Source organism: Lithobates pipiens, unplaced genomic scaffold, assembly GCF_037356315.1.
Source record: "Lithobates pipiens isolate NorthernLeopardFrog02 unplaced genomic scaffold, aLitPip1_a1.2 Scaffold_8, whole genome shotgun sequence".
Lineage (NCBI taxonomy): Eukaryota > Metazoa > Chordata > Amphibia > Anura > Ranidae > Lithobates > Lithobates pipiens.
In genome coordinates, this window is record NW_027507903.1 from 574,211,943 (window position 1) to 574,284,031 (window position 72,089).

The window sequence follows — 72,089 nt, forward strand, 5'->3', positions numbered from 1 at the left end:
AAGATCAGTCAGTACATCAGGATTGATCAATTTTTAAATATACTGTATGTACCATAGTTTTTAGACTTTATAATTTTCACACAGACAAAATAATATACACCGATTTGAGTTATTTTGTTACCAAAGTAATGTAGCAGAATACATTTTAGCCTAAATTTATGAAGAATTTTATAAATGCAACATTTTTCTAATTTTTGAAAAAAAAATTTTTTTTGGAGAACTAACAATTTTTATTGATCTTTTTTTGGGATAAAACACAAAGTACAATACATTCAAATTAGCAAAGGACAAAAAGGGCCAGCATAGAAATAATAAAACAATGATACAAAGATATATATATATATATATATATATGTATGTGTATATATATATATATATATATATATATATATATATATATATATATATTCTCGCCTAGCATAGGGATGACATAGTGAGACCTCCAGTAAAGGAAAAAAGATATAGTGGCTCAACCCATCTGCGCTGAGCTATTCAACCAAATATCAAAAGGCACTATATTTAAACAAAAATGAAAACTAGGGCAAGATGGAGAGAGGAATCAAAAGAAAAGGAAAAGGAGGTTAATGTAGAGTATCCACCTGTGTTAGAGCCCTACCCAAACCGGAACCCGCCAACTGCACACACTATGAAATGTCAGACTGGTGAAGCTTCTAGATTGTGCCACAATTCTCAAACCCGATTATGGGTTTTCAGTGAATCAGTTAAAGCGGAAGTAAACCATCCATTTACCAGTTTCAAAAAAGTTTAATTTCTGGCATGTGCCAGAAATGTAACACTCTCATTGGTTGTGCTCTCAACCAAACTGTCAAACCATCCAATGGCTGGTGTCATAACTGATCACATGTGCAGTATCATGGCAGCTGTAGATTAAAAAGAGGCAAAGATGGCAGCTTCCTTGGCTGAAAACGATATGGGGGGTTTATTTACACTTTAAGGAGGCAGTCCATCCGCTTCACATCTTGGATCCCAGAGTGCAAAGAAGAGTGTTCCCGTTTCTTCCATTTAAGAGCAACCAAGCACCGTGCTGCAGTCAGCACCTACGCTTTTTTTATAGAATTTAGAGAAAGACAGAGGTGGGAGACTCAGAAGAAAGGCTATGGGATTGAAAGGAATCCAGGTTCCAAAGATGGAATGGAGTATGGAGTGGACCATCTGCCAGTAAGGGACAATTAGTGGGCAGGACCAATAAATGTGGTACAGTGTGCATCACCAGTAACGGCAGTCAGCACAGGGATATATGGAGTGGAGCAGGTCTGGGGTTTGGTACCAGTGATAGAGAATTGTATACTGATTTTCCTTGTACAAGGTACAGATAGAGTTCTTGGGTGCCTATGATCCAATAAATTGCCACGTTTTTGGAAGCAGCTCCTTCCCCAAGGCCTGCTTCCACTTTCGCATATCGGCATGTTGAGGCTTGGGTGTCGTTTGCAAAATTTTATAACAGAAACTAAGAAAAACTAGTTTTTTTTCACATTTTTCTATATTTTTGTGTCTATATAGCAAATAAAAAACCCAGTGGTGATCAAAAACCACCAAAAGAAAACTCTATATAAATTTAATTTGGGTACAGTGGTGCACAATTGCCAGTTAAAATAGCGCAGTGCTAAATAGCAAAAAAATGCCCTGGTCATGAAGGGGGTAAAGCCTGCTGGAGGTCATGTGATCAATCTGGCGTATGTTGAACCCTTCAATCCAGTTTGCCATTTGTTTATTGGTCCTTGGTGAATCAAATTCATGTGTTGAGCAGATGCTTCCTGAGAAGAGAACAATATTTCATCCTAAACGGTTACAGACACACTTCTAAAACTTTCAAGTTATCAACTCCCCCCTCTGTAATTAGCCAACCAGATGTCTGATATTCTCAGGGCTTTGCCACAGAGGCCATGTTGTTTTCTACAAATGATTCTCAGTAATTATAAGGAAATTAAAGTTTAGATAAATCAGCGGGCCCCATCTTGGCTTGTACACAGTTGATTCTATAGCAGATGCATTATTGGAATGGAAAAAGAGAGTATTGAGGTATGATGCAATGGTTGGAATGTCGCTGAGAGCTGCTTATCAGACGTGGCATCTATTAAACTGGAGTCGGAATAGAGAGTAAACGTGACAACAGGGCCTTGTTCCAGGTCCTGCTCCCCCTCCTGCACACGACTGTCACATCTGTATATAATCATTCAGACTATAAGCTGCCTGACAATGGAGTTGGTTTTCTGGAGCTGCCTTCCCAGGTTCTCATATAACACCTTGATCTGAGGACAAGCAGCTGCTGAACTGCAGCCAAAAAATCACAAACTGCTGCTTTTTTTTGTAGCAGCTGCTTCAACACATGTCTCCAGGGTCATGCCTTCTACACAGAGTATTTTCTTTATATTTTCTGTATTTCCTAAGGGTGTCTCTAAATGGGTAGATTTGTTGCCAGGGAAGATAGATGAGCTGAACCTTCTCACTTAAACGATTGTATCAAAGGGACCCCTCATGTCACTGATGTGAAAGGTTTGTCCCACTTTTCCATGGAAAGGAAACAATCAACGGTCAGTAACAGGTTTTTCAATGAGTCAGAAAGTAATGACCTCTTTCTGATTCTTGGAAGTCTTTGCTACTTGCAGGGTCAAAAAGATACTGGAGATGCTTGAATACATTTTCTTGTTCTTGTTAGGCCAACACCCGTCCCCTCAAGTTATTAAGGCCCCTCTAACCACAAGTGTTAAGAATAGTTTCATCATCCTATGTAATAAAATCACCTCATGTAATATACACTATATTGTCAAAAGTATCCCAGTCTTAGTCTGTAGGGTTCAATATTGAGTTGGCCCACCCTTTGCAGCTATAACAGCTTCAACTCTTCTGGGAAGGCTGTCCACAAGGTTTAGGAGCGTGTCTATGTTTAATAATGAACCCTACGGACTAAGAAGTTCATGTGCGTGTATAGGCAGGCGTCCCAATAATTTTGGTAATATAGTGTATGTCAACAAATAGCTTTAGAAAACTCAGATTTCCTTTATTGTGATTCTTTCTATTTAGATGCCCTTTTCGGTCACTCTCTGGGCTCCCTCTATCTGGCTAGCCATCTTTCTTTTCTCCCTCTTTCATTTCTCTTCTTTGTTTTCTCCCCAGGCTGGATTCCCTTCTCTCTTCCCTTGTTTTTCTTATCTATTTATTTTTCCTAAGTTGGGGGCCATCATCCATATACAGAAATACAGTGTGTGTTTAGTATCACTTTAAATTAACTCCTGGAGGACACCAAAGGAAAAACTAATATACTCAGAAGCAAGTCACAGCAATGCTGAAGCACCTAAAACACACACTGCATTTTGCTTCCAGTTTAAAGCTCATATACCAACATACGTAGACCAACTCAACCAGTGTTCTGTAGAACCCTAGGGTTCCTCCAAAGTTTGATAGGGGTTCCTTTAAAAAGATGCAATTTCTGCTTCTCAGATATGTAAGCACTGCTACCAATAATTGTTTTTAGCTATCTGTAAGTGGACAGCCCTCCCGCTGAGGTGGGCTTTAGAGGGCCAGACTGTGCCCAGTGGAAGTACAAAATTCCCCGCCAATAATGCTAATGCCGCATACACACGACTGGATTTTCCGGCAGAAAAGGTCCAAAGGTCTTCCCAACGGAGTTCCAACGGACTTTCAATGGCGTTACAATGGACTTCCAACCAAATGGACTTGCCCACACACGAACGGACCAAAGTCCGTTCCTTTTGCTCATAATGATGAACAATGGGACTAGAAAAGGAAGTTCAGTAGCCAGTAGCTGCCCTTGCGTCGTATTTGGTCTATTGGACCAGCATACAGACAGAGGGTTTTCCTGATAGAAATTGATTCCGTCAGACAGATTTGAAACATGTTCTATTTCTAGGTCCATTGGAAATTTTTGAAGAAAAAAGTCAGATGAAGCCTACACACGATCGTAATATCCGACGGAATTATTCCGTCTGACATTTTCTGGTTTGGTCATGTGTACGCGGCATTAGTGTGAGTAAATAATTCCTAAAGGCTTTATGGTCAGTGGTAGGGATGAGCTTCGTGTTCGAGTCGAACATACGTTCGACTCGAACATCGGCTGTTCGCCCGTTCGGCGAATTCCGAACCTTATGGGCCGTTCGCGCCAAATTCGTGTGGCGCTCACGGCCCACAATGCACTGCGTCACTGTGACCCCGCATGCTTGGCCAATCACAGCGCCAGCAGCGAGGAGAGCCATGATTGGCCACAGGCAGGATGCCTGTGGCCAATCATAGCTCAGGCTGTGTAGTACACGCCCCACACTATATAAGGCCGCCAGCGCGGTGGCCTTATGTAGTGTGTTGGCGTCTAAAGCAGTTAGTGGGTGTTCTGTGTACCTTCAACACAGTATACACCGATCGTTATCGGCCGATTTTCGATCTTGCTCTTCTGTAGTGGTTGTTGTCTGCGTGCCCTGACCGCAGTATACACCGCTATATTCACCTCACCTATATAGCTAGTGATCTATCTTTTATAATAGAGCTTGCAGTCAGTAGTGTTAGGAGCTTGTGCGTGCTGTCTGCGTGCTCTGTACCCAGTACACACCGCTATATCCACCTACATAGCTCTTCTCTATTTGAGCCCACTTGCCATTTGCACAGTATACATCTGTATATACCCCTTTATCTCTGGTGTTCTATAATAAAGGCATCTGCAGGAGTTAGTGGGTGTTTTGTGCCTCCAGCACAATATACACCTGTATCTACCCTTTATTGCTGTTCTCTAATAGAGCCATCTGCAGGGCTTAGTGGGTGTTGTCTCCATTACAGTATACCCCTTTATCTCTGGTGTTCTATAATAAAGGCATCTGCAGGAGTTAGTGGGTGTTGTGTGCCTCCAGCACAATATACACTACCCAACTGCTGTTTTACCCAACTCCCTTCAGGCCATTACCATGTCTGGAAGGCCAGCAAGGAGAGGCAGACAAGCGCGAGCCAATAAAAGAGGGCAAGCAGGCTCTGTGTCTAGAGACAACAGTGCTGGTCGTGGACGCGGTGCATTGTCATCAGCACGTGGCCATGGGACACGCTTGTCCTTCTTTTCGGCAGCTGGACATGTTGAACTGCAACATGCCAACGACTTGGTAGAGTGGATGACCAAGCCATCTTCATCCTCCTCATCCTCTCTCACCCAGTCTCAGGGTACTAGCAAAGCAGCTGCCAACGCATCGTCTTCCCTCGTCTCAATGTCTTCATCAGTGACTCCTTCCCTAGACCTACCACGTCCTCCTGAGGAGTCTCCTGAACTCTTTGAGCACAGTGTTGGGTACATGCTCCAGGAGGATGCCCAGTGTTTTGTAGCCTCTGATGATGACACTCAGCTAGAGCAAGGCAGTAGCGTGAATGCAGAGAGAGGGGATGCTCAAGAAGGACAGCAATCTGGAAGTCATGTTCCACAAGCTGCAGCATATTGCCAGGTTTGCTACAGCGATGAAGAGGGAGGGGATGATGAGGGCACTGACTCCACGTGGGTGCCTGGTAGGAGAGAGGAGGAGGAGGAGGAGGAGGCACATGTCCAACGAGGCAGGATGCCCTCCGGGTGCCAGCTTAGGGGCAGCACACCGACTGAATCACACCGCAGAGCTCCGCCTGTGCAGGGCGCTACCTCTGCGCGTTATTCTAATAGTTCTTTGGTGTGGGCCTTTTTTGAGACGAGTGCATCAGATCGCACCGCTGCTATTTGCAACATATGTCTCAAGCGTATCTCGCGTGGCCAAAACATCAGCCGCTTGGGCACCACATGCTTGACCAGACATATGTTGACCTGCCATGCAGCTCGTTGGCAAGCGTACCGCAAAGACCCACACCAAAGAACAAAGCGGACCTCTCCTTGCTCCTCATCAGCTGGCATCTCCAACCCCACTAGACCTTCAGTCCTCTCTGAAACCTGCTCTGAGAGGAATGAAGGTGTAGAATTAGGTGTGTCACAGCCAAGTGCTTCCGGGCACTCTGCTAGCAGTACACCCAGGTCCGATTATAGCAGGCAAATGTCCCTGCCCCAGCTGCTGGACCGGCAAAAGAAGTTCACTCCCAGCCATCCACATGCCCAGCGGTTGAATGCTAGCTTGGCTAAATTGCTAGCACTTCAACTGCTGCCTTTTCAGTTGGTAGACTCGGCCCTCTTCCGTGAGTCTGTACAATGTGCGGTTCCTCAGTGGCAGGTCCCCAAACGCCACTTTTTCTCATGGAAGGCGATTCCGGCTCTCTACCGGCATCTGGAATGCAATGTCCTTGCCTCACTGGACAGGGCGGTCAGCGGTAAGGTGCATATTACCGCTGACTCATGGTCCAGCAGGCATGGACAGGGACGTTACCTGTCTTTCACGGCCCATTGGGTCACTCTTCTGGCAGCTGGGAAGGATGCAGGACAAGGTGCAGTAGTGTTGGAGGTTGTTCCGCCACCACGCCTCCAAAATGCTACTATTGGTTGTGACACACCTCTCTCCTCCACCCCCTCCTCTTCTTCTTCTTCTTCCTCCATGGCCTCTTCCAGTGCTCTGTCCTCAGAACCAGCGGTGCTCCGTAGGCGTTCCAGGGGCTACGCAAGTACGCAGGCAAAATGATGCCATGCCATGCTTGCGCTGGTTTGTTTGGGGGACAGGAGCCACACTGGGGCGGATGTTTTGTCAGCTCTGCAGGGGAATGGTGGTTTGCGACAATGGCACCAACCTCCTCTCCGCCCTCCGACAGGGACAACTGACCCATGTGCCCTGTGTAGCTCACGTCTTTAACCTGGTGGTGCAGCGGTTCTTGGGCAGGTACCCGGGCTTACAGGATGTCCTGAAGCAGGCCAGGAAAGTCTGTGTTCATTTCCGCCGATCATTTAATGCCTGTGCTCAGCTGGCTGAGCTCCAAAAGGAGTTGAACCTGCCCAAGAACCGCCTTATATGTGACATGCCCACCAGGTGGAACTCAACGTTGGCCATGCTGCAGCGGCTGCACACGCAGCAGAGGGCCATCAATGAGTACCTGTGCGACTACGGCACCAGGACAGGGTCAGGGGAGCTCGGTTTTTTCTCACCACGCCAGTGGGGCATGATCAGGGATGCATGCACTGTCCTGTCACCGTTTGAGGAGGCCACAAGGATGGTGAGCAGTGACAGTGCATGCATCAGTGACACTGTACCTCTTGTCCATCTTGGAGCATACGCTGCATGGAATAATGGACAGGGCACTTGAGGCAGAACAGAGGCAGGAAGAGGAGGACTTCCTTGCCTCTCAAGGCCCCCTTTATCCAGACAGTGTTCCTGCTGTGCCACCCATCACACAGGAAGAGGAGGAGGAGGAGGAAGAGGAGGAGGAGGATGATTGTGTCAGCATGGAGGTGGAGGCTGGCACTCAGCATCAGCAGCAGCAGTCTTGTAGGGATGATTTACAGTCCCATGAAACACGTGGACTTGTACGTGGCTGGGAGGAGGTAGCTGCGGATCATGTTGTCCTTAGTGACCCAGAGGACTCCGGACCGGATGCCTCAGCTAACCTACGCTGCATGGCCTCCCTGATCCCGCAAAGCCTGCGGAAGGATCCTCATATTCTTCGGATCAAGGAGAGGGACCATTACTGGCTGGCCACTCTCCTTGATCCACGGTACAAGGGTAAGGTTGCCGACCTTATCTTGCCATCGCAGAGGGAGCAGAGGATGAGACATCTCCGGGAGGCCTTGCAGAAAGGTCTGTGCAACGCATTCCCAGAGACTGGGAGGTTACAAACTCCTGGTCCTGGACAACGTGTTGCTGAGGCATCGGTCAGAAGGAGCGGTGGAGAAGGTGGCCGTCTGACTGATGCTTTCAGACAATTTTTTAGTCCGCAGCCCCAAGGTATGATCGGTTCCAGCAACCATCGCCAGCGTCTGATTTACATGGTGCAGGAATACCTAGGGGCAAGGTCAGACTTGGACACCTTTCCCACCGAAAATCCTCTGGCTTACTGGGTCTTGAGGATGGATCACTGGCCAGAGCTTGCATAGTATGCAATTGAGCTACTGGCCTTTCCTGCATCCAGTGTTCTTTCGGAACGCACCTTCAGTGCTGCTGGTGGCTTTGTTACCGATCACAGGGTGCGCCTGTCCACCGAATCAGTTGATCGACTGACCTTCATCAAGATGAATCAGTCTTGGATAACCCACAGCTACCAAGCACCTGAAGCTGATGTAACCGAATAATTTTTTTGGAAATATCACATCCCTTCAAGACTGCCTATGCTGATGCTGAGTGACTGTCCTGTTATGTTGATTGTCTATCCTCTTCCTCCTCTGCTGATATGTTGGAAGAACATTTCTGGTTCTGGGTGATGCCATCAGCCCAATTTTTCTGCCCCTGTTTAACAGGGGCGTTTAAGTAAAATTTTTGATGCAATGCTTTGCTGAGTATATAGGGCCTGGGGGCCACACGCATTTCCTTTTTTTAATATGGGTACTGGGTTACCCTTAATATGCGTACAAGACCCAAAGGGGCTGGTAATGGGCAGGGAGGGCTACCCATGCCATTTTTCTCAATGATTTTCAACCATATTGCAGGAACCAGATATAACATTAAAACCGCAAGCAGTTTTAAATGATGTTATTTCCGTTTAATGTCATTTTGTGCAGGGACTGTTCTAAACACGGGAAACACGTGGCACTTCACAGGCATACTACAGACACACCCCAGGCACCATATTTAAAAGAATATTTCACTTTTTTTTCACTTCGTCATTAAAATCAGTGCTCCCGCCAAAACTGCAATTTTTAAAAACATTTTAGGCATTGACCCATGTCCCCTGGGGCAGGAGCCAGGTCCCCAAACCCTTTTTTTGCATATTAGCCGTTAAAATTAGCACTTTTAATTTCGAACGTTCGAGTCCCATAGACTTCAATGGGGTTCTAAAGTTCGTACGAATTTGGGGTCCGTTCGAAAGTTCTGGTGCGAACCGAACCGGGGGGTGTTCGGCTCATCCCTAGTCAGTGGTATAAAAATGATCTAGCGCCTGTGCACAGTCAAAGGAGGAATAGTGCCCAATCAATGGTGTCAGCAAGAGGAAAAGTGGCCTATTGTCGGTATCAGTGGGAGGAATAGTGTCCCATCATTGGTGCAATTGAGAGGAATAATGCCCCTCTATTGGTGCAATTGAGAAGAATAGTGCCCCATTATCGGCGTTAGTGAGAGATATAGTTGCCCATCATGATTGAACATGTTTTTAAAACCTCTGCTCCCGATATCTTTCTCTTTCGGTAGCACTTAAATGTAATTTCTAATTGTGATGCCACAGGAGGTGAGGAGAAATCACTCCAATGGGTCCATTCCTAGCATGCCTTAAATGTAACTGTTTTTTTAAGCGTTTAACTGAAGGGTTTAGTTCCACTTTAACAATGAGCCTGACTACTCGGCAGGAAGTAGTAGCGTAAACATCCAGAAGCGCCAACTGCCCATCAGCAAATGGTTGGTATTTTGAGTTCTGGCTCCACTGTCAATATAGTCATGGGACAGCTTGCTTGTAGCTTTCTTGAGGGAACGGTAGCCTATAATGGTCCATATATAGTTTGTGGGAGAGAATCGTGCTTTTCTTCAATTAAATAAGACTGGACTTGGAGATTAGGAATATTTGAAAATGTTTGATGACTATGAATCATTTATTCAACTGCAAACTTCACACCGACAGGTTAATGAGTTCATCTCAAAATGTGATGTGGTTCCTTCTTCGTGTTATGCCATGCTCATGTTTATGGGATTTAAACATATATACCTTCACCAAACTGAAGCAAAGCTTTTATTATTACTGAAATCAAGTCTGTGCAGGGAATTAGGTCACATTTCTAGAAATCTGCGTGTACTGTCCTATATTTCACAAAGATAGGATCAGGGTAATGCTGACAGTCATGCTCTTCAGCAGATGCAACTTAGTTTTGCAGCTATTAGTAGTGGGCTGCCGTCACTGCGATTCAACAATTCTTCTCCTCCTCACCTCCCCTCCCACTTGCACCAATAGAATCATCATCATGTGTTTGTTGGTCCATCCACACTCATGGGATTTTTAGATCAATCTAGGTGTTTGTAGGGAATGGTAACACTCCATGCGATAAATAGTGTTGGGCAATCGGTTTGGGCCGAAGAAAAGTTCAGCCTGAACATCGCCTGTTCGATGAACACCCGAATTTGCGGGACACTCCGCAGGATGTTCACCAGCGAGCACCCCACAATGCACAGTGCATTCTAAGCCCTGATTAGGCAAAGCTTTGCCCAATTAGGGCATAGTGAATAACTGGTTGTTAAGGAGCAGGCCAGGAAGCCAGCCACTGCGTCCTCAGCAACAGATGAGTCATCAGCTGTCAATGGGCTTCCCCGCTGACAGCTAAATTTGAAGTCCCAATGTCCATAATGGAAATATCACATGACTTATGAACTTCCTTTTTATATCGGCTAGCCGTACGTCTTGTAGGACACTACGTTCATAATTGTTGGCCAACATTTGCGTGACCGTATGTATGCAAGACAAGTTGGAGCCAACATCCTTCAAACAAAATTCTACAGTTTTGTTGTCGGAAAGTCGTTTCGTGTGTACGGGGCATTCGTTTGAACACAATTTTCTGTGAATCAAGTTTTCATTAACATGAATCACCTCAAGTGCCCCACCACCTTCCAAACTATGTGCTCACCTCATATATAGACCTTCTGCAGGTCACTATGATTCTTCCCTTTTAAGGGGAGTATTAATCCAATGATTAGTTGTTAGGATCCTGATCCAGGTACGCTCAGTCCAGCATATAATAATCCATATAAGAGGTGCTCATAAAATTTTTTAAAAAACACACATAGTGCTGAATCTTTAAAAATTAGCTTTAATAAAATGTAATAATTTAAACTCATGATTTTCAGTGCACTTCCTCTAGTGCACCTAGGCAATGCACTTGGCACATTTGGGGTGTGCAGATTAAAAGTCACTTGGATGTTTTTAAACTCGGAACCTTGGGAGTAAGGGAAAAGGCTTCCTGCTCATGAATGGTGACGTCACTAGGCCCTTTTTTTCACAAGCAATTTGTATCATATCTTTTACACATAGTAGTGCAGGGGATCAGGCACTTTTATTACCTACTGGATAATTGTTACAAAACAGCTAAAGATCATGGAGACCCCAAAAGTATTAAAGGAAAGCTAAAACTGTGTGTTGTCTCTCAGGTCAGCAGATTTCCATTTACCTAAATGGAGCAGTGTGAATGACAGTTCTGAGGCTGCATTTGTCCTCCTTTAAACTGCATTTCTGTGGACACAGCATATAATATCGAGTAGCATTTGCATTGATGGCTAGACGAGGCAAATGCAGCCTTTCACTATGATATGTGTTTGATTGCATGTGTTTCAGTGCTGCCATGTTTGAGTACAAAAGACAAAAGTCTTTGACAGCTCGGTCATTGTGCTGGGAACACTTTAAGTGAGCATGCTCTCAGCATAGAAACCTCTGCCTCCTTTGGATGCAAATATGTAGCATATGGGCATTGAAAGTCCACCCTCTTTGCTGCCGTGGTACCTGTGCCACTGGAGTAGCCGCCCAGGGGGTACCTGAAAAATTCACAGCACTGTAACTCAAAATGTTTTTAGTATGGCACCTTGGTCACAGTACCCCTGCCCGCTATTTTTCACACCTGCCTCCTGGGCAGGGCCTTTTTTTTCCCCTCTCTTTGAAGGAGCCCCATCTAGTGCTTGAATGGACGTTGCTTTGGCAGGTCCCACAAAGAATGGGGTCCATCTGGTTTTGGCCAGCGGGGGGAGCTCGCAATCGTTCCCTGCATTGACAGAAAGGGGATCTTCCAAAGTAAACAAGGCAGATCTCCGTTCCGTCAGGGGATGACACTGAGAACTGTGTTCCCCCAGTCACACAGTCTCCCATACAGTTAGAAAACACAAACAGGGAACACATTTAACCCCTTGATCGCCCCTGATGTTAACCCCTTTTCTGCCAGTTGCATTAGTACAATGTCATTGCATATTTTTAGCACTGATCACTGTAATAATGTCACAGGTTCCCCAAAAAAGTGTCAAAAATATCAGTATCTGTCTGCCTCAATGTCGCGGTCCCGCTAAAAAATTACTGATGAGTAATTAATAATACTAGTATAAAATAAATAAATAAAGCCATAAATCTATGGAGACACTATATCCTCTGTGCAAACCAATCAATATACACTGTGCACTTTTAGGGTTTCACTTTTTTGGTGAACCTGGTTGTAGGGTGCTGTCTACTTTCTCCACTGCAGGTGGCGATCTTCTGCAGTGGCACTCCAGTTGGAGAGGAAGTCACGAGGAACATAGTTCCTCTATGGTTTCCTGGGTCACTGGGGGAGCATCCAATTGGATGCTGCCAACTCATATGACTCTGGCAGCCATCTTGGGCATTTTGCGAGTTGGTAGAGTAGGGACAGGTTCTTGACGAGGAAGGAAAGTGTAGGGCTCACTACTTCTATGGGCACAAGACGGCCAGGCCACGTTCTTCCCCTATCTACAGATTCTGCCAGTCTGGCTGCATTCCGCTCTCTACACTCTGCTGGAAATGTGAGTGTTCATACCAGGTTATTTTTGAACTGTCTTTGCATTATTTCATTACAAGTTCTTTAACTGCACTGGGATTGAGTGTGTTATTCCCGCCGCACTCCACCTACATGGTGTTTAATTTTGAATGTGTACACTGCATGGAGCTTAAAAAAAATGTGTTATGTGGCAGGCAAGAGGTTAAGCAACAGGGCTCAGGACCCGGAAACCAGTGGCAATCGCTGTAGTAGCAGTGCCTACTAAAGTAATTTCCAGGTTCCAGGAGGATCATCCAGGTATGACACAAGCAGGGCAGCCAATAGGGGTGTACCATCAGGCCTCCTGTAGGGGGCTTGGGCACAGCACGGGGATTGGTGAGGCAGTACTGGTGGACATTTTCAAAATGATGTCTGTGTCTCTTCCTCCAGAAGCTGAAAGCCGGTTCCTCCCCCTCTCCCTACTGCCAGCTTTCAGCTGCTGGAGGGAGAGACAGTGCATCGTTCTGTAATTATCCTCACAACCTGCAATACCGATTTCCCCTCCCTGTGCTGCCCACATCTGATCCCACCCTGTGTGCCCACAACAACAACCCCTCCCCCCCCCCCTTCCGCAGTGCTGCCGATTTTCCTCTCCCGTTGACTGCTGCAGGTGCACAGGAGGATGGAAAGTGGGGGAAGGGGCTGGTAAATGACATAACTTTCTTTTATGAATTGGACACAGTGAACGATTGGAACCAATCGCTCCTGTGTACATTGATAACTGAGCATAATAAACTGTGTTTACTATGCTTCAGTTTATGAATGGACAGGAGCCTCTGCCTCCTGTTCATCCATCTTCTGTGCAGTTGAGGCAGCAGAGAAAGGAACTGAAGAATCTGTGTCCTCAATTCCATCGTCTGTCTCAAAGGTAATATGTTAAGGGTCTGTTTAGACAAAAAACACTCTCCTGCACTCAAATGGTGAACTGAAAAGTGAACAGTGTAGGAATTCTTCCTCAGCGCCAGTGGCCTTGCTGCCTCCTCAGGACAATGTTTATCCTTACAACAACAAAAGAAGAGCGCACTGACCTGAGCGCATTACCACAATTAAAGAGAGTCTCAAGGTTTTTCACCTTAATGCATTTTCTATGCATTAAGGTGAAAAACCTTCTTTGCTGCAGCCGCCCCCACCCCCACTTTAACTTACCCAAGCCCAATCTGCTCCAGCGATGAGCACGAGCCCAGCAGCTCCAGCTGCTGTCTCTCGCATAATTGGACAGACTGAAAGCAGCAGGAGCCATTGGCCCCCGCTGCTGTCAAATTCAGTAACAACATTGTAAAAATGTAAAAAATAAATGGTAAAAAATTGTAGTTAAAATTGTAAAAAAATAAAATAAATTGGAACAATTTTTTTTTTTAATTACATTTTTTAAAGTTGGGGGGGGGGGGGGTTGTCTGCTAGTCTATATGGGGCCCCCGTGCTTTCTAACGGCAGCCCTGGGCACAAGCATACTTACATATGTGGCACAGTGGTGTAGTGGTTAGCACTCTCACCTAGCAGTAACTAGGGTCACTGGTTCAAATCCCAACCACAACACCACCTGCCTGGAGTTTGCATTTTCGCCCTGTTTCCTCGGGGTTCTCCGGTTTCCTCCCACACTCCAAAGACATGCAGGTAGGCTAATTGGCTTCTGTCCAAAATTGGTCCTAGTATATGTATGGGGACCTTGGATTGTGGGCTCCTTGAGGGTAGGGACCAATGTGAGTGTGCAATGTACAGGGATAGAGACAATTGTAGACACTCACTCAGGATGGACTGGTGTCTTTATTCAACCTTACTAACAAACTATGCTCAAAGCTGGGCCCTATGCAAAATAGCCATGGAATTCAGCTTTAACACTGCATTTTTTTTCCTGAATATGCCCTTGATAGGCTTCACTTTGAAGCTGCCCTGAGGCTAGCAAAGCATGTTGGCATTTGTGATTCCACAGCAGCCTAAATTCCTACAAATAAGTCCATTATAGAAACTCCCATTAGGCAGCATATCTTTGTTTCTGGGGTAATATGAGAAGTGGTGTTTGCCTCCAGATATCTACAAGCACAAGGCCTATGACTCCGGGAGAGTCGTGGGGTCAAGCTTGTAATAAAAGGGCTTTTTTCTCCCCTGAGACAGTGTGTATACAGAGAGGAGACAGTGGCCGGGCCCATCCTGAAAATGAGGAAAAGCCTACTTCTGCTTTTGTGTAAACAGAGTTAAATTTAGGACCAAAGAAAGGACGCAATCAGCAAAGTTTGAGAAAAAAGTATAACGTAACCATTCATGGAGAAGTGATGAATGTGACTACTAATGAACCGCATGCTGTATACCGGCATGTCCACATTTATATACAGGGACAGAGTTCGGGCCATACAGTACACACTTGAGCTGTTTTTTCTGCCTCTAAATGCCCCTCCATGTTAGCCCATGTGTCCATGCACATGCGTCCACATACTCATTTACAGGAGTTCAGAGGCAGAAAAAAACATCACTTCTATGGTTGCCACCTCATCCATTTAAACCCGAACACGTATTAATTACACTTGGTGCCTTATCTGCATTTAATTAGCCTCAGAACCTGTGTAATTCAAAGGTGTTCGGGTTTAGCGGGATGAGGTGGCAACTCTAGTGCATTCAAGAGAGGAGCTTATTGGCAGAAAAAGTGCCTGACGTGCCTAAATACAGATAAACATATGTAGACGTGTCTAAAGGCGCCTAAGCGCTAGGAGTTTTTTTTTAATTTCCGAGGGCCAGAATAAATGTAGCACCCTGCTCCTAAACAGGGTTGTTAATGAATCTAGTTGTGCTAGGTGGTAGCTAGCCTGGCTAATTGGTAGGTTGATCCAATGATTCCTGTCCTAAGTCTGAGTTTGGGGTAGTTTCCCTCTTCTGTCAATAAGTGGCAAACAAAAAACAAAAGCGCTCTCTGGATCAGGATCAGTTAGTTTTAATAGCTACACATAAGCATTTGTCCACTTACAGTGGTGTGAAAAAGTGTTTGCCCCCTTCCTCATTTCCTGTTCCTTTGCATGTTTGTCACACTTAAGTGTTTCGGAACATCAAACCAATTTAAACAATAGTCAAGGACAACACAAGTAAACACAAAATGCAATTTGTAAATGAAGGTGTTTATTATTAAAGGTGAAAAAAAATCCAAACCATCATGGCCCTGTGTGAAAAAGTGATTGCCCCCTAAACCTAATAACTGGCTGGGCCACCCTTAGCAGCAACAACTGCAACCAAACATTTGCGATAATGTGCAATGAGGCTTTTACAGCGTCCTGGAGGAATTTTGGCCCACTCATCTTTGCAGAATTGTCCTAATTCAGTTACATTAGAGGGTTTTTTCGAGCATGAACTGCCTTTTTAAGGTCATACCACAACATCTCAATAGGATTCAGGTCAGGACTTTGGCTAGGCCACTCCAAAGTCTTAATTTTGTTTTTCTTCAGCCATTCGGTGGTGGACTTGCTGGTGTGTTTAGGATCATTGTCCTGCTGCAGAACCCAAGTTCGTTTCAGCTTGAGTACACGAACAGATGGTCGGACATTCTCCTTCAGGATCTCTTGGTAGAAAGCAGAATTCATAGTTCCTTTTATCATGGCAAGTCTTCCAGGTCCTGAAGCAGCAAAACAGCCCCAGACCATCACACTACCACCACCATATTTTACTGTTGGTATAATGTTCTTTTTATGAAATGCAGTGTTCCTTCTACGCCAGATATACTTGGACACACACCTTCCAAAGAGTTCCACTTTTGTCTCATCGGTCCACAGAATGTTGTCCCAAAAGTCTTGGGGATCATCAAGATGTGTTGTGGAGAAATTGAGACGAGCTTTGATGTTCTTTTTGCTCAGCAGTGGTTTTCTCCTTGGAACTCTGCCATGCAGGCCATTTTTGCCCAGTCTTTTCCTGATGGTGGAGGCATGAACGCTGACCTTAACCGAGGAAAGTGAGGCCTGCAGTTCCTTGGACATTGTTGTGGGGTCTTTTGTGACCTCTTGGATGAGTCGTCGCTGCGCTCTTGGGGTAATTTTGGGCGGCCGGCCACTCCTGGGAAGGTTCACCACTGTTCCATGTCTTCGCCATTTGTGGATAATGGCTCTCACTGTGGTTCGCTGGATTCCCAAAGCTTTGGAAATGGCTTTATAACCCTTTCCAGACTGATAGATCTCAATTACTTTCTTTCTCAATTGTTCCTGAATTTCTTTGGGTCTCGGCATGATGTGTAGCTTTTAAGGATCTTCTGGTGGACCTTACTGTGTCAAGCAGCTCCTATTTAAGTGATGCCTTGATTGTGAACAGGTGTGGCAATAATCAGGCCTGGGTGTGGCTAGAGAAATTGAACTCAGGTGTGGACAACCACAGTTATAGTATGTTTTAACAAGGGGGGCAATCACTTTTTCACACAGGGCCATGATGGTTTGGATTTTTTTTCACCTTTAATAATAAACACCTTAATTTACAAATTGCATTTTGTGTTTACTTGTGTTGTCCTTGACTATTGTTTAAATTGGTTTGATGTTCCGAAACACTTAAGTGTGACAAACATGCAAAGGAACAGGAAATGAGGAAGGGGGCAAACACTTTTTCACACCACTGTACATAAAGATAAAAGAGGTTCAGCACATAAATTCTTCGATAGTGGCGTCTATCCAGCATGGTGACTTGATGTAATAGAATCTGTCCATAAAAGAGACTACAGTTCCATCCAGCAGGATATCCTAGTTCAGTCTTTTGTGGGCTGGAAACGAGGCTTCACTCCAGTCAACTCAGGACGACAGTCATCCAGTGGGGTGACATCACTACGAATGCGACAACGTTTCAGTGCATGCGCTCTGTGTGGAACAGGCACGCGCCTTTCTCAAGCTAGCTTATTTGGGAGGAGTCAGGTGATTGGGGTTCTTCCTGCCCAAGGCTGTGGCCTGGGTGGGTGTGTGGCGAGAAGCTCCTGGTTGCTAGGCCTGAAACCTACCCAGGAGGCATGCTGTTTGCTAAGTCCACTTAAGGCCTATCCAGCAGTTCAGGATTCCACAAAGGGGGAGCAGTCAAGGTTCAGCCCGAAGCCTGGAGCAAAACCGCATGTGTTAGAGGCTCAGCCTGAGGGGCGCTTGATCCTGTTGGAGGTAAATGAGAAGAAGTTGCCACAAAGGGATGATCACTCCTGTTACCAGAGGCAAGTTTGGGAGGGATGAAGTTCTGAAGGAGTACCTGAGCAAACGCTTCACTAGCTGGGGGCAGTGAAGTAGTGGGAAAGCTTCAGTGGAGACTCATCCAGAAATACAGCGGGTAGCTGTGAGTTAAGCTTGAAGGAGTATGGCGGGTAGCTGTATGTAAACCTTGAAGATAAGTACAGCGGTTAGCTGTGTGTGAAGAATCCAGCAGGTAGTTGAGCCCAAGTCTAGTGAAATAGGGCGAGCTGAGCGTAAGGATCTACAGTGGGATACTGTGAGTTAAGCTGGAAGATCTACAGTAGGATACTGTGCGAGAAGTTGTTGCTATAGGAGACAGCAGTTGCTACAAGCTTAGTGTGCTTTCTGCCTAGTTCTATTTTTGTCTGCGGAGTTTGTCTTAATTGCTATTGCATCTGCCTAAGGGTGCCCTGTGCCATAAACTCCCTCTCCCCACAGTTTCTGTTAAGAGAAATAAAACTCTTTGTTGATTTTTACAAAAAGTGACTGGCGCCCAATCTTTCCACCTTGCACCACACCCACTATGCCTAGTAACCTGCACCCTGAGGAGGAATGCCAGTTCTCCCTGGCTCTGAGAGTCACCATCAGGCCCTTGGAAGTCGGGGAGACCACTACATAAATATTTATACCGGCCAATGAAATAAATGAACACCCGAACGCTTGACGCGCCTAAATACTTTTGAAAAAGCAAACAAAAAAAACGGCTTAGGTACGTTGTTGAAGCTGCTTTTTTCCTGCCAGGAGAAAAGCATTTGTAAAAGCCCCAATTGCGATGGTGTGATGCGAGAACCACAGCGATTCCTGTGGTGGTTCCCGCACCACATCAGAATCGCAGGCAGTGCACACTGCTCTCTGCAAACCGCTGCGGTTGTCAATATAAAGTTAATGATACCCCAGGTTGGTTCGCAGAGTGCAAACTGTCAAATGGTGCATCGTATATGATGTGCACAGCGATGCGTGTGAATCATATAGGATGTCTGTGATTGCACAAGTGTGAACCCAGCCTAAGCCCAAGTTCACATTGATTCGATTCATGCCAAATCTGCGGCAATGGCAGCGTCCGAATCTTTGTGACGCCGCACTGATTCCCAAAAGTAGTTTCTGTATTACCTTTGGCGACTTCGTATAGACATCTGTGAAAGGTAATTTCTATTTAACACCAAATGAATCTCTTGTTATCCCTAGCTAGCCCGGAGTTACCCCCTTCCTCTCCCTACTGTGCTGATCTATTTCTTTCAGAATTTTAAAAAATATGCTTTGTTTTTAATTGCATGTAACATTTTAAATGACAACCACAACAGTTTGTGGCCTAGCGAGGAGGGGGCAGACCCTGAGAGTTGTAAGATGAGGTTGCACTCAAGGCATCCGTTTATCCTGGGATCAAGGGTTGCTCCTCAGAAGCACAGAAAGTTACCAACAGACTCATTGTGGTGATGTTCTGTTATGTGATGACATTTAGTTGGATGTGATGAGATCTTTATAAAAGCTAACTGTTATGCTGAACACCTGCAATATCATTGCAAAACAGTAATAAACTGAAAAACCGTTACCAGGTTCTAATGAATTAGAGGGGAGAGTGATGCAAATACCCAACCTACGGGGAAAACTTTGTGGCATTTTCCATTTTTACATTAGGAAAGAGATTCACAGCCTCTGTGCTGGGACTTGTAGTTCTTCAGCAGTTGAAAAAGGTAAATATGTCAGACTGCCTTAAATAAATAAGTTCATTTTTGCAAGTCAGCCAGTGTTAATTTGGAAGATGAAAATAACACTATTTTAGTTGACTAAAACAATTGCAGATGACTAAAATACGACTAAAACTAATGCCGCGTACACACAATCAGACTATCCGGCGGACAACCCGCCGGACTTTACAGCGGAGGTCCGCTGGACTTTCCAAACGAGCAGACCTACCCACACAGGCCCACACATGACCGGACTCCTCCGCTAGTAAAAGAGCTAGCAAAAGAGCAGGAGATAGCGGAGGAGTCCAGCGAGAAGACCCCCGAAGACGGAAGAAGACCCCCGGAGCTGGCTAATAAAGTATTTTAAAAACCCGTGTTGTGTTTTTTTATTAACACCTTTTTCCCCCCAGGTGAATGGGTAGGGGTACATCGTACCCCATACTCATTCACATAGGGTGGGGGGCTGGAATCTGGGGGCCCCTTATTAAAGGGGGCTCCCGGATTCTGATAGGCCCCCCACCCACAGACCCCAATAACCAACGGCCAGGATTGTCGGGAAGAGGCCCTTGTCCTCATTAACATGGGGACAAGGTGCTTTGGGGTGGGGGTCCCCCCTTCCCCAAAGCACACCCCCATGTTGAGGGCACACTGCCTGGTACGGCTCAGGAGGGGGGGTGTTCGCTCGTCCCCACCCCCTTTCCTGACCGGCTGGGCTGCATGCTCAGATAAGGGTCTGCTATGGACTTTGGGGGGACCCCCACGCCGTTTTTTTCAGCGTAGGGGTTCCCCTTTAAATCCATACCAGGTGACGGGGCTCGCGAGGTGTCAATCTCGCCGATGGAGGCGGCGACATTGACTTCCTATGCTAGTTACGTCTACCTAGAGCCACGTTCAAAAGGAACGGACTTTACTCCGTGTGTGGGCAAGTCCGTTAATTTCAAAAGTCCAGCGGACTAGCACACAGACGGGTGGATTGTCCGGCGGACTGCCGAGTCCGGCAGACAATTTTGAGTCAAGACTTCTTTCAAAGTCTACCGGACTTTTGGGAACAAAAAGTCAGCTGAAGCCCACACAGGGGTGGATTGTCCATAATCCGATCGTGTACGTGGCATGAAATGCCATTTTAGGGAATCATGGGTCTCCCTGCAAATATGGCAGGACTGTTATCACCGTTTATTGTTGATATTGCAAGTCTCAAGAGAATTTGAGGTAGGAGGCCTAAATTAGATTGCATGCCCAAGGACTTGACAGGGCATCTATTGCTCCTGCCCAAGGATGAGGTAGATGTGAAATAAACCTCCGCAGCTTGGTATTGCTTGCTGTAGCAAAAGGATGCAGTTCAGGAAAGGTCCACTGGCCCACAATCCAACTGAATAACTTTGTTTGTAGGGACCATTTGTTGGGATCTAGGAATCCTTGGGATAGGTGATTAGCGTCTGTGTTTAAGTGGGCTGGAAGATAGACTACTAGGTCCTTCAGATTCCCCTCTGCCCAAGTGAAGTTGGGTTCCACTTCCCTTAGTAAGCAACTGTTGTTGGTTCCACCTTGGTGATGTATGTATGATATTGCAGCTCTTTGGTCTATCCGAATCAAAATTGATTTGTCCTTGATCTTAGAGAGCAAATGCTGTTGGTGAGAGATAAGCCATCTGGATTTCCAGGATATTTGCGATGATGTCTGCTGCATTTAATGCCCATCTCTCTTGAACTAACATCTGGTTGCAATGTGCCTCCTAGCCTATTGCATCGGCGTCTGTGGTTAATCTGGTCCAGAAGACATGCCTTAAAGTGGTTGTAAACCCTCCCCCACAACTTTGTCCCATGTAAATCAGCATAAAAAACCCTAATGAACACCGCTTGTAGATATCTCCTTACTTGCTTAGTATTGTTTAATCCTTGTTGTTCTGTAGAATGAAGTCTCTGAGCATGCCCAGATCGCCCCTGATTAACAGCACACTCTCTATGTCTTAATCTATCTGTTATCAGGACTTCCTACTGCACACCACTGAACTCTGCTAATCACTCGGAGCTTCCTCCTACACACCATGTGACCATCTGACATCACATACAGTCTAAACTTGTTTCCCTTTGTCAGACTTATCAGCTTCAGCTGATAAGACTGCAGTAATGACCATTAGACATCAGCACAAGTAAATACTATTAAATAAACAAGTAAGCTATGAACAGGGAAGCAGGGTTGCCATAGAAACGTTGGATTGAGAAGGAGGCTTGGTTAACAGTACAGGAAGTGCTCAATGTAAGGGCGGAAATACACTCCACTGTGGACTCAGAAAACAATACTTAAGATGGCGCTGCCTAACCCCTGGAAACAAGTTTTTTTAGAGTTTCTTTAAACAGTAAGTAATATGCAATTTGGGCTGGATTACAGTGGCTATAGTCTGATAATGACTTATTATAATGGACTAAATGAAAAGAAGCATCAGAGTGAGAGAGTTTACTTCCTCTTTAATGGACATGGTTTTACAGGTATCTCCCTCTTTGACCACTTGTGCAGACCCCTGTGAATCAAACTTGTTTGATATATATGGACTGGGATAGACGGTTTGCTCCATTACTTCAGGAATTCTAGCTAAAAAGGAGCCAGAGATATCCATGTGTCCATGGGATCATCTGGATACAAAAAAGACAAAAATCCCTATTAAGTTAAGTTAGCTCAAGGCTGTTATGTAGGACCATGCCCTCACTCTCTTTACTTTCTGAATGATCGCCCACACTTTCTGAGATGGCAGGGAAAATGTCCTTTTTTGTCCTAAACTGGAGAAAAGATGACTTGTTTGATGATTTACAATCCAACTGTATCTTCATAGTGTAGGCCACAGCATCCACCTGTGTTCCACTAGCTGGGATGGATCTTTTGATAAAAGAATAACATTGTCTGGTTAGTGATAACTACTGAGACCCAGCTCTCCTCATAAAGAAGCTTCGATAGTGATCCAAACCCTCGTGAGGGCTTTGAAGGAAGTGCAGGGACCAAAGGGGAGACTCTGGAATTGTAGATGGGCCTGGTCAACTGAAAATTTCAGATACTTCTGTAACAGTTGCAGTATGGGTGCGTGCAAGAAAGCATCCCTGAATCCCTGGGTACATCTAATTCTGCAGTTCTGGGGAATCAAGTCTGACTTTCCTCCTGTGATGTGGGAAATGGCTTTCTGTAACCTTTCTGCAAAGAGTAATTTACCATAAAAAAGGGGGTATTTATACTAATTTTGTTTTGACAGCGTCAGCTGCCCGTAGTTCAGACCACAATACCCATATGGCTATCACAAGTAGAGACATTGATCTTACAAAGTAACAAATTGTATGCATCGCCTTCTTACCAGTGAAGTCTGCTGAGAGTCATAATTCATCCAAAGCCTTGACTATATCTTCCCTAAGAACATTTTGATGAATCACTGTTTCCGTGTTTTTGGCCCATGCCCACAGGGCTTTGGCTACAGATAAGGCAATTGCTGACTTCCAGGCATTTATCCGCCATTTGGTAAGCTCCTTTAAGTTGGGCTCTATTCATCAGTCTAAAGGATCCTCAATTGAGGCTAAATTATCGATTGGTGAGATGAAATTCTTTGTTATACGAACCACTGCCGCGTGTACCTCCAGCGGACTGCCTGCCATTGCAGAATCTCGTTCTGACCATGGATAAAGTTTTCCTAGGCAACTGAGAGGGAAAAAAACTTTAGTTCTTCCTTTCCTTTTCAACAATGTCTCTGATATCATCCATCAGAGTGAGCCTATGCTTCCACTATTGCGACCTGAAAGTTGCACAATTTTGATGTGACTTGAAACAATGCCTGTGTATTCTTGAGGTCTATGGACCTCAAGTTGCATTAAAGTGGGACCAAAGTAGTGCAGGAACTACTCTGAAGTTGCTGCAACTTGAAATCGAACAAATAAATGGTACTCATTGGAAACCATGGGGTACAACTTCGCACTAGTGGAAACCGAGCCGAAAGAAGGAAACCTGCTTCTTTAGAAATGGGAAGTACACCTTTTGACTACTCAGATGTAGCTTCGGCTTTCTCCCAGCTAATAGCTGGCTTTACAGGCTGGACATAGGGCTGAACTAGGAAAAAGTTGAACTCCGAGGGCCAAGCTATTCCGAGGTATCCTCAGATGGTCCCCCATCATCCAGATGTCTAGGAGGAATACTTGCTGTGTGGTGAGAGGATTCTCTCGAGGATGGGCCAGGAAGAGTTAACTTCTCTCGAGGAGATTGAGACAATTGCTGCAATTGAACAGCTTTTGGTCCTTCTGATATGTATCAACTGCCCATCTTTGAGTATGACAGCTTACCTGTTAACCCTCTGACTCGCTGTCTGCTGCATAGACTCTAAAACAGCTTTTGCAGACCAATTGGCTGGTAATTGGGATGACCCCGCATGCTCGGCATTTATGGATTTGATAGTTGGTGAATGTGAAGAACTATGGGGGTTATTTACGAAAGGCAATTCCAGTTGAAATTGCACTGAAAGTGCACTTGGAAGTGCAGTCGCTGTAAATCTAAGGGGTAGATCTGAAATGAGGGGAATGTCTGCTGATTTTATTATCCAATCGTCTCCAAGCTAAAATGCTTATATATATATATATATATATATATATATATATATATATATATATATATATAATATTTTCCTTGCATGTCCCCCTCGGATCTACAGCGACTTTACTTATAAGTGCACTTTCAGTGCAATTTCAAGTGCACAAAGTGAATTTGCCTTTAGTAAATAACCCCCTATGTCTTTTCACAGATGAACTCTCACCACTTGCATGGTATCCTGATCTGGTTGGGGCCAGCAGAAGTGGTCTTTTTTTTTTTTCACTCACCTTGATGACGGTCCCTACCTTAAATGTTGGAGAGGGTCTTGTTCAGGTGGCGTACTGCTTATTTTAGGCAACAGACAGAAAAAGCAGCTAGAGAAAGATAAAGGAGTTAGTGACTGGTATTTTATCTGGAGCAAGGAAACGGAATTCCTGAGTAAAGAAAGTGAAAGAAATTGCATTTATCGCTGGCAAAAAACAGGGTCCCCTCCAGGGGCACCTGCATATGCAAACCTCCTTAGATGACAAAAGGATGCCATGCTGAAATCCCCCAGTAATAAACAATGGAGAGGGGAGGGGCATCTGTGAAAGATACAACCCTCTAAAAATTATTTTGACAAGCAAGGGCAAAAAATGTAAAATGTTTCCCTATTCAAGATGGTCACCACGACCTCAGGCCAGACCACACGTGCGCGGCGGGCGGCACTAGGACCTATGCAGCCCGCCCAACTCAGCCCGGCCCACCGAGTCAGCTCCTAATGTCCACGCATGCGCAGAGCGGGCAGGAAGACGCTGAGGGACACAGAAAAGCTGGAGGGAGGCGCGCGCCACCCACTATAGTAACCAGGAATGAAAGAACAATATCACAAGGAGGGGAAGGTGGTGGGGGAGGAAGAAAGTGAAAAAGAGAGAGATGAACGCAAAGAAAGGAAAGTGAGAGAGAATGGATGACAGGAGGGAGAAATGTGAGACTAAGGCTAAGTGAAAACTAGATACAGTTGCTTTCTCTGCTGCAGGCTTGAGCAAATTCCAGTGTATAAATGTAGATAGGATGTCTTAGTTAAGAGACAACTGCTGTCCCAAAAGGCCCACAGAAGGGACTCCCTATCTTATTAGCGCATTTAGCTGCCCAAGAATAGGGACTGCACCTGGGAGAGGCTTGAACCCAGCTGGATGCTGCCGACTGCAGAGGTAGGGACATTCGCCCACCGTTCACTGTCCATGAGGAAAAAAAAAGGAGAAAGGCTGGGAGTGCACTAATCCTTTTCTTTTATAATATTCACTGGCCCTGAAGGAGGAGCCAAGGCAGAGCTTATCACAGGTATGCTGCAATGGAGGCACCAGGAAAAATAATTGCTTTCAATCTGTGCAAATACTGGCAGAATTTTCACATATTCCTTGTGGCAAATATCACAAAAAAAGACTGCAACTCAAAGAATGGGAACATTATGCCACCTAGTGGACACATTGCGCTCCTAACTGTGGCAGATATAAACATTGTAAGGACCTGTGTTGATGGGCTTTTGCTTGCTTCAAATAGATTTTGCATTCCCAGTCTATAGTAATGCAAAACCAGCTTAACCACTGGAAGATTTACCCCTCTTCATGACCAGGCCATTTTTTTGCTATGCGACGCTGCATTATTTTAACTGACAATTGCGTGGTTATGCAGCGTTGTACCCAAATAAAACTGATATCCTTTTTTCAGCACAAATAGAGCTTTCTTTTGGTGGTATTTGATCACCACTGGAATTTGTATTTATTTATTTTGTATACTAGTAATGGAGGTGATCAGTGACTAATAACAGGAGTGCCATTATTATGGTGATCAGTGCTAATAATATGCACTGTCATTGTACTAATGACACCGAGCAGGAAGGGGGTAACATCTAGGGTGATCAAGGGGTTAAATATGTGCCTAACGAGTGTTTGTGTGTGTGTGCTGCTCTTACTGGGGATCTAGTTGTTTTCATCCCCTGCTTAGCTGTGTGGGCCATGCCAATTTTAACTACTTCAATACAGGGCATTTATAGAGCTTCCTTACCAGACCAATTTTTAGCTTTCAGCGCTCTCACACTTTGAATGCCAGTTACTCAGTCATGCAACACTGCACCCAAATAACATTTTTATCATTTTTTTCATACAAATAGAGCTTTCTTTTGGTGGTATTTAATCACCACTGAGTTTTTTATTTTTTGCGGCATAAGTGAAAAAAGAGCAAACATTTTGAAAAAAAAACACTTTTTTTTTAGTTTCTATGATAAAATTTTGCAAATAAGTCATTTTTGTTCATAAATTTGGGCCAAAATGTATACGGCTACATCTCTTTGGTAAAAATAAACCAAATTAGTGGATATTATTTAATCTCTTCGAAAGTTATAGAGTCTACAAGCTATGGTGCAAATCATTGAAAATTGATCACACCTGATGCACTGACGGCTCTCATTTCTTGAGGCTCTGAAATGTAGGAAAGTATAAATACCCCCCAAATGACCCCTTTTTGAAAAGTAGACAGTCCAAGGTATTTAGTAAGAGGCATGGTGAGTTTTTTGAAGTTGTAATTTTTTTCCCACAATTCTTGGGAAAAGAAGAATGTTTTTTTTTTTTTATTTTTTTTTACAAAATTGTCATAATAACAAGTTATTTCTCATATACACAGCATATGCATACTTCCAATTACACCCCAAAATAATACATTCTGCAACTCTTCCCGAGTATGGCAATACCACATATGTGGGACTTTTACACAGGCTGGCCACACACAGAAGTCCAAAATGCAGGGAGCACCATAAGGGGTTCTAGGAGCATAAATGACACCTCTAATTTCCTAACGACCTATTACATTTGTGAAGGCCCTGGAGCACCAGGACAGTAGAATTACCCACAAAATGACCCCATTTTGGAAAGCAAACACCCCAACGTATATTCTATGAGGCATAATGAGTCTTTTGAACAATTCATTTTTTTCCACAAGTCTTCCGAAAACATGGAAAGAAAATGAAAACATTTTTTTTTTTTTTTTACACAAAGTGGTCAGTTTATAAGATATTTCTAACTCAAAGCATGTATATAGCAAAAATCACACCCCAAAATACATTCTGCTTTTCATCCTGAGTATGACGATACCACATGTGTGTGACTTTTACACAGCGTGTCCACATACAGAGGCCCAACATGCAGGGAGCGCCGTCAGCATAAATGACACCTCTAATTTCCTAACGACCTATTACATTTGTGAAGGCCCTGGAGCACCAGGACAATGGAATTACCCCATTTTGGATAACAAACACCCCAAAGTAAATTATATGAAGCATTATGAGTCTTTTGAGCAGTTAATTTTTTTACACAAGTCTTCAGAAAACGTGGAAAGAAAATTAAAATCTTTTTTTTTTTTTTTTTTTACACAAAGTTGTCCATTTATAAGATATTTCTAACACATAGCATGTATATAGCAAAAATTACACCTCAAAACACATTCTGCTACTCCTCCTGAGTATTGCAATACCACATATGTGAGACTTTTACACAGCCTGGCCATATACAGAGGTCCAACATGGAAGTGGTACCTTCAGGCGTTCTAGGAGCATAAATTACACATCTCATTTTGTTCCTACCTATCACACTTTTGAAGGTCCTGGAGCACCAGGACAATAGAATTACCCCCAAAATGACCCCATTTTGGAAAGCAAACACCCCAATGCGTATTCTATGAGGCATGGGCTGCAAATAGGTACTCTGTTACTCCGACGGGCTGGTGACAGGTACTCTGTTACTCCGACGGGCTGGTGACAGGCACTCGGGTACTTCGACGGGCTGGTGACAGGTACTCGGGTACTCCGACGGGCTGGTGACAGGCATTCGGGTACTCGGATGAACTGTGACAGGTACTCGGGTACTCAGGTGGACTGTGACGGGTACTCAGATGGGCTGTGACAGGTACTCGGGTACTCAGATGGGCTGTGACAGGTACTCGGGTACTCAGATGGGCTGTGACAGGTACTCGGGTACTCAGATGGGCTGGGACAGGTACTCAGATTGGCTGGGACAGGTACTCAGATGGGCTGGGACAGGTACTCGGGTACTCAGATGGGCTGACAGGTACTCAGATGGGCTGGGACAGGTATTCAGATGGGCTGGGACAGGAACTCGGGTACTCAGATGGGCTGGGACAGGTACTCGGGTACTCAGATGGGCTGGGACAGGTACTCGGGTACACAGATGGGCTGACAGATACTCAGATGGACTGGGACAGGTACTCAGATGGGCTGGGACAGGTACTCAGATGGGCTGGGACAGGTACTTGGGTACTCAGATGGGCTGACAGATACTCGGGTACCACAGATCCCATCTGTGGCCGTCATATGACTATGGCCAGGTATTGAAGTGGTTAAATGTAACAGTGGCTGCGGGAAAGAAGAACCCATGCACCCTGTTTTTTGGGAAGCAGGTGCCTAGAAACATGTTTCATGTTACACCCTGAATACGAATGTAACAAGTTCCCAAAGGTGAACTTAGCCTTTAAACCCTAAGTTTTTTTAGGCCACAAACTTTTTTGAAAAATCAGTGCAAATGACAATACTTACATTTATTGAGAGGTGTCCCTTGCACTGCCTGCTGCAGTTTTAGTTGAAATCTCAAGTTCTCTGCTCAGCTACAGTAGGGCTTCTATGAATGGAGGAGGGGGTATATAGGCTGGGCATACTGACTAGTCAGCACTCTTGATTAGTGCCTGTGACAAGGCTCTTGGTTGCATTAACCGCCATTGCAATGGAAGATCAGGGATGCAGTGGTGTCAGAGGACTTTAACTATTACAGCAGCCAACAGCATAGGAGACACTTCTCATTTAAGTGCCTATTCTTTTAAAAACATTTTTGACTAAATGTAGGCTTTAACCACATGCCGACCAGCGCACGCTGATGTACGTCGGCAGAATGGCATGGACAGGCAAATGGGCATACAGGTACGTCCCTTAAATTTGCCACCGTGCCATTGTGTGCGCGGCGCCGGTAAGGACCTCTGTGAGTCCGATTTTGGGTCCTGCGGACTTGATCGCCGTGGGGATACCCACGATCGTCTCACGGAGAGGAAGAATGGGGAGATGCTATAGTAAACAAACATCTTCCCGTTCTGTCTAGTGACAGGACACTGATCTCTGCTCCATGTGATTGCAGCAGAGATCAGTGACTTGTCATAGACAGCCACGACCCCCACAGTTAGAAACACGCCCCCAGGACACACTTAACCCTTACCCTGCCCCCTAGTGGTTAACCCCTTCACTGCCAGTGTAATTTACACAGGAATCAGAGCATTTTTATAGCAGTGATTGCTGTATAAATGACAATGATTGCAAAAATGTGTCAAAAATGTCCGATGTGTCCAACCATGTCACAGTCACAATAAAAATCACTGATCGCCACCATTACTAGTAAAAAATTAATTATTAATAAAAATGCCATAAAACTATCCCCTATTTTGTAAACACTATAACTTTTGCGTAAACCAATCAATGAACCCTTATTGTGATTTTTTTATTTTTTTACCAAAAATATGTAGTAGAATACGTATCGGCCTAAACTGAGGAAAAAAATATTTTTTTATATATTTTTTGGGGATATTTATTATAGCAAAAAGTAAAAAATAATGTTTTTTTTTTCCAAATTGTCGCTCTATTTTTGTTTATAGCGCAAAAAATAAAAACCGCAGAGGTGATCAAATGCCAGCAAAAGAAAGCTCTATTTATGGGGAAAAAAAAGGACGTCAATTTTGTCTGGGAGCCACGTTGCACGACCGCGCAATTGTCAGTTAAAGCGATGCAGTGCCGAATTGCAAAACATGCTCTGGTCTTTGGCCAGCAAAATGGTCCGGGGCTGAAGTGGTTAAACAAAACTTTTTGTGCTCATTGTTCAAAGTCATTTTCTAGCAAACACTGCAGATTTGAACATATTTAAAAAACGAAAACGTTGCCCCGGTAGAAATGCGGTCTGTTGTTTCCGTTGTGGTCGGTCAACCATAAACTAACTTCTGTATAACGTGCCCAAAAATACTTTCTGAAGAAGAATATTTAGGTTGATTTCAGTTAATTGGCTGCATCTGAGTTCATTCCAGGAATGGATAGTAGTGCTTCCAGCTGCAGCTTCCATCTTCCTTCATGTATCCCTACATTCCCTTCTCTTCCCTCACCACCACCTTGCGCTGTGTAGTGTGTACAGAGCGGAGCTGACGGGTTTACACGGCGCATGCGCGGACGTCGTAGTGTGGGCAGAGGAGCCTGGCGGTGCACTGGCTTCAGTACGTCGTACGTGCGCCGGAAGTGTGGCGGCCCATGCTGTGTGCGCATTGACCTTCCTGCTTTGATGTGAGGAGAGGGAGCAGAGCTCGGGATGATGCTGAGGGGGATCCTGCTCAGCTGTAGCAGGGGGGCCAGGGTCAGGGTGAGTGAATGGGGATGTGCAGTGATCTGCATGTTATATTATTGTGTATATTGCATGCAGAGTGATGTCCAGAGATGGTCCCTGTGGATGACTGTATGGAGCTTCTCCTATGTGCTACCCTCTGCTCTCATAAAGCTGAACTCTGGCCGGTTATTCTGTGAGCGTAAAGATGATTTCTTGCCATTAGGGCCCCTATAAACTTGTGATTGGGGGTCATATAGACATGGTGGAGGCGCACAGCCCCCTCCCGTAAAGTCGTATTAAATTCAGACGCGCTGACAGGTCGGGTTTTTATGACCGGAGAGACGCTTTTGGTCTCTGTCATAAATGCTACACCCCCCCGCCTGTTAGCTGACATGTATACTGAGTGGCGCATGCGCAGCTTAGACCACTTTTAAGGCCCCCGCTCCGCACTGCGATAACGTGACTCCTGTGTGCATGCGCAGCAGTGATGTCATCGCGATCAGGCCATTTAGGCAGCCAGAGAGCGAAAAGTGGAAGGAAGGAGATGGAAGCGCTCAAGACTTGTGGCAGTCAGAGTCTTGCTATGCCTCATGGAACTTGTAGTTCTGCAAAAGCTGGAGGTCCGCTAATTGCATATCCCTTTACTAGGGGATTGATTTATGGATCTTTTTAAAATAGTTTTTACTAGTAATGGCGTCGATCCGCGATTTTTAGCAGGACTGCCACATTGCGGTGGACTAATCCACACTTTCACACCGGGCGGTGTGGGCATCGGCAGTAAAGCAGCGTTGTTTTAGCGGCTGTATTCGGCCACTAGCGGGGGTTTGAACCGACCCGCTTGCGGCGGAATACCACCACTGTATGCTGGCGGTATAGTCGCGCTGCCCCCATTGATTTCAATGGGCAGGAGGAGTGTATACACCGCTCCTTCGCCGCTCCAAAGATGCTGCTAACAGGACTTTTTTTTTTTTTTTTTTACCGTCCTGCCGGCGCAGCGCTTCAGTGTGAAAGCCCTCCAGCTTTCACACTGGAGTGAAAGGAGCCGCTTTTCTCAGGCGCTAATGCACCTGAAAAACGCCTCAGTGCGAAAGGGGCCTAAGTGACACTTTTTGCGGACCAGAGACACCAATAGAGTGATCAGTGCTTAAAAAATGCACTGTCACTGTATAAATGATGCTGACAGGTAAGGGGTTAACATCAAAGGGTTAAATGCGTTCCCTGGGAGTGCTTTCTAAAACTGTGAGGGTTAGCTTAACTGGATAAAGACAGAGATTTGTGTTCCTGCTTAGCAGAAACACAAGATCTCTTTCTTACTAAGGATGAGCTCCGGCGTGTTCGCATAGGGCATGTGCAGAGCCCGCCAGGATGTCGGCACTGTGCTAATCACAGACAGTGAGACATTTTCCCAATGCGCGGCTGCAGAGATTGGGAAATGCCTCACTGCCTGTGATTAGTGCAGCACTGCGCCAACATCCTGGCGGGCTCGGCACGTGCCGTATGTGAACACGCCGGAGCTCATCCTTATTTCTTACTAGATGAACAGCAGTCTGCCTTGTTTACATAGGTAGACTGTCACTCTGCCTCTCTCCGAAGGATCGCTGGGTTTCCGACAAACATTGGGTCTGCCGGACCCACTGATTGGCTCCTGCTGTGTCCAATCACAGCGGGAGTGGTGCTCCGGCGGCACGTGCGCCCCCCCAAGAGCCGAAGACAGCAATCACATACAGGTACGTGATTTTGCGCTTGAGGGCTGCTCTGCCGCAGTACTTGTACATGGGCCATTCCTTAAGCGGTTAAATAAGAACATGTGTGTTCCAGTGCGTTTTACAGCGCTCCAGTGCGGAAAAAATGCAGCACTGGAACGTACTAGAACTGCAAGCACTGGTGTAAATGATGCCATTGAAAACCATATAACCTACTTTCCATGCATTTTTGATGCAAAAAAAACCACACTGGACTGGATGTGGTGTGAACTGGCCCTAAGGGATGTTTTATAATTATGCAGGATTTTTATAGCGCTAAGCCTTAACTCCTGTCAATTTTTCTTTGCTGTCTGTCTGTCTGAAATTGGAGAGATGTCCCTTCACTTCCTGTTCCACAGCTACAACAGGAAGTGAGAACAAAAATCCCTAAAGAGTGAGAGAATCCCTGGTTGTCACCTGAACTAGTGTTCCTCAATAAAAGATGTTCCCTCTATTCCTATTCTGGTGACAACTAGGGATGAGTTCAGACATGTTTGAATCCTAGTCTGGGCCTGCCAGGAAGCTGTCATGGTTTATGATGAGGGGTCGATGGGATGGGCTCCCAATCCCAGTGATCACATGACCAGGAAGCTTATGTAACACCCTCCAATGTTAAGACATTTTGAAGCAAAACTCTGACATATCAGCAGATTCAAATCTGTATTGCCAAATATGGAAGAGCTCTTCTTCTTCATATCAGGATAATGAAGGTTTTTTTATCCAGTGTTCACAGTCTTTGCTTTTCTCACAGCTGCTGTCTTCCTTTTCAACTGAGACTCTACTTCCACCCAACCTCATCCTGCCTCCGGGACTAAAAGATGGACCCACCAAAAGTAAGTGAGACAGATATGGCAATGTTTTACTTTTAAAGGAATCTTATCCTGTGGGAAACATGGAGTGCGCCATTGCCAGCCTCTGTACATTCGTTTACCTTAGGATTTTTTCCAACTTCGGGACCTCCCACTTGTATATACACTATATAATGGGTAGAAACACATGTATTTTCACATATTTATTACATTGGAGATTGTTTCTCACCATATTTTTTAACTATTTGTATGCAATATTTGGTACATTGTTATTGTTCATTGTTTTTCACTCTTTGGCGCTACATTTTTTACCAATCCCTCTTATTGAGTTCTTGTCACATTCCTATGTAGTAACTGTCCTTTCCTTGTTCCACACTGTGTTAGCACAGTAATATCCCTTATTCACATCTTACTGCTCGCAATGCCAAATTCTTCTAGGTTGGTGAGGGGGAGATGTTGTGTAGTCTACCCATGTATAACTCAGGGCTGACAACACTGCTTTGTTTTTTTTTAGCACAGCAGGGACGCTGTGTTGTCAGTTGTTATCAAACAGGAAGTTAGGAGTACACTGGATTTCTGGCCGATGACATTTGTAAAGTGACAAAACACAGAATAATTAACATATATTGCAGAGTAAGGATGAACTCAGGCATGTTCACGTGCAGAGCCTGCCAGGAAGTTGGTGCAGCACTGCGCTAATCACAGGCAGTGAGACATTTCCCGATCTCTGCAGCCGCTCATTGGGAAAATGTCTCACTGCCTGCGATTAGCGCAGCACCAACATCCTGGCGGGCTCTGCACGTTCTCTATGCGAACACGCCGGAGCTCATCCTTGGTAAGAAAGAGATCTGCTAAGCATAAACACAAATCTCTGTCTTTCTACAGTTAGGCCAACCCTCAGTGTTAGAAAGCACTCCTAGGGAACGCATTTAACCCTTTGATGTTAACCCCTTACCTGCCAGCATCATTTAGACAGTGACAGTGCATTTTTTAAGCACTGATCACTCTATTGGTGTCACGTATCGGGGCAATGTCTCACTGCCTGTGATTAGCGCAGCGCTGTGCCGACTTTCTGGCGGGCTCTGCACGGGGACCATGTGAACACGCCGGAGCTCATCCCTATTGCAGAGGCGCGCCAAATAGGATTTTGCTCTATTTTTCTCAGACGTAGGGGAAGCACTTATATGAAATTAGCACGTTCCTCCAGTTTTAAAGTGATTGTAAATGATCACCTTGTAAAACAACCCATTCAATTTGAAATAGAAATGAAAGGCAAAACATTAGTGCATAGATTAAAATATATATATATATATATATATATATATATATATATAATAACTTTTTTCCTTTAATAAGTGATCACATTCCCTCTGTTTTCACCTGCATAAGAGCTGGGGAGGGGGGAGAAGCAGCAGCATAATGAGCTTCCCAATGAATGTCTGTGCAGCAGGGGCGTGTCAGGACAAGTTTGATCATTGGAGGAGAGCAGGCCAAGTTCCCAGCTTAGAGAACTGAGCACGGTGTGCTCTCCTGCTTAGTGCAGTCAGTTTTTAATAGGAAACCAAAGGGACTGGCAGGAACACCAGGGATTTCACCTAAAGGAAGCAATACAAAAAGAGAACATGATACTTTCTCATACAAGTACACGGTACAGCAGGCATATATCAGGAATATGATGTTTTTGGGGTAACAAATGCTTTAACGATCTTTTCTTCATAATCTCACAGTTCACCGGCCTCCTGTGGATTTGTCCCAGCCTGTTGTGAGAACGTGTAAGATCCCAGTACCCTCCCATCTGTCACCCAAACCAGTCTGGTTGGAGTCTATAACTAACCAAGATCAGGAACCGCAAGGGCTGGTGCACCTCCACCCCGATGTGTTTGACGTCCCTCCCAGGTCAGTTGTTTGCACTATTTTTGGTTAAATTGTCCACTTCTAAAAAATCAGTGCCTCCCATCTTAGTGTGTCAATTGTATCTGCTTTGTTTTCTTCAGAATTGACATCCTTCACCAAGTCGCAATCTGGCAGAAAAACTACAAAAGGATTGTAAGCATTCCAGTTTTTTAATTTTTTTATTTTTTTTATTATTCAAGGTTTTAGGCTAAGTCTGTTTTAACCGCTTGCCGACTGCGCACTGTATTTTTACTGCTATGGTGCAGGCTGGCTGCATAGAATCTCTCACACAAACCATAAAAACAAAAGTATTGGGACACCTGCCTTTGCACACACATGGACTTAAAGGCTTCCCAGTCTTAGCCCTTGTACACACGGTCGGAGATTCCGACAACCAAATCCGTCGGATACACACGGTCGGACAACGTTGTCGGAAAATCCGATCTTTCAGAACGTGATGACGTAATTTCGTTACGATGGGACTACGTTCACGCTAGTAGCCAATAGCTTTGATGTAGGAATTTGATCTGAGCATGCGTGGCACTTTGTCCGATCGGAATTCTCTACACATGATCGTAGTATGTCCGATCGGAGCATTTTGTGGGAAAATATTTCCGGCAAGTTGGAAAATTTGGTCCGACGGATATTCCGACGGAAACAGTCTGATGCAGACCACACACAGTCGGAATATCCGACAAAACGCTCCGATTCCGTCAGAACCTCCGATCGTGTGTACAAGGGCTAAGTCTGTAGGGTTCAAAATTTGAGTTGGCCCACCCTTTGCAGCTTCAACTCTTCTGGGAAGATCAGCACAGACCGGCAAGTGGTTAAAGCGGCTGTAAAAGCAGAAGGTTTATCTTAATGCATTCTATGTCTGAATGGACACGGGGAGCTGCAGCTCGGCTTGGGTGCCCCATAGCAAGCTACTTGCTGTGGGGGGGGCAGTCAACAGGAGGGAGTGGCCCGAGAAGAGGCAAAATCCACTGCACAGAGCAGGTAAGTAATACAGTAACATGTTTGTAATTTTGAAAAAAATAAATAAAAGCATTACGTTGACATTTACAGAAACAAAAATTTCACATTATGATGTGCATGAAGGTGGAAACGTTGAAATGAATGAGACATTGGGGTTGATTTACTAAAACTGGAGCATGCAAAATGTTGTGCAGCTCTGGATAGAAACCAATCGGCTTCCAGGTTTTATTGTCGAAGCTTAATTGAACAAGCTGAAGTTAGAATCTGGTGCAGCTGTGCATGGTAGCCAATCAGCTTCTGAGTGCTCCAATATTAGTAAATCAACCCCATTGTTTCATTTTCCCAGTTGCTCACCATAATGTGGGGTACACACTATATAAAAAAAAAAATCAGGCGAACGATCGTCTGATTTTTCTTGTTTCACAGCACCTCGGAACCGATGAGAAAAATGTTCGTACGACAAAGGCTTTTTGTTTCTGATTTTTCTTATGCAAAAATCGGACCAAAGCCTTACACATTAAGCAAATATCGTTTGTTCTGTTCCCCCTACGATAAATTTTATTCAGAAGGTCAATTGGCTGTAGAAAGTAGTGTACACACTATACGGAAATTGTGCGGAAGTTCTTTGGTCGAAAATTCCCTGTTTTTTTTTTATTTTTATTTTTTTCATATAGAGTTTGAGCCCTTTAGGCTCCATGCACACTGGCTTAAAAATCGCTGCTTCTACAGGAGTTTTGTGTTCTGCCTGTAGAAGCAGCTCAATGTCAAAGACTTCTGGTTTCCCTTTTCTGATTGGAGCTTCCTAGCGGAAAAAACGCAAAACTCTCCTAAAGTCATTTAAACTCTGTATAACAAATGCTCTATATGAGCATTTTTTTTCTGCCAAGGGAACTGGCACTTTTTTTTAAGCCCAGTGTGCATGGAGCCTTATGCCGCGTACACACGATCAAACAAGCGGGTGGAAAAGTCCGGCAAACTCAAGTCCGCCAAACAATCCCCCCGTGTGTAGCCTCCGGCATACTTTTTTGACCCGAAAGTACGGCGGACTTAGAATGTAGTTTTACACTCCAATCTTCCCGCCGGACTCGCATTTCGGCGGACAATCCGGCCGCGTGTATGCCAGTCCGCCGTACTTTTGAAATGAACGGACTTTTCCCGCCCGGAGAAAAGTCCGCTCATTTCGAGCGGGTCTTCAGGTAGACGGGGCCCGCGAAGGAGACGCCGTCAGCCCCGCCACCTGGTATGGACTTAAAGGGGAACCCCAACGCTGAAAAAAATTGGCGTGGGGGTCCCCCCAAAGTCCACAACAGACCCTTGTCCGAGCACGCTACCCGGCCGGCCAGGAAAGGGAGGGCGAGCGAGCGCCCCCCCCCCCCCTCCTGAGCCGCACCAGGCCGCGTGCCCTCAACATGGGGGGTGCCTTGGGGAAGGGGGGGCCGCGCGGCCCCCCCACCCCAAAGCACCTTGTCCCCATGTTGATGAGAACAAGGGCCTCTTCCCGTCAACCCTGGCCATTGGTTGTCGGGGTTTGCGGGCGGGGGGCTTATCGGAATCCGGGAGCCCCCTTTAATAAGGGGGCCCAGGATACCAGCCCCCACCCTATGTGAATGAGTATGGGGTACAATGTACCCCTACCCATTCACCTGTAAAATAAAAGTACAAAAAAAACACAACACACGAGATAAAATAGTTTATTGCACAGCTCCGGGGGTCTTCCGTCTTCGAGGGTCTTCTCGCCGGACTCCTCCGCTATCTTCTTGTAGCTCTTTTGCTAGCGGAGGAGTCCGGCTTGCTTCCTCGCCGCCGGCCTCTTCTTCCGACTTCGGGCGTCTTGTCCCCCTCTTCGGTTCTTCTGCCGGGCCACCGCGCCTTCTTCTAGCTCTTTTACAGGCGGTGGCCCAGTCTTCTGTCGCCGCCGCCTCCTTCCGTTCTTCTGTTCTTCTTCTTCAGATGTTGCCTCGCCGAGTCCTCCGCTCACAATGACGGGGACCGGGCACGCGGCGACTTATATAGGGACAAGGGGCGGGGTCTTCGGTGGATGTCACATGGTGACCCCGCACCCTTACGATGTCACAGTCCCGGAGGATGCTGGGACTGTCGCCATGTGACATGAACCCATGTGACATCCACCGAAGACCCCGCCCCTTGTCCCTATATAAATCGCCGCGTGCCCGGTCCCTGTCATTGTGAGCGGAGGACTCGGCGAGGCAACATCTGAAGAACAGGAGAACGGAAGACGGCGGCGACAGAAGACCGGGCCACCGCCTGTAAAAGAGCTAGAAGAAGGCGCGGTGGCCCGGCAAGAACCGAAGAGGGGGACAAGACCCCTGAAGTCGGAAGAAGAGGCGAGGAAGAAAGCCGGGCTCCTCCGCTAGCAAAAGAGCTACAAGAATATATATTTATATTATATTTTTTTTACTAGTAATGGCGGGGATCAGTGATTTTTAACGGGACTGTAACATTGCGGCAGACAGACCGGACACTTTTGACACATTTCTGGCACCATTGACATTTATACAGCAATCAGTGCTATAAAAATGCACTGATTACTGTGTAAATGTCACTAGCAGGGAAGGGGTTAACATTAGGGGGCGATCAAGGGGTTAAATGTGTTCCCTCGTGTCTAACTGTGGGGGGATGTGACTGACTTAAGGAGGAGACCGATCCCTGTTCCTAGGTAGTAGGAGCAGATGATCTGTCTCTCCTGACAGAATGGGGATGTGTGTGTTTAAAAACACACACACACACCCACACCCATTTTGACTCTCGGGCCCCTGCTATACAGCTGTTTAAAGGGCCCGACGTACAGCTACATCGATTTTGCGCAGGAGAGCCAATATGCCGCTGTAGAATGAGGACTAGTGGTTAAATAGGCTGTTAAGAAAATTGAAAGTTTCCAGTTTAGGAGGGCTGAAGTCAGACCTCAGAGTTGTTACTAGTCATAGATTCCCCTGTATGCAGTAAGAAGCATTTGCTTCTCTGTTTTAGCAGTGTAGACTTATTGCTCTCAGAACTTCTGCTACAGACTGCAATTTCCCCCCGTATACCTAATGCAGTGTAAAATCCCAGAGTTTCTCCTTGGCTAAAATTTTATTGACCAGCTGAGGTTTGTAGTTCTGTAAAACCGTTTAAGGAAGCTAGAGTTGCAAGAAGTTTGTATCGGGGATATAGAATTACTGTGTACAAAAGCATCAATCATTTTGTTGTAAAATATAATTGTGATTTTTATTATTATTATTATTATTATTACTACTAAAACCATAACTTTTATCCACACCTCGGATCCCCAGTGTATTGACTATGCAGAAAACTCTTCTGCTTCTTGTATATAATTAAGGTATATTTCATATTAAACTGGACCTTTTAGTTAAAAAAAAAAAAATAAGTGCTGCTAGATCACTTCAGGCTGGCCCCATTTTCAGGTATAGCTATGTAGAACATTAGTGCCTGTACTGTATAAAAAAAACAGTAATACACTGTCTCTATTCTGCACATGCTCAGTTTATTTTGTATTTTTAGGCACTGTGTCGAATTTGTAGACGCCAATCTACTGACAGCCTAAAGATTTACTGCTGCTCGGTGGCTCTGGGCTTCAGCAGAATGGCAGCATCCAGCAAGAAGAAACAGTAACAATGCTGAAGGCGATTTACAGCACACACTCATTTCTTGCTAATGAACGTTCTTTTTATCAATATATTATGGGTAAAGTTACGCTTTAAGAATAGATACACGTATTGTCACAGTTGACACTGAAAACCGCTAGAGAGAGAGTGAGCTGGCGGGGTCCACATCAACACTTTTATATTGGGTTCCATAATTCATAGTAATGCTCTTATAAGAAGGATCAGAGTTTTACTTACTGCTAGCTGTGTTCCTGCAAGTGTTTTTTTTTTTTTGTTTTTTTCCCCTCACCTCCTATCTATGTAATGTATGTCAGAAAGATCAATATGAGAAGAGAAATAATATATAGGGGCCGGAATATTTGTAAAAGTTCCAAATCTTCCCTTCTCTGTCCAAAACTGAAACAGAACGTTTTGGCTGAAATTGAGTTTTAACCACCAAATAGTTTTCCACATTTAATCGTTTCATATGATTTCTTGGCTTCCTCCAACCTTTGCTGAACCTTTCCACTTTTCATACCTTTAACCACGACTTGGTTTGGTTTCCTCCCTGCAATCTTCTCAACCTAATTTTCCCTCTCACTGACAGCTGCTTGGATTCCACTTTTCCCCTCCCTTAACAAGCTCCTGTAGTTCTTATATAAAGTGTTTTCTTCTTTCAGAGTCATGCCAAGACAAAGACGAGAGCAGAGGTCAGAGGAGGAGGGAGGAAGCCTTGGGCGCAGAAGGGAAGTGGACGAGCTCGGCAGGGAAGCATTCGGTCCCCTCTGTGGAGAGGAGGTCTGTGTTTTGTGTCGAATATGTTTTTACTAAAGTAATGTAGCTCTTTATCCATACCAAATATTTACAGGAACTCTAGACTCTCTGACTGTTAGAAGAGCATTGTAGGTTTGCGGGGAAATTCTCACTTTTAAGTTGGCGATACTAAAGTCTTGTTTTTTCTTCATTTATAAATAACAAACATGTTCTACTTACCTGCTCTGTGCAAAACCACTACACAGAGCAGGTAAGTAGAACATGTTTGTTATTTAGGGTCTCTTCTCGGGTCCCCCTTCAGTGCTCTTTGCTACTGCCGAGTGCCCCCACAGCAAGCAGCTGTCTTGCTGCCTTTAGAACCACTTTAACCCCCTTCTCGGCCGCCTCACGACGATATATGTTGGCAGAATGGTGCGGGTGGGCAAAAGGGCATACAGGTACGTCCCCTTTAAGAAGCAGAATTGTGGGCGCCTGCCGCGTTCTCAGTGACTGCAAACTGTCAGCCTGGTGCCCGTGATCGTGTCACGGAGCGGAAGAACGGGGAGATGCCTTTGTAAACAAGGCATTTCCCCATTCTGCCTAGTGTCATGACAGAGATCAGCGATCGCTGTCATGTGAGTTGTAGACCAGCACTCCCTAGGACACACTTAACCCCTTCATGGTCCCCTAGTGGTTAACCCCTTCCCTGCCAGTGTCATTTACACAATAATCAATGCATTTTTATAGCACTGATCGCTGTATAAATGACAATGGTCCCAAAATAGTGTCAAGTGTCCGATGTGTCCACCATAATGTCAGTCATGATAAAAAAAAATCACAGATCGCCGACATTACTAATAAAAAAAAAAAAAGATTAATAATAAAAATGCCATAAAACAATCCCCTATATTGTAGACGCTATACATTTTGCGCAAATCAATCAATATATGCTTATTGCGAGTATAGCCGCACTGCCCCATTGATTTTAAGGGGCAGGAGCGGTGTATACACTGTTCCAAAGATGCTGCTAGCAGGATTTTTTTGAGCGTCCTGCCAGCACACCACTCCAGTGTGAAAGCCCTCGGGGCTTTCACACTGGAGACACAACAGCAGCTCTTCCAGGGTGCTTTGCAGGCGCTATTTTTAGTACTGTAGCGCCTGCAAAGTGCCCCCATGTGAAAGGGGTCTTGGAGCTCACTCTACGAGGTTATTGACTACATCATGGTAGTAGGTGCTTCATAAAAAGAAATCTCTGGTGCAGTGATCAAAAAAAGAGGGGAAAGGGGTTTGGGACTTTGAAACACGTAGGTATAAAGAATTCAGTTTATTGTATAAATTAACATACAAATGCATTATCGTGAGTAAGTGTATATCCAATACAGTTATATTAACTGGTACAATTCATAGAAATGTATATCTATACATACAATGTAGAGGGGCTGCCACATGATTATAATCTATTAATATCAAAAAATATACATACGGACACGGCATATAATAACTCTATGCATTTTGTGGATTGATCCACTCTTCAGGAGCATGCACGTGAGTTACATAAAATATATAATAGGAGTTGCTGTGTATGGTCTGATCTTACCCAAGAAAAATCATAAAGAATAAAATAAAACCAAGTATAAAAACCCACTCTCTACCATACTTACAAGGTTGACTATATAATAAAAGCATGGCACTGTAGATTGGGGACCCCCAAAGGAGGGGCATCTCCAATGGGAGCTGAGGTGGTATGAGTGGCTTGCTGTCCAGCAAGAAAATCATTCTGGGGAGATGGCTTTCAAGAAGTTGACATAGTCAGAGTGACCATCAATGAAGGACTTCTGAAAAAAATTATATATATATATATATATATATATATATATATATATATATATATATATATATATATATATATATATATATATATATATATATATATATATATATATATATATATATATATATAATATATCCATAAAAGAACAGGAAGATTGAAGTACTAAAAAGTATTGGTGGTAGCCAAGGAGTAAAAAGTGATAAAAGGATATAAACGCATCACCAGAAGAGGTTGAACAAAAAGGTGTAAGAAGTGAAGGGGCTATAAACGCATCACCAAGAAATGTTGAATAAAACAATCTAATGGTGCAGTGCAACTAGAGGTGAATTCCAATTACCAATTAGACAGTGATCAGTTCATAGGGTCCTGGGATCCAAGGTGATTCATGTAGTGAACCCCGAAGTGAGCAACGACACACCAGAGTGAATCTGACATCCCTGGGTGAAGCCTATAAGGGCAGGGCCATCATGCGCCCACCAACGTCATGTAGGGGTGTACTGCAGGAGGGAGGCGTCCTTGGATGCTGTGCCATTACACTCCTCCATCTACCCGCCAGATGGTACTACCATGGAAAGGAGGGTCAGTGCCACAGGATTGACACCGCACCTGCCACACACAGAAGGTTATGTCGATACATGGTGCATGAACGTCCACCCACCCTAAGTAGAAGGGGAGGAGGAGGGTCCTCGACATGGCACACTAAATAGAGCAAGGGAGGTTGTATATCTAATGAAGGGATGGGAGGTAACAGCCCCATCCTAAAGATGTTGGCCCTAGAGAGAGAGAGTGAATTAATCAAACCAGTAATATGTGTATAATACTAGATATGTAGATGTTATTAGACCTAAACTACATGCTTCCATCCCTCTATTGCTATAAGAAAAAGGAGAACAGTTGGGACTTTATATGAGTCAATTGCCTCCATCCCTAGCTATATGTCAAAAAAGAGGGGAAAGGGGGTTTTGGATTTTGAATGAAGCACGTAGGTATAACGAATTCAGTTTATTGTATAAATTAGCATACAAACACATTATCATGAGTAAGTGTATAGCCAACAATTTTATAACTGGTACAATTCATAAAAATGTATATCTATGCATACAATATAGACAGGTTGCCACATGATTATAAACAATTAATATCAAAAACTATACATACTGACAGATATCAGTTGAGTGCAGTGATGGTGAACCTTGGCACCCCAGATGTTTTGGAACTACATTTCCCGTAATGCACACCTACACTGCAGAGCGCATGAGCATCATGGGAAATGTAGTTCCAAAACATCTGGGGTGCCAAGGTTCACCATCACTGCTCTAGAGCTATGTTTTGGTCCCCAAGCTATGTTTTGGAGCTGCCAGGACTGTGTCCCCCCCCCCCCCCCCCCCCAAAGGTATGATTACTTGTATATCCTTTCAAGTAGCTCTGCTGAAAGAGGATTTGGTAGAACCGCTGTTGGTAATACAGATATCTGTTTTCAAGAATCTTCCAGTACACCCAAAGGTTGTGGTGACAGTTGTATGGTTAATTTCTGTTAATTAAATTTCCCCTTGTGCATGGTTTGTAATGATTCTTTCTTTTCTACAACTGAGGACAAGGGGACAGGAGGGGCTTTTACTTGCCTTCTGTGTTTCCTGTTGTAGGCAGCGTCATCCATCTTAAATTGCTGTTCTGGAAGATTCTTGGAAATACAGTTAGTTAGGACTAACCATTTTTCAAATCCTCACCGATACTTTCTTTTTTAAATGTCATGTGGCAGTGGCACTAATATGCAGCATTGATGACTCATGGATTGTGTCTGTAGTTTTTTTTTTTTTTTTTATCTTCTTTACAATTTTATTTTTCTTTTCTTACATCAGGGGACACAGAGCCATAGTACTTACTATGTGGGTTATAGGGCCACTGATAGATGATGGACACTGGCACGCACCTAAGGCAAGACGTGTACTCCCTGTATAACCTCTCCCACTACTGGGTAAAGATGTGCTGAGCTCCACTGGAAGAAATGCTTGCTGGGGCTAGCCAGGCTGACCGGATCCATTCTGATGTCCTTTCATGGGCTAAAGGAATGGTACCTGGGCCTTGTGTTCGAAGAAACAAGGTTTTGCTTGCAAATGCTTCTCTTTTTAGAGAGCTGGACCCTGGGATCCAGTACTTTTTGGTAGTAAGGCCATAAAGTTTTTACTGGCAGGGTGCTGTCGCAGGTTCAGGATTGTGGGTAACCTCTAGGTTCCCTGGTTCCTGAAGATTTTGGAGCCCACCGTGAAGGGTGAAGATTGGGTTTATCTCGCATAACCCTGCAGCGAGGAAAGGTAAGTGGAGATTTTCTTCAGAATTTCGCCTTTTACATTATAATGTTGTCCTATGTGTCACCACTGGGGGCTGTATTGAGCATTCAACGCCTGATGCTGGAAGCAGCGCTGTATCAGAAGCCTTAATTTCTCCTCTCTTCCTGCCACAAGCAGATCCTCTGGTAAGAAGGGGGGTCTGGTTCTCCTCCTGCGCCCTCAATGTTGTTTTTTTCCCCCTTCGGGGGACGTATATGCCAAAAGCATTTCTTAAAAAAAAAAAAAAAAGATAGACTGCGCGGCCGTTCGGCAAGAGAATTTACCCCCCCGTCCCCGCCGCCGCCATATCAGCTGTTCGCAAGGCGCCGCTCGCGCGGGAAGACACTTTCTTTTGAAAGAAGGGGGCATAATTAGCGCTGGGGGGCGTGGCTAATGGGCTCAGAAGCCGGCCACTCATGGAGGAAGTTGTTAAAGCACTGTGTGTGTAGCTGCTGCTGGCTGTGGAGGGACACATGAGCAGGAGGATGGTTTGTTTCAGGTTTGGTGACACAGGCATTCCCTTTGACACATTATACTTTACCAGGCTAAGCATTAATAGCAGCTTATAGTGCTGGACTATAATCTAGCAATGTAAATTCTTTTGCTGGTAGTGCCTCTGCTTTGTGCTTCAGGCTATGAGAGGTAAAAAGACCAGGAACTCCTCTAATGGTTCCAAAGGGTCAATGGTTTCACAACAAACTAAATCCATTTCCACAATTTCAATCCAAGATTGATGGTATGTTATCTCTCCATAGTGGGGCCAAACATAGCAGATCCCCATCTAGTGCTCAGGACCCTCTTATTGAGGTGCAGGAGGCTGGGGATCAAGTAGATCTTCCCAAAGTTTTGGAAGATACTTATTTATCCTCTTCTGAGGATCCTAATATAGAAGGAGTAGCATCACAAGACAGGTTGCTTGTTCACTCTTACTAAATTGGTTTGACCAACCTTTTTTGCTGCCTACAGCGCAGGCTCTTGAGAAACTCCCCTCTAATTTAGGATCATTAAAACCTCCCCCATCTGGGGATGCTTTTTCTATTCATGCATGGCTAGAAAAGCTTATGTATTCTGAATGGTAACATCCAGATAAACAATATTATCCTCCTAAGACATTCTCCACACTTTATCCTATGGAAGAGGATTTCTATAAAAAAATGGGGGGTTCCAGCAATTGATGCTGCCATCGCCTCAATGAAGAAGAATCTCACATGTCCGGTGGATAATGCACTGATGTTAAATGATCCAACAGTTCAAAAGTTGGAACTTCTTTCTAAAAGCAATATGTCTTTAGCAAGTTCAGTAGCACAGCCGGTTCTTGCTGCAATTGGTGTATCCTAGTCCATTAAGGGTCAGTTTGTGGAGATACTTCAAATTCTGCGTGATCAGCAGGCCCAGCAATGAGCTGGTGTATCAGACGCATTGTGTTTCACAGTAGATGCTATAAAAGATTCTATCATTCAAGCCTCACGGCTTATGCTTGGACTAGTGCATTCTCACAGAGTTCTATGGCTGCAAAATTGGTCAGCCAAAGCACCGTGTAAAAACCTCTTAGCCAGTTTCCCCTTTCATGGTGAATGGCTATTTGGATACAATCTGGATAAATACAGCCAAAAGATCTCTAATGGGAAAATCTCTTTTACAAGTAAAGAAGAAGTTCAAACATTTCTCATTTAAGCCTGCTGCCCCACCTGTGCCAGGGGCATCAGCCTCTATGCAGTGTCAATAGCAAATGTCAGGTTCAAGGGGAAGACCCCAAGGGCAGCACCAGGGTCAGAAGAGATCTTGGGGCAGAAAGCCCACAAAGCAGAATGCTAAAGCCTCCTTTTGAAGGGGTGCCCCCACTCGCTCAGGTGAGGGGGATGGCTTCTGCAATTCTCAAAGATCTGGCAGGAACAATGTCAAGACAGATGGGTGACTTCTGCAATTTCTCTAGGTTACAACTAGAGTTATGAGTTTTTCCGTCTCCTAGTTTTCTAAGGTCAAATGTTCCCAAGGATCCAGAGAAAAAGTGTCTCTTTCTAGCTCTGGATCATCCTATTTTTTTATTTTTATTCTAACCTTTTCTTGGTTCCAAAACCAAACGGAGAGGTAAGACCCATTCTAGATCTCAAAGGTCTGAAGCGGCACTTAAACATCCGATCCTTTCGCATGGAATCAATCCGATAGGTTGTGTCCATCCTGCATCAAGGGGAGGTTTTGGCTTCAATCGATATCAAAGATGCATATCTCCACTTCTAGGCTGGGAGCAGCCCTGGAAGAAGATTCTGTTCAGGGTAGATGGTCAAGGTTAGAGAGGACCTTGCCCATCAACATTTTGGAGATTGGGCAGTAGGTCTGGCCCTAGAATCTTGGACTGTCAGACTACGGGACTGTCCTGTCAGGATTCAGTCCAACAATGCCACGACTATGGCTTGTATAAATCACCAGGGGGGCATGAGAAGTCGTGCAGCCCAAAAAGAGGTGAATCATGTTCTAGCTTGGGCAGAACACAACATTCCTTGCCTATCGGCAATTTTCATTCCAGGAATAGAGAATTGGCAGGTGGACTACTTGAGTCGCCAACAATTATTTCCGGGAGAATGGTCTCTTCACCCCGACATCTTCCTAGCGATATGTCAGAGATGGGGTATTCCGGACATGGACCTATTCGCGTCCAGATTCAACAACAAAGTCGACAACTTTGGGTCTAGAACGCGCGATCCACTAGCATGCGGAAAAGATGCATTAGTCTTCCCAGGGGATCAGTTTTTTGAATTATCTATGCCAGGGCTTGACAAAACCCAGGCGCCAGGTCGCATTTGTGACTAGAATTAGCGACCTGGGGCAGCACAGCTGGGGGTATCCTGTCTCTATATATATATATATATATATATATATATATTTTTTTTTATTCTAACACCCTAGAGAATAAAATGGTGTTTTTTTTTTTATATTGTGAAAGATAATGTTATGCCGAGTAAATCGATACCCAACATGAATTATTGCTCTCACTCTGCTGATCGCAGCGATACTTCACATGTGTGGTTTGAACAACACTTTCATATATGCGTTCGCTTCTACACGCAAGCATGGCGGGACAGGGCGCGTTTAAAATTATTTTATTTTAACGTTTTATTTTTATTTTTTTCACTGTTCTTTAAAAAAAAAAAAAAAATGTGTCACTTTTATTACTATTGCAAGGAATGTAAAAATCCCTTGTAATAGAAAAACGCATGACGGGTCCTCCTTATATATGAGATCTGGGGTCAGAGAGACATCACATCTCATATTTACACTAAAATGCATTTGAAAAAAAAAAAAATGTCCCTCTAAGAGCTATGGGCAATGACTTGGAGACAGGTGGGGGACTGGGGGCATCTTCCCCTCACTCATCTCCATGTCAGGCCAGGGACAGGTCTAGATCGCCGTCACGGACCTGGCTCCTAACTTTTTTAGCTGGCTCCTAGATTCCAAGTAAATTTGTCAACCCCTGATCTATGCGTTTCCTCCAGTTCTGCTACTTCCACGCCTTCTCCGCAGGATCAAGCAGGAATGAAATGAGGTGATTCTGGTGACCCCAGTGGGCCCCAGAAGATCCTGGTTTACCGAGATCATAAAGATGGCTGTAGGAGTCCCTCGGACTCCATTATAGCTAGACCTTCTCTCACAAGGTCCGGTATTCCATCCTACCTTACGGATGAAAAATTTAACAGGTTTGACTGTTGAATCCCACTTTAAAGGATCATGGGTGATCTCCTTCTGCAGTGTCGTCTTTTATTAATGTCATTTACCATAGAGTCTGGAAGGCATATGTTTCGTGGTGTGGATCCAGGGGTTGGCACTCCAGGAAGTATGTCACAGTGAGAATATATATAGTGATTGTTCAAGCTTTGGCTTAAAGAAGAAAATTTTTCCCTCTCATGTTAAGCACACTCAACCAGGGCGATTAGTGCCTCTTGGGTGGTTCATCATCGGGCCTCTGTTATTTTTAATCAGCCCGGTTTGGGGGGGGGGGGGGGGGCGCTCTGGTGAGATATCAGGGGTCTAAGGAACTAGGGAATCTGTGCCCTCGTTCCATTTTCCTGACATCTCTTCTTTGAGACAGGGAAAGGCACTGAGGACACAGATTCCCTAGTTTCTTTTTCTGCAGCCTCAGCTGCACTGAAGATGAATGGACAAGAGACAGAGGCTCCTGTTCAATCATAAACTGAAGTATTGTAAACACAGTTTACTATGCTCAGTTATGAATAGACAGTGTCAGTGATCACTTGCTCTGCTCATTCAAAAAAGGAAGGACCGGCTCCTTCCTTCACTCTCCATTCTGACAAATCTTGGACAGGGAGGACCCGAGGAGCACAGGGGGGGACACGGAGGAGGACATGGGACAGTCGGGGGGGGGGGGGGGAAGGGGCGCGGGGTCAGTGCGGCGGTGGGGGAGTTGCAGTCACCGATCTCCCTGTTTGGCTTTCAAAAAAGCAACAGAAAGCTGTGGGAAGGAGAGGAGGAGAAGCAGCTGTCAGCGCCTTTAGTAAACTGGGAGATCGGTGATTGTAACTACCCCATCGCTGCACTGATCATCTCTGAGGCTGCGTAGGTATAGGATTAGGCATCGGAGCATTTGCACGAGTACAAGTACTTCTGCAAATGCTCGGTATCGGCAACGATACTAGTATCAGTCAACCCTACTAACCATGGTTTTTCATTGAGACACAACTCTGCTAGTTCCCTTTTAGAAGATGCTGGTTATGTGGCTAGTACCTGACCAGCATGCTCAATAAGTTTTGAATCTCATCTAAGGGTTCCACGTGTATTCTCCTGCCAGATTTGAAGGGCTCCAATAAGACTCTGGCAACTATATAGAAACCTGCATTACTATTTTTTTTTTCTTAGCACAAATCTTGTTTGATTTCCACCTTTTGTCATTTCCCCCCCCCCCCCCATATTAAATTGTGTGCCATTATATGTATTGTGTACAGGTGGTGTAGCCCATGGTCCCCGTGGCCCCAAAAGCTATTATTACATGCTGCCCATGAAGATTCGAGTCCTGGGATTGAAGATGGCTTTGACTGTAAAACTTGCTCAGGTATAGTACAGTGTCCTCCGGACCGTCCACATGAGCTGTGTTTTGTTTTATTTTAATTTTTATTTATTTTTTATATGGTTTAAAATGCATAACCCTGTCAAGGTGTTTATTTTTTTTTTTTTTTTTTTTTTTTTTATATTTCCTGTAATCTAATTTTAATTTTGGAAAGTTCTTCTTTTCTAACACTGATGCCTATGTGTCCTTTAAAGTGTGTTTCAGGGCATAAATTAAAAGAAAAACACAATAACGTACGTTTTTTGCAATGCAGGCACACTTCCTCTTTTTTTATTCCGTTTAATATGTTAGAACGTTCCTTTTAGACTAAAATGTATCGGAGGAAGGAGGCTAGATAGGTGGAGTAGATAACACCTCAAAGATTTTATAGTGGTGCATTTATTTTTGAGGCCTTTGAATTTGTTTGCATGACACACAAATACCTGGTGATAGTGCCAGAAAACCATAGAGCTGCTAGCTTCCTGTTGCCTGACTATGCTGCTTCTGCCGCACGCAATTTCCTAACAGTGTTTTCTTCCCTGCCTACCAGACTACAAACCTCTGCCTATCCCCCACTCTTCTCTTTTTCCTACTCCACAAGCACGTATTAAAGGAGGAGTTCACCTTTGGGAACATGTTACATGTTCCACCTGATTTTAGGCCCGGGATCATGCTATTGCGAATTGAACAATTTGCTTGACAGGAGATTGTGACCGGCTCTCTATGGTGCTGGTTCACACATCTCCAGAGCGCCTCCGGTGTGAATTGCATAGGAGTCCTGTTCGTCTTTTGCTCCGTTTCAGGTCCCAATTCACCGTACCTGAACCGGTGAATAGAGACGCACCAGTCCCCCTGCTGTGTGCCGCTCCGTGCTCTAGTGTGAACTCAGCCTTAGATGGAACATGTAACATGTTCCCAGTGCTGCAGCTACCACCCGGTGCCACCCCCTCCCCGTGGCAGCAGTACAGGGAGAAGTTCCCTGTATTAGCTGTCAGTTTTTGAAAGCAGCGCTGCTTTCACAAATGGTGAACAGGGAGGAGAGCTCCACCCACACGGCCACATCATTCATACACAGAGCTCTGTGTATGAATGAAGTACAAGTCACAACAGCCTTGGTGGCTGTAGTGTGGAGGGTTGTTTGAGTCATTGAGTCTTCCTGTCAGCGAATTTTGGCTTACCCCTATGGGATGTACAGGTAAGTAGATACAGTGTGCAGGAGACCTGCATGGCATCAGCGATCTCGTGATCACTGGTGCAATGCTTTAGAGGCTTCTAATACAAAAAATAATACATGCACATTTATGTTACCTGCAAAAAGATATGCATTTTATTTTGTACAAAGGTGAACTTATGCTTAAATTTCCCTTCTAGGAAATATTTCTGCTGCTTTTTTTTTTTCCTGCTGTATATATCTGTATTTAAGAGGAAGATAAAACATAGAAAGTGAAGATCATGCCTGGATACAGTGCATCCATTCACAGCGCTTCACTTTTTCCACATTTTGTTATGTTACAACTTACAGCCTTATTCCAAAATGCATGAAATCCATTATTTTCCTAAAAATTCTACAAGCAATTGACAACAAATGACAATGTTAAAGAAATTTGTTTGAAATCTTTCCAAATTTATTAAAAATAAAAAACAAACAAAATTACATGTACATGGGTCTTTGCCATGACACTCAAAATTGAGCTCAGGTGCATCCTGTTTCCACTGATCATCCTTGAGATGTTTCTACAAGTCCACCTGTGGTAAATTCAGTTGATTGGACATGATTTGGAAAGGCAGACGTCTGTCTGTATAAGGTCCCACAGTTAACAGTGCATGTCTGAGCACAAGCCAAGCCATGAAGTCCAAGGAATTGTCTGTAGACCTCAGAGACAGGATTGTATCGAGGCCCAGATCTGGGGAAGGGTGTGGAAACATTTATGCAGCATTGAAGCTCCCAATGAGCACAGTGATCTCCATCATCCATAAATGGAGGAAGTTTGGAACCACCAGGACTCTTCCTGGAGCGGGTTGCCCAGTCAAACTGAGCGATCGAGGGAGGAGGGCCTTAGTCAGGGAGGTTACCAAGAAGCCGATGGTCGCTGACAAAGCTCCAGTGTTTCTCTGTGGGGAGAGGAGAACCTTCTATCTAAAAGAACAACCATCTCTGCAGCACTCCACCAATTAGGCCTGTATAGTAGAGTGGCCAGACAGAAGTCACTCCTCAGTAAAAGGCACATGACAGCCTGCCTGGAGTTTGCTAAAAAGCACCTGAAGGACTCTCGGACCATGAGAAACAAACTTCTCTGGTATGATGAAACAAAGATTGAACTCTTTGGCCTGTATGGCAAGTGACATGTCTAGAGGAAACCGGGCACCGCTCATCACCTAGCCAATACTATACCTACAGTGAAGCATGGTGGTGGCAGTATCGTGCTGTGGAGATGTTTTTCAGTGGCTGGAACTGGGAGACTAGTCGGGATCGAGGGAAAGATGAATGCAGCAATGTACAGCGATATCCTTGATGAAAATCTGCTCCAGACACTCTGGACCTTCAGACTGGGGTGAAGGTTCATCTTCCAGCAGGACAACGACCCTAAGTACACAGCCAAGATAACAAAGGAGTGGCTACTGGAAAACTCTGTGAATGTCCTTGAGTAGCCCAGCCAGAGCCCAGACTTGAACCCAACTGAACATCTCTGGAGAGATCTGAAAATGGCTGTGCACTGACGCGCCCCATCCAACCTGATGGAGCTTGAGAGGTCCTGCAAAGAAGAATGGGAGAAACTGCCCAACAATAGGTGTGCCAAGCTTGTAGTATCATACTCAAAAAGACTTGGGGCTGTAATTGGTGCCAAAGGTGTTTCAACAAAGTATTGAGCAACGGCTGTGATTACTTATGTACATAGGATTATTTTTCCTTTTTTATTTTTAATAAATTTGCAAAGATTTTAAACAAACTTCTTTCACATTTTCTTTATGGGTATTGTTTTGTAGAATTTTGGAACAAGACATTAACATGACAGAATGTGGAAAAAGTTAAACGCTGTGAATACTTTCTGGATGCACCTTAGAATTCAGTTATTTGTAGAATTTTATAGATGGTTAACTAGTTGCTGACCGCCGGCCATCAAATGACGACCAGGCGGTGCATCTCTTGTGGCGGGAGGGCATTGTGACGCCGTCCTGTTTAAACAGGGAATGCGCGCGATCGTGCGCGCGCATCCCTGTTCGGGGGGAGGCGTGTCACGGAGACACCGCTCGCCACCGAGGGGTGTGAACAGCCATTGGGCATGGCTGTTTACCACGTGATCAGCCGTGACGAAGTCACGGTGAATCACAGGTGGTTACACCCCCACTGTGCACGGCGCGCACAATCACGTCGGAGGCGTGTTGCCGGGAACACTGCTCGTTACCAACGCTGGTAAACAGCCATTGGTAGCTGTTTATCCACGTGATTGGCTGTGATCCTTTCACAGCCGATCACTAAATGTAAACAAACCGCGGTAACGAGATGTTACCAGGTTCTCCTCCTCACACACCAATCGTTACCGCTTACAGTGTACACCAACATACACTGATTGCCCACTCCCCCCAATAAAGAGGACCCGTCGCAGCCCATCAGAGTACCCGAGTACCTGTCACCAGGCCATCAGAGTACCCGAGTACCTATTTGCAGCCCAAGCCTCATAGAATATATGTTGGGGTGTTTGCTTTCCAAAATGGGGTAATTTTGTGGGTAATTCCATTGTCCTGGTGGTCCAGGACCTTCAAAAGTGTGATGGATAGGAATGAAATGAGATGTGTCATTTATGCTCCTAGAACACCTGAACGTACTACTTCGATGTTCGGCTTCTCTATGTGACCAGGCTGTATAAAAGTCCTACACATGTGGTATCGCCATACTCGGGAGGTGTAGCAGAATGTGTTTTGGGGTGTAATTTTTGCTATATACATGCTCTGTGTTAGAAATATCTTATAAATTGACAACTTACAAAAAAAAAAAAAAAAAATATGCGTTTTCATTTTTTCCCACATTTTCCAAAAACTTCTGGAAAAAAAATTAACCATTCAAAATACTCATGCCTCACAGATTATACTTTGGGGTGTTTGCTTTCCAAAATTGGGTCATTTTATGGGCAATTCCATTGTCCTGGTACTCCAGGGCCTTCAAAAGTGTAATAGGTGGTTGTGAAATGAGATGCGTAATTTTTGCTCGTAGAACGTCTAAAGGTACTGCTCTGTATGTGGCCAGGCTGTGTAAAAGTCTCACACACGTGGTATCGCCATACTCGGGAAGAGTAGCAGAATGTATTTTGGGGTGTAATTTGTTGTATGCATACGCTGCGCGTGAGAAATAACCTGATAATATGACAATTTTGTTAAAAAAAATAAATAAAATAATAATGAAAAAAATCTTCATTTTGCAAAGAATTGTGGGAAAAAAATGACAACTTAAAAAAACTCACCATGCTACTTATTTAATACCTTGTAATGTCTACTTTGTAAAAATGGGTCATTTGGGGGGTATTTGTACTTTCCTGACTTGTTAGTGTCTCAAGAAATGAGATACACCTGATGTACTGAAGGCCTGATCAGAAGTGATCAATTTTCAGTGATTGGCACCATAGTTTGTAGACTCTATAACTTTCACAAAGACCAAATAATATACACTAATGTGGGTTATTTTTACCAAAGATATGTAGCAGTATAAATTTTGGGCAAAATTTATGAAGAAAAATTACTAATTAGCAAAATTTTATGACCGAAACAAAGAAAAGGGCATTTTTTTCACAAAATGTAAGTGTTTGTTGGTTTTTTTATTTTTTGTGATTAAAAAAAAACAACTAGTGATTAAATACCACTAAAAGAAAGCTCTATTTGTGTGGAAAAAAGGACGCAAGTTTCATATGGGTACAGTATTGCATGACTGAGTAATTGTCATTCAAACTGTGAGAGCGCTGAAAGCTGAAAATTGGTCTGGTCAGGAAGGGGGTGTAAGTGCACTGTATTGAGGGGGTTAAAAAGAATTTAACATGATGCCGGGTGTGAGGTGTTTCGGACACTTCCAGAAGTCCCGGTCACCTGTGTCCCATGTAATGCTCAATATTTCCTCCTGCCAGCCTCTTTGCCACATCTGCAGTGATGTGGAGGTCGTCAGGAGGAACAAGTGTGCCAAATGGGGGAACCAGGAGATTAATATTCCTGCAAGTGTCAATTTCCCTGGAGAAGGTTCCTCTTGACCAAAGTGGTGTTTAGCAATGGGAGAGGTAAGTATTTACATTTTTCTGCAACGACAGCAGGTCACCCTTGAAAAGTATTTTCAGTCTCAAGGCACCCCAAGCTTAGTTCATGTTAATGCGAGTCGCAGTGCGCTTGCAAAATCACACTCCTTCTTGACAGACAGATGCTCCATCCTTTAGGAGAGATGTACACGTGGTCCGAAAGTGGGCAGGTTCCTGCCGACTGACCATTTTTGTAAGGCGCTCTGGCTGGTGGTTGCACTCTGATGTCATTAAGGACAATACACGAACAATAGCTCTGCATTCTACATGAGGACAGCAAGGGCTCATCCCAACTCCTCTCCTGTCCTCGGGACCCACTAACAGGCCAGGTTTGCAAGATAACTGAAATACATCACAGGTGATATCATTTGCTACTCAGTGATTGCAGTATTCTAGTCTGCATCTCCTCAAGGTAATACTTAAGTTCTGGCCTTTTAGTGGGTCTTGAGGACCGGAGTTGAGAACCATTGGCCTAGAGCAGTGATGGCGAACCTTGGCACCCCAGATGTTTTGGAACTACATTTTCCATGATGCTCCACTACAACGCAGAGTGCATGAGCATCATGGGAAATGTAGTTTCAAAACATCTGGAGTGCCAAGGTTCGCCATCACTGGCCTAGAGTGTCTGATGGAGGAGAATGTTGGAGCCTTTCGGAGTGACTTGTAGTGTGGTGGAAGACCCACTGCAAGGGGGATTTTACTGTAATTCTCAGAGTTCAGCTTTAAGGAATAAAGCATACCTCCAGCCAGTATGCGGTGTGTAGGGTTAACTGCGTATAACTTTTGAACTGTATATGTAGGTCCACATCAATCTAACATAATGTCTGCATTATGAGCAAATATGTCAGTGTTGTCCTTCAGCTGCAGAACTAATGTGAACTATGTATGACACGAGGTCTTTAGAATTCTGGTCGTTTTTTTTAGCAGCATATTCATTTTTACATGTTCCTGTCTCTCTGTACAGAATAACCTCTACATTATTGATTCCACTGACATTTCCAGCCCAGACCCTCAGTACCTCATTGATCTCTTCAACCAGCGACATTGGGGAGAATCCGTACTTATTGTTGATGTGTAAGTATCTGACCAATATTTTGCTAGTAATGTTGTAATATGCATATGTGACCACTAGAGGGAACTGATGTGTATCTTCTGGATATCCATTTTAAAAGTGAACTTGTACCAAGACAATTCGCAGTTAAAGGGGTTGTAAACCATCAGTTTTTTCACCTTAATGCATTCTGCATTAGGGTGAAAAACCTGTAGTGCTGCAGCCCCCCAGAAACCGAAACCAAAAATATTAGTTTTTTTTTTTTTTAAATATTTATATTTTTTATAAATTGTATTATATTTGACTTTTTAATTTAATATCAATTTAAATGAATAGAAATTTATTGTCAGTCGTTGTTGGCATGTTTAGCTCAAGAAAAGTGTATCCCTTTAAATCCTATGTATGTCTTCACACTCGCCAGTTGGACTTCCATTGTGGTATTAAAAATCCTGCTAGCTGCATTTTTGATCAGTCAAAAAATAAAATGCATCTCCCAGTTCAAATGCATTGAAAATGCAGCAAGAACGCATCATTAACACACCCGTGTTACATTTTTGATGTGGTCTTTGAATCTCATGACCTATGAAAAACACAAATCGTGGTAAAATCGGCTCAAAATCACCACAAATTCATGGTAAAATCACGTACGTTTTCGCTGCCATTATCGTCACCTTTTTCTCGAATCGGCCGAATTCCGATAACACCATTTTCAGCAGAAATGTTTTGGTGGCTAAAATTTCGGTGCATCTCTAGCCTTGATTGGTCCACAGTTATCACATGGTAGCGGGGCCAATTACTACATCCTGTATCATATGATTAGCTGTAGCCAATCACAGCATATCAACAGTAAGCAAGCTGTCATGAATGGAAATTGATTCATGACTGTTAACTGTTGCTTATAACACTGATCATCATTGTTATAAGCAATAATCCCTGATCACCCCCCCCCCCCCCCCCCCGCAGATTAGTAGAGTGTCACTATTGAAGTTTTATCAATAGACTTGAGCTCATAGAAAAAGCAGCATAATCACTATATTGCAGAGATAAACAGGGAGTGCAGCATGTACTGAGCAAATATAACTGCACTTATGTACTTCTATGTTTTTGTTTAATTTCTATTCATTGTTTTCACTCTGAACATTCTGTTTAACAGCAATGAAGATATGCCTGAAAACATTCTCAGTGCAACTGCAGATTTGAAGAAGATCACCCTTATCCCAGCTATTGGTAAGTGTAAGGAGTTTGTATTGATGTATAATGAACCATTTCTGCTCCACTCCGGGGGCAACCCTTCCCCTCTGGCTTCAATACTTGAGTGAGTCACAAATCCAGAAAAGTATACAGTTTAGAACTGACTTGACCTTGCGTTTTTAGATCTGCTTAAATAGTCTGAGATACTTATAAACGATTGAAGCCAGAGAATCAGCATTATAACCAAGTAACTTGCCTTTTCAGAAGGAGGTTATCAATGGTGGGTTCCGTCTGGCTTTCAGGAAAGCCTTACTTTGAGGCCTCGTGCACACTGGACTTTTCTTCTTTCTTCTTCTTTATTTCTTCTTCTTTCTTCCTTCTCCTTCTTCTTTCTTCTTTTAGACCCCATTCACGCAAGCCACCTAGGGCATCAGTGGTAAAGCGTCACTATTTTTAGCACCGCTATTTGGCCTCCAGTGGGGCAGTTTTAACCCCCCCACTAGCGGCCAAAAAGTGGTTAAATCCGCCCGCAAAGCTTTGCCGTATCGCATCACTGCCCCATTGATTTCAAGCCTTGAGTTCACTGCTCCAAAGAAACTGCTGGCAGGACATTTTGTGACGCCTTGCCAGCGTACTGCTCCAGTGTGAAAGCCCTCGAGCTTTCACACTAGAGTGAATGGAGCCGCTTTTTTCAGGCGCTATGCAGGTGCTATTTTTAGCGCTGTAGCACCTGAAAAACACCGGCAGTGTGAAAGGGGTCTTTAGAGGCATTTGGTGTTTTTTGCCTTTAAACACCCCTGCCTGTTAGCCTGTGTGTCCCTGTACACATAGGCTTTTAGAGGCAGAGAAGATCCCCACAGTCAGTGCGTCCAGGGGCAGAAAAGTTCTGGCAGAAAAAAAATGCTTTACGCGTGTAAATCCATCTAGGCGTTAGGCTCGTTTAGCACTTGAGCGTTAATTTATTTCAATGGCTAATTTATTATTCTGGTCAATGAAATGAATTAACGCTTGAGGCTTGCCTTGATGCACCTAAACACGTTACACAAGTTTATGAGCGTCAAGCGTTTTTTCTGACAACTGTTGCCAGGTGGAAAGGTGTCTAGGAGAGAGAGCAAAACGTCCAGTGTGCATGAGGACTTAAGCCCAATAAAGTATCACACTATCACTTTATATTATCTTACCCACATATGTTATGATTGCTGACATTTTTTTTTTTTTGAAATGCCTGGCAAAGCGAAATAGCAGCTACAGCCCTTACAAATGCTGTTCTCATACACACCTGTGTTGCAGAGAAGGGTGGAGGGCTTGTATAACCAGGTCTGTTACTGACTGCTATTTACCAAGAGTGCTGAGTCTAATGCTGCCCATACACTATATGAAAAATCGGCCAAACTCATTTTCGAAAAACACACATTCGGCCGTGAACGCAAATGATAATGCCATCCTAAAATGAGCGATAAATCTTTCAGTGGACATGAATGAATAATTTTTTTATTTTTTTTATTTTTTTACATATACCTAGTGCAGACAGTTCGGATGGGAAACATATTAACCTTTCAATTTATCGTTTATTCGGCAGAAAATTTCCAAACTTGTCCCTTTTTTTTTCGGCTCAAAGATTATCAATTTTGAGCCCATTAGCTGGCTGAAAAACCAACGAACGGTCTAAATTATCGAATTTCGGCCAATTTTTTTTTCGTATAGTGTATGGCCAGCATTACTCTGGTGCCGTTTGGTCTGCCCAGTTATTAGACACCCTGTGCAGCTTCTCAAAGAGAAAGTGGAGGTAAGACTGAAGATGAAAATAAAGGCTGTTAATACTATGGGGTTTATTTGCTAAAGCTGGAAAGTGCAAAATCAGGCTCACTTCTGCATAGAAACCAATGAGCTTCTAACTTCAGCTTCTTCAATTAAGCTTTGGCAATAAAACCTGGAAGCTGATTGGTTTCTATGCAGAAGTGAGCCTGATTTTTCTCTCTCCAGCTTAAGGCTTACCTATAGGTACTGTAAATATCTTCTAAATGTCCACCATTTAGGAGATTTTTACTGTAGATGCAGTCAGTGACCTCACAAACGCACGTGCGCTGAAGGAACAGCATACCTGTATGATTCTTTCAGAGTCCTGTGCCGTCAACAATGGCTCCCGCGCACATGCGTCGGAGTGATGTCATCGCAGCTCAGGCCACTCGCACAGTCTGAGTCCATGAACTTGGAAGGAAGAACAGGTGAAGATAAAATCGCCTTCAGCGGTGACAGAGCACCGCTGGAGGGCTTCATTCTAAGGTAAGTTTCATATAATGTGCTAGTATGTGATGCATACTAGCACATGATGTCATTGCCTTGCAGGTAAAAAAAAAAAGCCAGCAGTTTACTAGCGCTTTAAGCTTTATGTGGCTTTAACTAGGCTTTAAATGTCTTGCCAACATTTGTTTTCAGGAATTGATACAATTATGACCTCTTCTCTCCTCCTCCTCCAGGTATAAATGTGCACAGTATCCTAAAATACGACACTGTTCTGTTAACGGTCGGGACTGTGGATTTCTTAGAAGAGAAGCTGCTATTTCAAGATATGCGCTACTCCGGTCTGTACAGTTTCAAGTACCCTTACAGTGACTTCCCCTAACTTCTATGCAAATTAATTAAGTTTTTGTATATAAAATTTCTGAAATAAAAAAAATTAAAAATGTTTCTTGAATTTCTTTCTTTTTTAAATTGTAAGTTTTGCTTAGGCTTTGTACATAGGGACTTTTGTATTTGAAAGACCAATGTGTACAGAAATTTTCTGCATTTTTTCCAATGTTTTTTGCTGGCTTTTGACAGCTTTGTTCATGCCTGTAAATCAAATGGCAGTTCCAGTATGGGGATGTTAAACCTAGAGGGAATACTGACTGTCACTTTGAAGAGGCTGCCAGCACTTTAGGCTGAATTCACAGCAAGGACACACAAAAACAATTGTGTTCTGTGTGTCCCATTCACATTGCAACACAGTACAGAGCTGCACTAAAGTGCAGACACACTGCATTTTATCACAGCGCACTGTACAGAATCGCATGGCACTTCTGGGGGCATTGTGCTGCTGTACAGGGGAATTGAATGAAGTGTACTTTCATACACTTCAAAGAGTTTGTACAAAAAAGGGGGGGGAGCGAGTTGTGAATGAAGCACCACGCTGCCCCCTACTGCAGTTGTAAACGGACGGTGCCATGGAGGTAAATCACTCCGGCAGCTGTCTGTTCCTGTGTAAACTGGCCCCTTTTATTTTTTTTAATAGATTAAAAATATATATATTAAATACTTTTTTTTTTAATCCCTTTTTTTTTTTTTTTTTATAATTGATCACATTCCCTGCTTTCAGCTGCATAAGAGCTGGTGGGAGGGAAAGCAGCAGCACACTGAGCCTTCCCAGTGAATGGCTGTGCAGGGGGTGGGGGATGTCAGGACAAGTCTCATCATTGGAGGGGAGCACACTGAGTTTCCAGCACAGCTAGAGAACTGACCATGCTGTGCTCTCAATCCTAGTGTAGTCAGTTTTTTAATAGGAACGTAGAGGGACTGACAGGAACACCAGGGGATTTCACACAAAGGGAGGAATACAAAGAGAACAGGAGACTTCTTCATACAAGTACATGGTACAGCAGACGCCTATCGGGAATATGAAATGTTGGGGTAACAAACGCTTTAAAGCACAACTTTGGACAACTAAAAAAAAATGCATCCATTGCAGCGGGGCTGCACCAGCACTGCAATAGTTAATTGCTCATTTATGTCTTGTGGACAAATAAAAGGAGATTTACTTACTCAATCCTCCACTGCTGGACCGGATTCCACAGTGCCTACTCCCCCGCACTCCACTTGGTTAAGGGTCCTGATGTCATCAAGACTAGTGCAAGGTCCACCGCCATATTGTGGGCAAGCGCTGCCTATCGGGGAGTGGGGGATCAGGAATGTAAAGTGTTTCTCCTCTCCCCTAGACAAAGCAATTAACCCTTGCAGCACTGAAAGTGATTATGTAACATTTTCCCAGAGTTTGGCTTAACAGTCAACCAGTGCTACGCTTCATGACGCCTACTATCAGAATGTTTAAAATGACAGTTGGGGGGGAAAGTGACAGTGTCTAATACCAGCGCTACCCCACAGCAGCTCCTACCTCCTTTGCATCCAGTGACATTACCCAGTGTTTCCATCCATATGTGAGAGCAGCTCACTTTTCCTTGAATGGCAAGGTTACATAGTCTGACTGAAAAAAGACACAAGTCCATCTAGTTCATCCAATAGTGACAGTGTCTCTTTAATTAGACATTGTGCAATATTTGGCAAATTCAAAATATTGATCCTTAAATAAAATCCAGTCTTTGTGAATTAATTGCCATCTTTATTTTAGCAAAGAAAAAATGTGTAGTATATAAATCAGCAATTGCAAGATTAACAACAAGGCTTTATAAGTTGATTGTACATTTCTGAATTTAACATAAGAAGATAATCATTAAGGAAGATGAAGTATTTAAAGCCTAACCCCACCTTTACTGTACTATTAAATAATTTGTTTGGGGTAAACTTTATTTCACTAACAGATGTTCTTGCTGGGAATGAACCATACGTATTGTCAGCTACATACAGTAAACGGTGCTGTATTCTGGCAGCAGTGCGGGGACTTTCTGTCCCACTCCCAAAATGGAGTTGGGCTGAGCACTGCTTAGGAACGTTAATGGGGGAAGCAAAGTTTTGGCTTTCCGCTGATTGGCTGATGCGGAGAGGCGGGCGGCTGACGTCAAGTTCTCAGCCTTAGCCAATCAGAGGAAGCCTTATATTTAGTCATAGAATACAGTTCTATGTAGTCATGAATGGCTATGCAGTGCCATTTGTTCTGAAAACAGCACTGAAAGTTCCCTTCCCACTGCCAGAACACAGTACTGTATAATGTATGTCAAATCAGAAACCACGCTAAAGTCTGTAATAAGTGAATGACAGCAGTGACAAAACACGGAAGACGTCATATTGAGGAAACATTTCGGGCGGAGCTACATGCTGATGTCATTGCATCCTCCCGGAAGTGCGGATGTTTTACTTGTTTTCTGGCAAACGACCAGTTTTAAACCAGGGCTCTTATTTTACTTGCGGAATGTAAGTGCTGTTTTTTTATACTATTTAATAAAGTAGTTCATACGATATCACACTATTGGAGTTTCTTCTCCTTTATACCTGTCTTTATGGCTGTTGTCACGGTTGTTCTGGAGATGATTAACGAGAGTTTGGAAATATAGGAGGACACCTTCATCCATACCACCCCATAGAGGATTACTACTAAGCTTGTTTGACCTCTCAAGCGATAGAAGCTCCACATCTGGTAAGCACCCCCACTCACTCAAATGTCGAGCGGAACACTGTATGAACTGTCATTTAAAGTGTTTGTTAACCCCCCCCCCCCCCCAAAAAAAAAAAAACTGAATCCTGCTCCTTTAACTACATCAGCCCCAGAAGAATTTACCCCCATCCTGACCAGAGCACTTTTTGCGATTCGGCACTGCGTCGCTTTAACTGACAATTGCGCGGTTGTGCGACGTTGTACCCAAACAAAATTGACATCCTTTTTTTCCCACAAAGATGGCTTTCTTTTGGTGGTATTTGATCACCCCTGCGGTTTTTATTTTTTGCGCTGTAAACAAAAAAAGTGACCATTTTGAAAAAAATGCATTATTTTATTACTTTTTGCTATAATAAATATCCCCCAGAAATATATAAACATATTTTTTTCCTCAGTTTAGGCCGATACGTATTCGTCTACATATTTTTGGTAAAAAAAAATCGCAATAAGCGATTATTGATTGGTTTGCGCAAAAGTTATAGCGTTTACAAAATGGGGTATAGTTTTATGGCATTTTTATTAATTTTGTATATCGGCGTGAGGCGGTCGGGAAGCCATTAAAGCATTTTATACAGCACAGTGCTTGTGCTGTGTAATTTGGCCCCCTTGTAACACCTGGAATACCTGGCTGATCCTGCCAGTTTCTGCCCCCCCTCCCCTGTAAACTGGCCACGATAATCATGGCTGCTGACCCCTGACACTGTGGTCAGTTTATGTGCCTCTGTCAGCCACAGCTCTCCTGTCGTCCTATGTGCTCCTGTGTCCTCCTCCCCCCCCCTCCCCTTCCTGCCCCTATGTCAGTGCCAGCCCCCTCCGCTCCTGCTGTGCTCCTAACTTTTTAAAATCCATATAATCCTGCTGGATCCCTAATGACAGGTGCTTCTGTCTGGGTTTAATAAAAAAAAAAAAAAAAAAAAGCCTTTAAGCATTTTATACATTTTTAATGCATTTATGCGTTCGCATTGTATATTTGTGATTCCCCGCGGTCACGTGACCGGCCGGCTCTCTCTCCCCTCCTCGCATCCCAGGTGATGTCAGCAGGGGAACCTCGGCCCCGCCCTCTGCAGTTGTCAGCCGGGCAGAGAGAAGACGCAGATGGTCACGTGATCGTGGACAACCTCTGTGAAATCGGATAAAGGAGGCATTTATTTTTTTAGAAAACAGACAGGAGCGCCTGTCATTAGGGAAGCAGCAGGATTATGTACATTTGGGTGGGTTATCAAACCCTTTAAGGTACCCTCCTGTGTCTATATTCATGTGGACTTATATTATTTTTTATTTTATATATTTTTTTCTCACAATTTTTCTTAATCACTTTTATTAATATCACTACATCATGTTTATGTGATTGTCCATAATTTGCCATGATGCGTATCTTTTGTTCACTTATTGATCGCATTTATTAGTTGCGACTATTTGAACATTTTGTATACTGTATGTAGCTGAGACTATATACAGTTCATAAAGCACACCCATCTTTAGTACAGTAAGTAGTTCATTCAGTAGTTCAACAATTTAAAGGTACGGTAACAGTGACGTTAGGCTTCAAAACAGCTTATCCATCGTAGAGATTTGCCCATCATTTCTAATGATAGCTGCTTTACAGGAAGTAAAGGAAATATCTCCAACAGGACACAGAATGGAACAGGTTGCAACAGTTCCCTGCTCCATCCAAAAATAATAGTAAAAAAAAAAAAAAAAAAAAATTGACTTAACATACCATACTTTAATCGGAGAGAAGTTACACAAATAAAAGATGTTTACTTTTGTTATTAAATTTTAAAAATGTGACGCTGTTCCTCATTTCCTGCATTAAAGGATAAGTTCACCTTTGTTCATTTTTTCACCAGCCCCCCCCATGTACCAGTATAGGATTCTTGTACTTTTTTTGCAAAAATATCAAAGCTTTCCTTTAAATCTACAGACACGTACTTCACTTGTCCTCATCAATGTTTCCAAATGTATCCATTAGTAATGCCTTACTTCCTAGACAGACTAGAGGTCATGACACAGGAAGGAGTTGACCAACTGACCCCATTAGCGTACACCCTGCATCATCTACCCTCCTACCTACCCAGCCACTCCCAGCTGCACGTTTAAAAAAAAGAAATGCAATCAGTTATCTCCCTTCTCACTAAATACACAATATACAATCAGATTGCATCGTGTATGGCCATCTTTATACAAGTACATAGAAAGGAGTGGGCAAAAACACTCAGCTGTCACATCTCTGCATAGCGGAAACTCACATTCCCACATGCGTTTTTTTTTGTTTTGTTTTTTTTCCACCATCCACCTGAATGGGCTGCCCTACATACAATTGCCCCAAAGAAGCTGCAGAACAAATTTTTAGAGTGGAGCTTGGTGCATTTTTTACTGTGATTTTTGGTGCAGCGCATTTCTGAAACGCATAGATGTGAATGGAGCCTCATTGTTCTTGTGTAAACGCACTAATTTCACTTTCAGGCCCCATTCACATCTAGCATAGTGGGAGCGCACCTTTTGGGTCTCATTTTTCCATCAACATGCATAGAGCAGCCTATTGATTCCAGTTGCCTGCACTACATGTGGCTTATGGGACATTTTGGCGTTTTGTTGGTTTGCGTGTTTTTTTTTTTTTTTTTTTATACTGTGCAGCATTTGCCACTTGTTTTCTTCACGTGGCAAAATGTATGTTTGCTTCTGTGGTGTGCCATTAACAATTAATGGCACCGAAAGAGCAACTAAGAATATTAGGTGTATAAGGGTGGCCATACACTATACAATCTGTACAAACCTCCATGAGAACAGTGAAGTGCAATCACTGATTAATTGCATTTCCTTTAATAAAACATGCAGTTGGGAATGGGTGGGTAAGTAGGAAGGTGGATGATGCAGGATGTGTGCTAATGGGGTCAGCTGGTCAACTCCTTCCTGTGTCATGACCTCTAGTCATACCAGGAAGTAAGGTAAAACTATGTTTGGAAACATTGATGAGGACAAGTGAAGTACGTGTCTGTAGATTTAATGGAAAGCTTTGATATTTTTTAAAAAAAAAGTACATTAATGCTATATTGGCACATCGGGGGCTGGAAATGAGAAGGAAAAAAAAGTAAACAAAGGTGAACGCATCCTTTAATGCTAGTAACTATGACATGATTATTGCACAACATATTTCTTTGAGCAAGCGTAGTTACATTTTGCTTCCAGCAAAAATATACAGGAGACAACCTGCAGAAAGGATGCATTCCCACCTTACTTTAAATCATCATCAAGAAGAATTTAGAATCCTGTACATTCAAAGGTATGATAGACTTTAACTGATACAACTCCATACCAATTACTCCTTGTGTTTGAAAGATGGCTAAAGTAGGAGAAATGCATCTAAAACTTTTTCATTTTGTAAGTAGAAAAGTTATTTATTTTTATTATTAATTTATTATTATTATTTTTTGCTTATTTGTGTCCTGTGGAGGAGACTTCTGAGTTTTTCCTGTCCTGTAGACGTAACAGGAAGTTAAAGCGGGGTTCCACCCTAAAGTGGAACTTCCGCTCATCGGAACCCTCCCCCCCTCCGGTGTCACAGTTGGCACCTTTCAGGGGGGAGAGGGGTGCAGATACCTGTCTAAGACAGCTATTTAAACCCATTTCCGGGCATAGACTCCCACGGGAGTCTATGCTTTTTCCTGTCCCACCGCGCTGTCTGCTGGGACACACACTGGTCCCAGAGATAGCGTGGATCATTCTCATTGCACTGCACAACTCACGCATGCGCAGCAGGGAAGTGAAGCCACGGCGCTTCACTTCCTGATTCCCTCACCTAGAATGGCGGCGGCAGCAGCCGAGACCCGAGCGATCGATCGGCCTCGGCTGCCGACATTGCTGGACCCTGGGACAGGTGAGTGTCCATTTATTAAAAGTCAGCAGCTGTAGCATTTATAGCTGCTGGCTTTTAATTTTTTTTTTTTTTTTTTCCAGTGGACTCCCTCTTTAAGCTTGTGCACATCATGACAATATCCGACAAATGATCGTCCGGTTTGTTTTGCATGCTAGTCTCATATCAGAAAATGAAGTTACTCGATTAAATATTCTACTGATTAAACGGAAATCAGAAAACGTGTTATTGTGTGGTATGTATGTTAATGTATGACAACATTTTTCTAGCCTGTACCTTCAGTTTTTGTCGTCTGAACAGCTGGAATCAGCTGTCTGAAGCATTTTTCTTTCAGTTTAGAGGAGATCTCTCTAAAGTGAGAAAAATCCCTCCTTGTCACCAGAATAAGAAAGATTTCCCCCCTATCCTACTCTGGTGATGATTTCCCATCACTTGGGAGTCGAATGATGATTTGCCAGGGGTCACCATATCCTGGGCTGTTCCTGAAGCCTGAACCACTTATCTAGCCTTTTCACAGCCACCCAGCAGGGCTCTTCCTGGAGCCTGTGGCAGCCCACTCAGCCGCCCATTCGTTCACGACATGGCTGGGGGGCAGAGACTAGAGGTCAGCTGACTGGTAAAGAATGTGAAGTGCGGGGGGCTGGAGGAGACCCTATTTCCTGATTTTGGCATAGGTGTCGCTGCTGCAAGACACCCCAAAGCCGGAACATAGATATTTGCCAGTACACCAAGGATCGGCACACAGGACCCCTTTGTCAGGCATGTGACTCACATGCCAGATGAAGGGGTCCTGCTTGACTCTGAAACATTGCACCTTTCTTGTGTTGTGATCATGCAATAAACCACCCGTTTGGATGCCACTTTGTGCCGATCCTTGGTATGCTTGCAAATATCTACGTTGTGATTTTAACCGGTATCCAGCTGGTTGTTGCTGCAGCACCCAAATCTTGAAAGCTTATACCAGGAACATACAATGGGAAAATGAAGTACCAGAAAGCCGAGACACAGTGAGTAACACTACCTGTGATTAGAGTTGCCATTAAAAGTCCCCACTACAGTTCTCAGATCAGCAGATGACCTTGATCAAGGGTACCTAAGTTGGCTGATCAGAACTCCCACCAGCACTGCCGCTGATCCCACACCCTGCCAGCACTGCCACTCATTCCACCCCCCCACCAGCACTGCCACTAATCCCACACCCCACCAACACTGCCACTCATCCCACCGCCCCGCCAGCACTGTCACCCATCCCACTCCCCGCCAGCACTGCCACTCATTCCATTCCCCCCACCAAGGAGCAAGAGAAGGAATAAAAATAAAGAATACATGGAAGGAAGAGGAAAAAAGGGAGAGAAAGAATAAGAGAGAGAACAAGAAAGACGCCTAGAGAAAGGGATCGGGTGGGGGGGGGGGAACAAGATGGAGAGAGATAAAAGTGAAAGAAAGGAGGAGAAAGAGGGGTACATCCTAAAATGTACCATAAGGGGTTTTACTACTGTAGGTACGAGTGGAAGCTAGTGCAAGTTACTTGTCTTGCCTTGGGTGCTGACAACCCACGTTTCGAAAATAATTTTACTGTTCGGGGTCCCCACAACTTGGGAAATTTTATCAAGGGGTCACAGCACTAGAAGGTTAAGAACCACTGATCTAGATCATGTAGAGTTGTAGTCAAACGGGCAGGTCCGCCTGTCACTGGCCATTATTTGCATTGTGTCATTGTAAGACAGACGTGCTCTCTTGTTCTCATCAATACACAACCCAGCACCAATACTAACGTACACATCAGGCTGCTAGGTGCACATTGGTGGTAATTTTTTCTAGTAAAGCTGCCTAATGCCTTTACCTTTATTATTAAAGCATGTTTAAACACAACAATTTAATACATTACAGCTTTCCAGTGCTTAGATAAGGTGGCTGCATTACTTTTTTAGGCATTTTTATTTTTATTTGCACCTGATGATCCTGTATATAACACATTTTCTTTCCCTGGGTGGCCCTACTCACTCACCTCACTATATCCCTGTAGGGAGCCATGGTGGTGACCCAGACTGGACTTTAGATATGTCTTCCTTTCTATTAAATGGGGGGTAGGAGGATTAGTAGTTTGCAGAAGGTAGATAACATTGTGATTTCAATTCAGCTGCAATATATAAATTGTTGCTCTCAAGCTTAAATATCCTTTAGGTAAATGTATAGATTCCCCTTAAAGTGTATGAATAGACTTCTTCTTATATTATTTTAAATAGAGTAGCAAAGGGTTAAAAACTCTGTCTGTTAATTTTGTGCCGTCTGTGTTCCGGAGGGGAGATTTCCCTTTGCGTCCCAGAGAGACAACTGAAAGTAAGAAGAAAGTGAGGAGAGGTCCCCTTTAAGGCTGGATTCACACCTATGCATTTTTGGTGCTTTTTGCATTTTGCAGATTTGCACTGCAGAACGTGTCACATAGGAAACCATGATAAATGGACTGTAGTGCAAATCTGCAAAATGCAAAAAGCACTAAAAATGCATAGGTGTAAATCCAGCCTAAGACAATTGTCCCCAGAACAGGTGGAAGAGTTTGCCTGACCCCCTAATTTGGTAACGATCACTACATTTTGAGGTTGATTTACTAAAACTTGTGAGTGCAAGAGCTGGTGCAGCTGTGCAAGGTAGCCAATCGGTTTCTAACTTCTACTTGTTCAATTAAGCTTTGACAAAAAAAAAAAAAAAACTGGAAACCAACACCAGATTTTGCACTCTCCAATTTTAATAAGTCAACCCCTTTGTATTAGCACTTTCTATGTCTGTAAAAAAGCTCACAAGCAAAAAAAAAAAAAGAGGGCACCAATCTTCCTGATAGAAGTTTTAATTCTTCCCCACTATATCGAAAATGAAAAGAAAAAAGGTTTTGGCTTTTAGATTCACTTTAACCCCTTTCCGCCGCTGCCTCCTGGCCCTTTAAGAGGTTCTAAATGCCAGGTGGTAGAGACTGGCATTCCGATCATATGATCACTGTGTGTGGCTGTCACAAGCGGTCATCTGATTGGAAGGCTCCCGATTGCAAGTATGCATCGGGAGCTTTCCACTACCCACTGGCTACTTTGCAGAGAGCATGCGTTCAGCAAGACAATTTGTTTACATAGGGAAGCATATATGTGGCCGCTTAGGCTTTTAAACCCACCCAATGAGGGGCCGCATATATGCATACAGCCGGTGGGAATGGTTACGCTAATTATTTCCTGATTCTTATCCAACCACTGTGCTCTGCATACATAAAAATGTGCAAGGGTTGGATGAATTTGCCATTCATTGAGCAGAGACATCTCACACAGTTGTTGGATACCTGGTAAAAAGACACGATTCCCGTTTCATATTCCAAATACACCCCAAGCGTTTTCACAGGGGCATTGGTCGTCACAATCATTTCCTGGCTGTTATGTACAGCTTTGTATTGCATGTCATTGGTCAGCTGCAAGCACCAGTAATCTGAAGCATATCCCATCGCTATATGGTCTTTACGATAAGACACTCCAACAGCCCAGCAAGGTTTCTCGTTGGTTTCCACCTCCCAGTAATGTTTACCCGATGATAAGCTTGATGCACTGAATGTGAATCGAGGACTGTCCACATTCTGACCATCCAAAGTGAATACTAACAATGGAGGAACATTTTTGGTGATTTGACTTAATGGAAGCAGTCTGGAGGTGGCATCTTCAATAGGTATTCCACAATTCTTTAACAGGAATGACAAGCTCCTTGTGAACCTGTAAATGCTAGACTGTAACATAATCAAGATTGTCTCACCATCCACATTGTTGAAATTAAAGTAATCTTTTACATTTAATAAATAATTTGCTTTATCGGTGTACTGAGATTTTCTTTCTAGCAGGGTAAGTGGATCGGAAGTGTTGCACAGATTCTGGATTTCTTTTATGAGGTTGTTGATTTCCAGTATTTGGCCTTCCAATGATTTCATAGCTTGCGATAACTGGGAATACGCCTGGTCCTCTTGAGTTTTAATTTGGCACAAAATTTGACGCTCCATAGTTTCCAATTCTTTCTTTATCTCCCCAATCACCCCAGTCACAAATTTTCTCATGTTTCCAGTGCTTGAAGCCGTTTTCTCCTTGTGGGTCTTTACAAGGGCAAGCATTTCCTTTTTTTCAGCCTTCTTCCTAGTTAGAAGATCTTCTAGTATTTTAAGGACGGGCTTTTCTTTATTGGAGAGGTCACTAAGTTTCTCAATTTTGTGATGTTTATGGTCTCCAGTGACCCCGCAGGATGCGCAGATGCTGATGCCTTCCTCCATACAGTAAAATTTAAGGAGTTCCTGGTGGATGGGACACTTTCTGTCCTGGAGTGGGGTGCTGACGTCGGTGAGAACATGTTCTGCTTTGTGTTTCTTGAGGTGGTCACAACAAAGTGGCGTCTCGCAGTCTAGGCACAGCTTTTCTGGAGTCCCGTCACAGTAGGAGCACCCACCTTGGTGCTTTGAACTTGTAGAGATCAGGTGCTCTATGATGCTGCACATCTTTGTGTTTCTGTTGAGATCCATTCCATCGGGCAACCCTTGTCTGCATTCTGGACAGGATCTTTGACGGCTCGTCTGAAAAGCCTTCTGGATGCATTGCTTGCAGTATGTATGTCCACAGGGCAAAGTGGTGGGCTCAATGTAGATGTTGAGGCATATACAGCATTTCAGCTCCTGCTGGATAGCTGCTGCTGCCATTCTCAATGTTGAAATATAAGAAACGAAACTAATCTGGATGCCTATTTTTCTTTTTCAAAAGGGGCGTAGAGAAACTAGTTCTTCCACATCACTGTGTTTCATAATTTAGAAGGGATGGTATCCTCTTGAGAAAATAATACAAAGTAAACTAGAGATTTCCCACTTTGGACCTGATTTCTGTGAAATGAAACTATGATGAAATTTGAGCATGTTTATTTAAAAGTTTCTGTGAAATTGACATTAATTTTTATTTTATTTTATATGAATTAATTCATAATTTGCATAAAAACGTTATTCTACAAATAAATGTTTAAAGCACGTTTCTAGCCAAAACGTATTTTTAGTTCTGGAAAGAGCAGGGAAAGAACAGAACCCCGTCAGGTTTTTACTGCTTCCTGTGTCACCGCTGTGGAGATTCATCCTGTCAATTTTCTGGTGACAGTTGTCATCAGGACAGAAAGTGATGAAAATCCAATAACATAAAGTTGTCAATGGAATAGAGGAAAAATCTTCCAATGGGGACACCTGTTCTGGTGACAACTATTTGGGGGTGGGGGGTTCCCCTCAAGTGTCAGGAAGTGAAATCTCCCCAATGGAACAGAGAAGCAAAATAGAAAAAATTGGCAGAGATTTTAGTGAGTAAAGCCCCGTACACACGAGCGGACTTTTCAACATCCAAAGTCCGACGGAATGATTCCGGCAGACTATTCGATCGTGTGTGGGCTGCAACGGACTTTTGATTCGCAAAAGTCTGACAGACTTTAGAAAATGGAACATGCTTCAAATTTTTCAGACGGAACTCCGCCGAACCCAGTTCCTACCGAAAAATTCGCTCGTGTGTATGCTATTCCGACGGACTAAAACCGACGCTAGGGCAGCTATTGGCTACTGGCTATGAACTTCCTTATTCGAGTCCAGTCGTACGTCATCACGTTCGAATCCATCGGAGTTTGGTGTGATTGTGTGTGGCCAAGTCCGCTCATTCGGAAAGTCCGTCAGAACTCTGTCAGAACTCCGGCAGAACTCCTTCGGAAGTCTGTCGGACATAAGTCCGCTCGTGTGTACGGGGCTTAAGTGATACTAAACACACACTTTTTCAAATGACATTGTCCCTTCTATTTCTGAATATAGATAATGGCACTGGAATTATGTTAATTAGTGTAATAAAAAAAAAAAACTACCTTTTTCCTAATCGATATACAGCTGTCACATGACCCAGATCTTTCCCAGCCTGTCTGCAGGGAAACATAAGCAGGAGGAGCTTCTAGT

The 72,089-nt window shown here is 44.0% G+C and overlaps 2 protein-coding genes across 3 annotated transcripts; one reads left to right on the forward strand and one right to left on the reverse strand.

The window, feature by feature from the left end:
• Positions 1-12,449: 12,449 nt before the first annotated feature.
• MRPL4 (mitochondrial ribosomal protein L4) lies at positions 12,450-59,560 on the forward strand. 2 transcript variants are annotated; one of them, XM_077470197.1, is made up of 9 exons: positions 12,450-12,554; positions 32,867-32,948; positions 34,652-34,820; positions 34,919-34,970; positions 40,075-40,192; positions 49,261-49,367; positions 55,599-55,708; positions 56,839-56,912; positions 59,354-59,560. In XM_077470197.1, exons 1-9 carry the CDS (start codon positions 12,465-12,467, stop codon positions 59,497-59,499), a joined length of 948 nt encoding a protein of 315 aa, XP_077326323.1. In that variant the 5' UTR covers positions 12,450-12,464; the 3' UTR covers positions 59,500-59,560. The 2 variants fall into 2 exon arrangements, with proteins under 2 accessions (XP_077326323.1, XP_077326324.1); XM_077470198.1 differs by lacking the exon at positions 12,450-12,554 and adding an exon at positions 30,259-30,409.
• A 5,698-nt stretch (positions 59,561-65,258) lies between these two features.
• On the reverse strand, positions 65,259-70,848 carry LOC143961056 (zinc-binding protein A33-like). Its single transcript, XM_077470199.1, has one exon. It carries the CDS (start codon positions 70,818-70,820, stop codon positions 69,324-69,326), a length of 1,497 nt encoding a protein of 498 aa, XP_077326325.1. The 5' UTR covers positions 70,821-70,848; the 3' UTR covers positions 65,259-69,323.
• Between the last annotated feature and the right edge of the window lie 1,241 nt (positions 70,849-72,089).

Excerpts from the sequence above, each read along its gene's own strand:
- MRPL4 (XM_077470197.1), top strand. The coding sequence starts at position 12,465 with ATGGGCACAAGACGGCCAGGCCACGTTCTTCCCCTATCTACAGATTCT. Across the intron at positions 34,821-34,918 it reads GTGTTTGACGTCCCTCCCAG|AATTGACATCCTTCACCAAG; the intron begins GTCAGTTGTTTG and ends TGTTTTCTTCAG. Across the intron at positions 56,913-59,353 it reads CACCCTTATCCCAGCTATTG|GTATAAATGTGCACAGTATC; the intron begins GTAAGTGTAAGG and ends CTCCTCCTCCAG.
- LOC143961056 (XM_077470199.1), bottom strand. The coding sequence starts at position 70,820 with ATGGCAGCAGCAGCTATCCAGCAGGAGCTGAAATGCTGTATATGCCTC.